Raw genomic sequence first — 71,492 nt, 5'->3', positions numbered from 1 at the left:
TCAGGCATGTTTGGTAAATTTTCAAACCGTCATCCCTCATGGATAAGCGGGTCCATGGCTAATCCATCTTCTTAGTAGCATTGGTTGCACACCATCAAAGGCTACTGCCTCATATTACCAATCCAGGCTGAACGTAATTTGCGAACCTGTTTTTACGGTCTGCAGGTGCTATCCTCTCAGATGAAATAAATGTTTGTGTAAGAGTAGCGTCAGTCGGAAAGCTTGCTTTTGTGTAATGGTCATTTGCCAGACTCACGTTTCGACGAAGACGTATTCGTAACTTGATGATTCGGTAACTCCCCATTCGTCTGCAAGCCATTTCTAGACTTATGTTTCAGCAACTTATCGGTTACCAAGCATTTCAACTTGCTTCCATTTCAACAATTTGCACATTGTTAAAAGGCATGCCAATATGCACAGAGATGAAAAAGTGTCCCATCACTATCTATACGATTGCATCCGCTAGTCACTGCTAAGTATGGCATCAAATCCACTGCACCAGCCGTGTCAGAATGTATCAAGCACTGAAACCGGAGAGTAGACTACCGGCAGTTGTCTATAAGCTATCATACAGATTCATAAAAGCACATCTCCACCGATCATTCCGTTTCTCGTCAAGCACTTGGACGTCACAAGGCCCTCGGAATGCTAATAAGTCAAGACCGCGCTAGACGCTTCACATTTCCCCCATTCCATGTCACGCTTACGTCCAGATACGCGTCAGCACACCTGACTCAAACAAATTGGTCGCCTCCAATGAGATGTCACACATTTGGCGCAAGACGTCTGAATGACGTCAAATCCCTCCAGCTGACTGAATGATCCGACCGGTGGGGCATGACGGGCAGCTACTGCACTCGCTCAGGGATCGATGGGGAACGGTTAACAGAGCAGAGATCTCCCAAAATGGCCTTAAATGGAGAAAAATGTCATAAAACCGGATCTTAAGAGGAGCCTTTCCAAATACAAGTCTGTTTTGGAACACTCCTTGAGGCAAAAGGAAGAAAAATTAGAAGAGTTTTAACGTCAGGACCTTAGCCTAGCCTAACCTTACAGACGTTTCGGTTTGCACGGCAACGGCTAGAGTGGAGCGTCTGGGCGAAACGAGGAGCTAGAAACTGTTAAAGCAAGCATACCGACCGACATACATACTGACTCAATGACTCACCGGTGTCCAAAGCCTACCCAACCCCAGATATCTCAGGATCCTTTACTTCAGTGAACACATCCCGCACGTGCAGTACAGATCATGCTCGTCCAGGCCAGTGCATTCATGACGTGCCCATTTCTTACACCCACTACAATACGCCCATTCTTCAACCGACGCCGATGCATCAGACGACTCGTTGCAGTACAGGCACCTCATGCTCTCTACTTCTCCTTTTTCACTTTCACCTTTATCATCTTCTTGCCTTGGCTTTGCTACTGCCGCTTCCCATCCTTCGTGGCTAGGCGCCCCTCTGTACTCTGTTGTTTTCTGTTTGCTGCTTCTGTCATTTTTCTTGCTGGAGGTCTGCCTTCTATGTTGCTGTCTCTGGGTCTCTTTTCTTTTTGCATGTTCTCTTGCAACCGCATCTTGTAGATGAACTAGTTGAAATGGCCGTTCCTACTTGCTTACGGCGTGTTCGTGGCTTTTTTTATTGACGTGCTTTCAGCAAGTGCAGCATACCAGCAGTGCTAAACGACATCGGTGGCACAACAGTAGCTGGGCAAGGTGGCGAGGCAGGTACAGCACCCGCCCAAGCGGCAGCCATTGATGAGGACGACTTAATCGTCCTAGCCGCGAACGACTCCACTGCTGTGGCTTCTCCGCTGCCGTGGCCATGTTAGCATTCCATGATGTTTTTGTTGTCCCTGCAGCTGTGGAGGTCTCAGCATTCTCAGACGTGGAAGCGTCAGCAGGCAACGACGAGGATGTTTCCGAAGCTGTGAGCGTCTTGCCTGCTGAGGACGCTTCAGCTGCTGCTGGGGCTTCCGCAGACGAGGCCTCTTCAGCTCGGCTGTCGGTGTTGACATCGCCGACCTCGCGGTTTGTCGCCTCGGCAGGCGTGTAGTCAGACTCGTTGACTACGTCCCAATCCAGCGGAGCAATCCCGCGCTTTTTGAAGCCGCTGATGACTGTAGTAGGCGCGACCGCCTTCAAGGACGCCTCGTGGAAGAGTCTAGGCACTCGAAAGATGGTCACGGCTCGGCCAGGACTCTGCTTGGTAAATTCCTCTACAACCTATGAATAAAAGATGCTCAGAGACCACATGGACGTGACGTCAAGTGGTTGTAAACGGCAACTGGTGTGAACTGGCATGATGGTGGTGGTCACGAGGCTGTCTCACGCGAGTTCAATCATATTGAGGTTACTAGTATAGCTCAGATGGGTTTCCATGATGAGCAGAACTGTGTCATCTGCCAAAGGCTTGACATGGTTGAAGGGAACGTCCCACATTTGAAGATATTCAGGAAACATTCCACTGCAGGAATATCTCACATTTGAATACATTCAAGCAAGCATCAGAATATGATGAAACAAGCTCAACTATAAATTACGCTATGCTTTTTAAGTGGAGACGACCCCTTTGGACAGCACTATTCTCTGTAGTAAGTTTGTTCCTCAATGCATCATGGTTTGATTTCGTCGTTGTACTTCGCACAAAATTGATTGAGATTCAATCGACGGCATTACATCTGGAAATGATGCTCACGACCGCCGTATGTGAATGTCTCGACAATCATATGTTTGGCCTTGATCGCCGCATGGCTTATGGAATGGCAAGATTTGGATGACGTTGTTATGACGTCATGAATGCAAAGGTGAATTTGACATGTTCTCCGCACTATCCCTTTTCCCGTTTTCGCTGGCGTGTAGTTCAGAAACTAAAGGGGCTTAGGTCTTAGGAAGGTCAGGGTTTTTGATCAGCACCGAAAGGTCTTCAAGATGGCTATCTCAATTCAAGCCCCATATAAATGTGCAACACTCCCTTTAGCAAGCATGAGGTATGATGAAATAAGCTCAATTAAAGCTGTTGGCATACTTTTAAGTGGAAAAGGCTACTTTACACAACACAATTTTTCTGTCAAGGAAATGTGCACTTTAATACGTCATTGTTCGATTACATAATCGTACCTCGCACAACATTGAGAGCCAACTGGCGGCCGTAATATCTGGAAATCTCACGCACAAACCCTAGATAGGAACGATTCGGCAATTATATTTTTCTGGGTTTGGTCGCCGCATAGCTAACGCACTGACATAATTTGAATGACGCCATGATGGCGTCATGGATGCCTAGGGTACCTCGAAATAGCCCCCCGAAATAGTCTGCACATCCTCGCGGGCGTGAGCTCAGACACCAAGAGGGTCTAGGTGTTAGAACGGTAAGGCTATGACCTGCACCGAACGATCTTCAAGGTGACTATGTCATTTCAGAACTGCATACAAATGTGCAACACTCCATTTTTGTAAATGGTCCGACCATTTCTTAAATGTGGGGTTTTGCATTCATCAGGCGGGATGGTATTCGCAAATTTTCCCAAGTGGTGTGCCGTCTTCCATGTTTTTGTTCTCGCGAATTTGTGTAAAAATCACCACCGGTGGAACAAAGTTCCCACCCGCGGACATGCACCAATGGCCTCGGTAAGGTTTCCGCACTCTGCCAAGGTTACGTTCACAATCCTTTTGGGACAGGACCTTGCTTGGTTTTGCCTTCACCGTTATTGAACCTGTTCATCAACATTGAATATGTCGCGCCGATCGTTGATGTCATCACGTACCCGTTCCAGCAGATCGAAGAACTGATAAACAACCTTGTTAAATCCGCGAGCACGCGCCCTGACGTCGCTTCTGGCGAACGCAACGGTGGGTTTTTTGTTTCTCTTCGTGAAGCCTCTCCTCAAGCCTCTCAGGCCGTAAACCATACCCTTTGGGAGCAGCATGCGAGCTCTCCAGTCACTTTCTTGCAGTGATGTGAACACTTTTTAGGTCCTAAAGTCACTTCGAAGGAACACTTGCTAGAAAGGCAATACTGAAGTGACGTCCTGGGTGCTCCGTGCAAAGCAGCCGCCTGCTTTGCGTTGCTCCACTTTGGAAGATGTGACAGCCGGTTGCATACTCCCCCTGCTCCGTCTTCCTCGGGTCGTTTTTCTCATATTCACTCTCAGCCCATGAGGCAATATTTGGCATCATAACACCATTTTCTACGAACAAGATTAACGCAAATCGAAGCTACGGTCTAAAGTGCGGCACGGGGCAAGACGGACATTTTACACGCTTTTGCCCGACACACTCCTCTTCTTTCTCCGACAAAATCTACGCAAATTTCTGGGACGCTCTATTGGCAGGTCTCCTGCCAGCCATGCGTTGTATACATTGACCGCGCGAATTGCCATCGACCAAACGCTACCCTTGCCAGACCTTAGTTCAGGTAAGGAGGGCCATAGACATGTCGATTTAAAACATATCCACTTCAGAGGCAAATAACAGTTCTATCGCTTTTTGAACAAGACCTCGCCACTTACCTTGGTGTGGCAACGCGTCGACAATAAGGGGTGCTGGAGGGGTGCCAGGGAGTGGCTTATGACTTTCGTGGTGGTGGTGCTTATATTCATGGTGGAGGTGCTTATAGCTTAGTTTATGGAGGGGGTGCCCAACTTTCCTACCCAGGTCGTCTCGCCTTCCTCCCCCCTAACGATACAGAGACGACTGGCGTCAAGCAAACGCTGTGAAATGTCCATGGCGAAGACTTCTTTCAAAATCATCACTGTTAGTTTGGGTTTTGTTCCAAGGCAGTGGTTGAGCTGGATGACCTTAAGCGACTCATGACGCTCTGAATTATGGTTGGCACTACTCAAATACAAGCGCCAGATAAAGACGTGCTTAACAAACCGAGCACTCCGTGGGGAGTGCTCGGTTTGTGTGCTAAAATATGGGGAGAAAACAGTTTTAGTTGCCTATCGGAGGTAAGCTCAGCCACTGCTTCATTCTTGAGCTCCCCATCCCACCAGCAGTCCTATCTGTTTTGAAAAACTGATGTAGCCCTGCATTTACTGATAAACATGGTTCTAAAAACACCTGAAAATAACACGTCCCAAATGGAAACAATGCCATGCAAATTAATTCATACCTGGGACTGCGCGGTCATTTAGCCCCAACGCGGCCTCAGCCAAAAGAAACCTTGAAAGGAAGTCATACAATCTTAACAGCTGTAGATGCACGATCTATTTTAAACCCTTCTAGATCCTTCATTCAGTTCTATATATATATATATATATATATATATATATATATATATATATATATATATATATATATGATACAATGGCAATGAAAGGATGTGTGATGTCACGCCCCTCAACCCATCAGTTAATTATTTATTAACTAAATCTGCAGTACGACGGGCGGTGTGCGAGGCCTGCGCCACCAATACTTAACCTCATACCCAAAGCTGCTGTTTCTCCCAGCAGAAGGACGTCTAGGACGAATCCTCGACATGTGTCGCTTCAACGTCCTCCTTGACATCTGAAGCTGCAGTTCGAGTATCCACAAACAACAGACTCCTAGGTCGGCAGGGCTTTGAACGCCATTACCAAGGCCGCCCTTAATAGAAGATCCCTAGAAAAGCCGTACAACACCTTATATAAACTAATGATTTGCTTCGCTTTCCCAGCCAGTGAGACTCTTACGGTATGAACACAATCAATGGCAGCTGAAGGCTGGCATTGCTAAACCCTATTCACAACCGCGTGGCGAGCACTCGAAGCCACCTACCTCAAATGGCGCGATGCTTTAAAACGCCGCGTAGCAGACTGATCGCGTTCGTCACAATATTCCGAGGCCAGCAGCGATTCTTGCGACATTAACAGGCCTAGTTATTTTACATGCTGTACTGTTTAGTATGCGATGTGAATTTCAGCTGAAAAATAAGAACTGCATCACCACTCATCTGTGACGTTGGCACTGATATAGTATAGTTTTCAGTGTATTCCTGCGTCACCTGCGAACACTTTCCTGATTTAAACACCTTAGTTTGGAAGCATTTTGTGGCTCAACTTGCTCATACAGCGAAGTGTCAATGTTTCGACCTGTGCTCTACACAAGCTCATGCTGCAAGCGTTGGCGAGTACCGACCTATACAAAGCTTTGAGTTTTGTCTGACTGGAATCACCTGCTTATCATTTGTCTCCATTTTCGCAATTTTGTACCACATAGCTCGCAGGAGTGTCCAGTTTTGCACTGATCATATGCCGTAAATCGGTAGCTTTATCGCACTTGAATGTGCATTTCGTCGTTTAACCGTTCGCCGTTTTGAGATGGCGGCAAAAAGACGCGGCGGCAAGAAGCATTCGGTTTTGTCATATTCAGCAACATGCGCCCTGACATGGCGAAAGGGCAGTCGATTAAGTTCCATTCTTTAATTTGTCGCGTAGCGGATGCTGTGAACAGCGTGATAATCTGCGCTTCTCGAGCGTTGTTTTCGTCAAGTTCTCCCCCAACACCCGGGGCCTCAAGGGCCTCAGTACGTTGTTTAAAGTCCTCCCAGGGCACCCGGGGCCCAGACAAGCTGTTTTTTAGTTTTCCCCGACGCCCGGGGCCCAGGTACATTGATGTCGAGTTCTTCCCCCGACACCCAGGACACCCCGGTATATGGTAGCGGCACTTTTTTGCAACTAGCGTTAACTCGCCAAAGTAATGCTTTCCCACTTTGTTTGAGCCTGGCGTTCTCCGCTTGTCCAGTGCAGTGCTATTTTCGCCGGTAGCCGCTGACCACCCACAGTATTTTGTGTAACTGGTGACACACCTCGGCCGTGTTCAGGGATGCACGGTGAGTCGTGGCAGACATGACATTTCTGTTTGGTTCTTACCATCCTTCTGCTTTGGCATGCGGTAACTTGAACGTATCTTAATACCCCATCCAGTCCCGGCTTCGCCTACCCTTCTATCCCAACGAACCAATCCCTGCTGTAGTAATTCAATATCAATGTTGATTGTCAGCGCCTACAGGGACATTTTCTCGCTAAAAAGCAAACGGTCACTGTTTGCCGGACTTAGTTCAAGGCGTATAGCTGGCAAGAGACCTGCCAATATGGCGTCCTAGAACTTTGCGTTGATTTTGTCGGTGAAAAAAGAGGAATGAGTCGGGCAAAATCGTGTAAGGTGTCCGGCTTGCCCCATACCGCATTTCAGACCGTAGCTTCGATTTGTGCTGAATTTGGTCATAGGTGATGGCATTATGGTGTCCAATTTTGCAGTCATCGGAACGTGTTATTCCGGCGCAGGGTCAACGTTTCCACAAAGTGCACCATTTGTTGCCAAGAAGTGTTTCTTAAGACCTACCAACCCGCCGTACCTATGCTATGTGCAATGCGAAGAGACATCATGACGCTTCACTTTCCCGTCCTCATGCCCTTCGACGAGTCAGATGCTTGTAACGACGGCTACCGACTCAGGCACAACGCCTCTCTCATCGCCTTACTTAATCCTTCGCTCTTTCGTACTTGCAGACATCATGGTCTAGTGTATATGAGAAAAACGGCCCGAGGAAGGTGGAGCGGGGGGTGGGGGTAGGCAACCGGCTGCCACGTCCGCCAAAGGAGAACAGCATAAAGCAGGCGGCTGCTTTGCATGGAGCACCCAGGACGTCACTTCATTGTCGCCTTTTTAGCAAGCGTCCCCTCGGAGTGGCTCTGGGGCCCGAAAGACAGTGATCACACCATCGCAAGAAAGTGACTTAAGAGATCACATACTACCTGTAGAGAATATGTTTTACGGCCTGACGTCCGCAGTTGTGTGCAGCTTGGCGTACCAGTATGCCGTACAAATGGAATACCTCACACGTTCAAAGCGGGTTCAAAGTGGCCGGGAAGCATTGGTTGAGAGGCTTCACGAAAAGAAACAAAAACCAATCTTGACGTGCGTCAGAAGCGCAGAAGCGGTGTCCGCGACAGGTACCCGCGGATTTAACAAGGTTGTCGTTGACAAGTTTTTCGATCTGCTGGAACAGGCACATGATGACATCTCCGATCCGCACGGAATATTCAAGTTGATGAAACGGCTTTAAGAAAAGTGCAGGCAAAACCAAGCAAGGTCCTGTCCCAAAAAGGGGGAAAACAGATGGGGGGGGGGGAAACCTTACCAAGGCGATTGTGTGCATGTCCACGGCTGGAGACATTGCTCCACCGAAGATAGTTTTTCCACGAGCTCGTGAGAACAAACATCTGGAAGACGGGCGCACCACCTGAGAAAGTCTGCGAGTACCATCCCTCCGTATAGATGCAAAGCACCGTATTGAAAAAGGGTTCAATTTTTTAAGAGTGCTCCACATCTCTATGCGGGTTTGAAATGAAACATCCATCTTAAAGGTCATTTGGTGCAGTTCACAGCCCTGCCGTTCATAAGACCTAAACCCTTCTGGTTTCTGAGCTCACGTCTGCGAAGATGTGTAGAATATTTCGGGGAGGCAATTTCAAGGTCACCCAGGCATCCATGACGCTATTGTAACGTCACTGAAATCCTGCAAGTCTCTTGGCCATGCAGCGATGAAGACCAGGAAAAACACAATTGTCGAGTTGTTCATATCTCGTGTTTGTAAGCACGATTTCCAGATAGACTGGATCTCAATTGGCTCTCAATCAATCTTGGGGAAGGCATGATTATGTAAACAAATAATGCCGTATTGAGGAGCATGTAAATAAATGGATGAAGAGTTGTTAAGCGCATTTGTAAGGAATACTATTCACATAGGTACGACAGAATTCAAGTCAACAGGCATCACGCATCACGCTTCATTCAAATATGCAAGCAAGTTGAAGTAAACAGGCCTCACGCATCATGCATCAATTAGACATGCATGCGATTTCAATTAAGCAGGCATCGCGTACCACGCGTCAGGCATCAGTTACATACGTAAACGATTTTAAGCTAGCATCACACGTCAACGCACATATCACGTTCGCACAATCGGCCCTGATGAACCCTGTATGTTAAGGTTTGGTTGCCGGCCAAAAGAGCTGACCGGTGGAGGGGCTATGAAAGGTCCCTACCGGTGGAGATGTTTATGAAGCTGAGTGATAGCTTATAGACAACTGCCGGAAGTCCACTCTCCTGTTTCCGTGCTTGATGTATGCTGACGCGGTTGGTGCGGTTGATTTGTGTTACACCTGGCAGTGACTGGCAGATGCAGTCTTACATGACGAAATGTTCCTGACGCAGAGGGATAAATTAATACATTCCAAGTCTGTGATATCTTCTTAAGATATGCCACATTCTAAATGATACATTTTGTTGAAAATGCTAACTGGCACTGTTCAAGCATAACGCTTGGATCATAACGATGCTGGTTAGAACGACACGCCACGCTCACCGACGGCACATGCTATTTGGTATTCCGTAAAACATCTGATCATGTGCTCTCAACAAGGCAACATAAAGCGCTCTACCAGGCCACTCAGCAACGACAGGTCGCGAAGATCAGCGCCACTTTCTAAAAGAATGCCAGTGTATCTAAAGCAATTAATAATTCATGATTCACCGGCAGTTGATCACACCCAAGAGCGGCACGTACCACCAACTCCAAAAGCAGTGCTCAGTGAGATCACGGTCAGCCACCCTGTACATACATCTGACGCCATTCATGCTTCTGAAACTTCCCAAGTTCACCTTAAAACTCGCAACCGCTAAAGACACATCGCGCATGCCTCCGTGCTGGAGCAACCATCTTCCTCCTCACACGGCTACAGACTTCAAACTGTGTTTCTATCGATGAAGCCAAAGCGACACATTATGCAACACATTACGACACCGATACCCCGCGGCAAACTCACGGTATGGCTATTCTCAAAATGTTTTGCTGTGCTGGTTGGCTAGGTTCTCAAACTTTTTGTACGCTGCGTTCCAAAACGCCCGCCAAGCTCCCTTCCTCCACGTGTCTTGTAAGCCAATGCATGTTCGATGGGGCTGTCTCGTGCGGGCTGCTCGGAAGAAGCCCGAAGACGGCTGCATCTGTGAGACAACCAATCAGCTGGCAGCCGTTACTCAACAATGAAAATGAGTTGTCGCCACTTCGTTAAAGTATTGTCTTTTTGACGTGCAGGGCCTTTTTTCTTCTAAATTAATCGAATATGCTTTTTGGGGTGACACGTAGGACTTGGAGTTCTGTCTCCCAACGACAGCCTTCACATGCTCTTCTGTCACTTGCATTGCAGGCAAGTAGGCGGGTTTGTGCGCTCCTGCATCTATTTATCCTTGTTGTAACAGCACCGTGTGATGTAACACATCCATGATAGTATTAAAGTAACGTGATACATGATTTAAACCAAATAATACAATGTTTCTTAAAAGGCGTCGTTTAGTCCTTCGTAGAACTTACGACTGCCGTAGTAAGTAGTTCAGTGTCATGCGGGCAATGCTGGAAATTTGACGAGAATGTGCAGATGCTGACTGCTTTCTGTCTCTGTTGCGCACATTTTAGCAGTGACTGTGATGGTACCATGCGAGTGTTTAACTCTGCTCCAACGAATTTAAGCCCAGCCGGCAAAGCCTTACCCCATGCGGTGGCACGCATTATTTCATGCAGCTGTAATCGTGTAGATTAAGGTAAACGGTCCTAAGCGTGGAGTATGAGCTTCCTGCTGTCACAGAGATGAATTGTAGGGATAAACCAGGTGAAGTCTAGAAACACCCCACGTCCGGTGCCCGAGGCTATCACAAAGCCTCCTCGGCGGTGGTCGTCTACTATTCCACTGACATGTCTCATATCGAAGCAGCCCCGTAACCGTCAGTAGAGCACGTTTTGGTGCCCTTGTTGCAATAAACCTCTGCAAAAATTCTTCTGAAGGTCTCAGAATTTTGTCTTTAATCCAAAATATAAATTGACGCCCTCTCAGCATGGCAGGGGCAAGTGAATCAACATACTTCAACAACGCGTAACATATTCAGATATTGTTGTAATGACTTGAATGTATTGGCGAAATAAGCCTATTTCAGCGTCACTGGTGTTGTGAATAAGATCAAAGGTACGCCTGACCAAAACATTTTGACACTACTGAGCAATGGTCAGGAGTAGAAACACCTCCGTAAAATATGCCCTTAGGCTGTAACAGGTCATATGCCAATTGCACATAATGCTCAATATTTGCACACAAAAATTATGGCTTCTTGAGGACGATCGCTGCGGAACGACTTTAAAACAGAACTTAGCAAAGGCTGTGCGGAAATAAACAAGGCCAAGGACAGAATTGTGGTGATCTTTGACATCTGGCGTGAAGCTGGAAGCTGGATTGAAGATACTGACGCGCTGGAGATTTGTGTCTAACAATGTGAGCTCATGGTTCAAAATGTTATCCATGTAATATAATCACAGGGAGAGCCATAGGCAGCTGAACAGCCCCACCAACTGCTGTTATGTCCATGACAGCAGCGGAATCCACAGTCGTCCCCTGGCACGGAAGAAAAGCTGTACGTTCCTGCGTGCCAGGGGATGGATGTGGATTCTACCGCTTTCATGCACACGACAGTCATTAGATGGGCTATTCTGCTGCCCAAGGCTCCCACTGTGGTTTCATTACAAAAGGTTTGACCGAGATTTGATGGAGGATTTTTTAGGAAGTGTGGCAGCATGTTTCTGATATCAAATAGATCGTTATGCGAAACGAATGGGTGAGGCTGGTGTGCCTCTGAGAAAACCTTCGGATGCATTCGTGGTCTCAAAGGTAAGTGAGCAAAAGATTAGTAAGCTTTACGTATAATTTTATATGCAAGCCTTGATGGGAACCTACATGTGAATATATACAGTACGTCAAGATACTCGCACACGTTGCTGAAATGAGATATTTCGTGAGGTTGTGTGCGGCATTGATGTAAATGTAACACTTACGTAGAGGAAAAATCTAGCGCGGGCAAGATGTGGCGGATCTGTTGCGGATGCCGTCGCCGACATCACCACTTTCAAACCCTCAGAGCGTCATTACCGAAGAAAGGTCCAAAACTTGGGCATACTCAGGGCCGTCAAACGAGAGCCTGACGAGTTGATCTGATGTCCCGCGCGTGAGTGGGCGGCGGGGAGACGCTGACGTCGGCGCCCAACGCCGGATGCCCCGGCGCCGACGTACTGGGCGGCCGGCGGCGGCTAGACGGAGGCTGCCGGCCATCACAGACAGGTACGGACCGGCGGCGGACGAGGACTGCTGACACCGACGTCAAGATGACTCTCAGCCGGCACGCCGTTCTGCTGCTCACCCTGCTGGTTGTCGGCATGCAAGCAGACGACAGAGTGAGTACGGGCTGCTAGGCAGGCTTCAGCTTGGGTACATGACCGCAGAATGTTGCACATATTTCAGCACGAACCCCGCACTTCTGAACAGACGACAGCGTGGGCAGGCTGCTGGGTGGATGACAGTGAGTATAAATTGCTGGTCAGAGGATGGTATTCGTACGCACTCGGGTGAGGGTCAAATTGACCTAGAAAGTTTTTCCGGGAGGGTCTCCAGACGGGGCGGAGCAGCCGTGCCAAATTTTACACAGCTGTAGACAAGTAAATAGCGGATTGTTTTGTATCACAAATTCACATGTACCTTGTAAGATCACTGACCTACGGCAGGTCAAAGTCAGGCATGGATTCAGCGAAGCTACTTTCCAGGAAATTGTTCAATCTGATGCAACAACGGGGTGTTGGAAGAAACCATACATCTCTGAGATACTTTCTTAAGCAACAAAATGCTTAAATGAACAAAGTCCATTGGACCAGAGTCAGGTATGAAGGTCAGAGCAAGACCAAGGCCAACCTGCTTGCATGGGTCTTGCTGTGCGGGGTAGTTTCTAGTGTTCATTCCAAATTTATTGGTGAGAGAAATCTCATTTTACATATTTCATGTAACTACTTAAGGGTCAGAATAGGTCAATGGCCTAAAATGAAGCAGGTCAACATTTTATTCTTTGGAGCGTACTGCCTAGCATAATCTTTATCACTTGCTGAAATGCAGAACTCAAAACAGTCTTGTATGATTTTAGCGCCATCACTTTCAAAGGGTCAAACAAGGTTACTGACCTTACATGAGCATGTGACCTCTTGCTTAGAACGTATATTTAGGCGTTTGGACACTTTCAAGACAAACCTGGAATTTGACCTTGTTTGACCTTATCTGACCCGAGATTATCACCCATAAATCTCAAACTTTGACCTAAATGAGTTCACGTACAGTTTATCATACCTTGTGAATTTAGTGTCTCTGTGTATTTTAGTCCCTGATATCTCAGGGGGAAGGGGGTTAAATTGACCCGCACTCGAGCGAACGGTATCCAACCGGCCACCCGGGCGCGTGTCGATGCACGCTGCCGGCCAGCCCACTGGGGGAGCGCGTGCGGTTCGGCGGCCGACAGCGTATGCAGGGAATAGGGATGTCATGTGCGGACCTACAACTGCGCAGTTGGCTAAAGTAGGAAATCAATAATAAAGAAGAAGGAAGGAGCTTAGTCCTTTCGTGGAGGCCACGTGGGAGTCTGTCATCAGTGTACGTTACAAACTGGGCGCTGCGACCTTTCCTTGCAATTATACAAACGTTTGAAAACAAGCCTGTGGTTTTCCATTTTGCCGCGTGGGTGGGGCAAACTTGGAAATGGAGTGGGACAGTGCGAGGTGTGGAGGTGGAACATGAGAGGAACAGGGTGAGGTGCCCTGATCAGAGCACTAACACAAGCTCATCTTGTTTCCTAATGTGTTTCCATGATTGCGTCCTGTTTTAAAAAGTCCTTACGCCTTTCGCAAACCTGGTTACGACCATGGAAATGTCAAAATTACGACTGAATAAAATGCACTCATTTTGGTCCCTTCGGAGCCGCAGCCTACAACAGATGGCACTTGGCATTTCATTCAAAACGTGGCCAAGATGCGAACGACTTGTGTCCGACCCAATCTAATCTTGGGAAAACATGTGATGTAAAATCCAAGCGGAAGAGCATCCCTTCACAACATTCGCTTTGTCCCTTCCCTGATGTGCAACTTTTCGTAGAGACATTGGGTCAAGAAAACCCCCCACTGCCCTAACATATGCATATACGTTGTTCAATCTCGCAGATAGCAAAATAATCAGCCGACATTGAAAGGTAGCGCCACGCCAAAAGCTAACTTATGGACGCATCATGTACTATGCCACGCTACGGACGTGCCTGATTTTGGTGACATAATCCCCCTAATGCAAATTCGACTGCAATTCTTCAACTACGAACAGCTTACCGCTTTTTTGAAAAGCGGTGGTCGAGTGCTGGGTGGATGCAGGCGAAACAATGCTGTAAACGTCTCCAGCGAATTATCAGCTCCGACTTCTCATTGAGTCTCAGGTCAGCGTTCTGCCCTCCTCTCCGCTGAGGGCTGGCCGTGGAGGTTGCAAACGCTGACTTATTTCCCCGGCGACATCATTACTTTCTGCATCGATGTGAGATACATCTTAGATGGCAAGACAGCGGTCCGATGACGAGAGACGCTCCAAACGTTCAGCCTTCTTGTCGGTCCATGCCATTATTTCCCACTCGTCCGACGCCAGTGTATCCGATGACCGTTTCGGCTGCGATGCTGTTTTCGTGACCTGAGAGGTCATTGGGTTGACCCAGACACCCAAGATTCCTTACATTTGCAGAACTGCAAGAAGGCAAGGAACACGCTGGTGTTTGCCGAATTACTGTTTGTTGTTTAAGTTCTGAAATAAACCGGCGGGAACGTTTAGCCCCATTTTCGGCATAATCCTTGCGATATCGTAATAGGTGAGAATGTAAGGTCACCTATTACCCTAGCATCACAAGACCGCACATCGTTAGATAGCTTAGAGACATCGAGCAACACGCCGGTTTTCATTCCGATGGTCTATGTATCGTAGTTCAAAAGCAGGTAGGGGAGATAATCAGGCCCCCTCGTCGAGTGATGGTGCAAAAATGACTCCGTCGGGCGATGGTTGAGTCTAGATTTTGGCATTGACAGGGTGTAGCTCCACCCATGTAGTTTAAATGTGTGCAAGCGGCATTTCAGGTGGTGTTCTGGATCACAGGAGCTCATGTTTGTTACATTTACATGCAAGCATCCACACTGAGATGGCTGGACGCAGTTATCATAAGACGCGGCCAGTTCCATGGGCCCCTCCTAACCCGAATCGTCCGCTAGCGGATGACTTTGGCTGGATATCGGCCGGAACCCTCGGCTGGAGAACGGCCGGCTGGATATCGGACGGAACCCTCGGCTGGAGAACGGCCGGCTGGATATCGGACGGAGCCCTCGGCTGGAGAACGGTCGGCTGGATATCGGACGGAACCCTCGGCTGGAGAACGGTCGGCTGGCGGAGCGGTATGCGCAATAGGTGTATCCGCTTGTTACTACTAATAAGATCGCGCTGAAACCCCGACCTTTACGTTTGTTTATTTCATGCACTGTCTTGCCCCACCCCAGCCGACTGACCTTGTAAAGAGCTCGTAAATAATGTGCAATTTGGATGGGTTAAAAACCCTCTGATTGACAACGATTTTACACTGGCAGTACAACTCGCTTCCGGCTGGCGCGCTGCCACCAAACAGTACGTACATGCGCTTGCTTGATCTATGTCAAACTTATTGACTTACGTCTCGACATTACTAGACAAGCACTACCCGACAAGCGTTAAACAGCAACGTCTGGATATCATCAGACAAGGATAATGTGAACTTTCCAGGAGGAACCTAGGCATTGAAACGGCATTACGTATACCAGAAAATGGTGGTGGTGGGTTCGTGGATCACACCAACGGCAACTCTGAAAAGCCAAAGAACCTTTTTCGAGGAAAAAGAAAGGCTGTTCTTGACGCATGCCAACTATTTTCGGCGTGCAAAGGCATCACTAGACTGGACGGCTGGCATGAATGACACATACGCTCAGTAGATTAGAAGAACTAAGTCAGTCGGATCCTTGAGACGCCGCACACAGCACGTACCGGGAGAGCGAACAGCACGGCAGACCGAAGGCGGTGGGCGGCGGCACGGCTACCTCCGTACCGGCTCCCAACAAACTCTCGATTCAGCTAGAAGTGTATCATGCCCTCCAATAAAGAGCTGATGCTGACCAGATGCATTTCCAAGACGTAGCGTGGAAGGAAATAATGTCATGCATGGCTTCTCTTGCGTAAGAGCTGAATAGTGACAGGAGTGTCTTCATGACAGCCCTCACGAACAGGCCTCGGTAGGTGCTGCCGACCTCAGCTCCCTTCAGTAATTGCCTGCCCGATCGGCCTCTTTGAGGCAAAGTGACCTCACGTCGGCCAATATTCCACGCTGTTGTCATGTAAACCGTGCATTTTTAATGGCAAAGTGACGTCACGCTGGTCAATATTCCACAGTGCTGTCACGTAAACCTTGTATTTTTAATGGCAAAGTGACGCCACACCGGTCGATATTCCCCGCTGTTGTTAGGTAAACCGTGCATTTTTGGTGTACCGTGCAGCATTCTTCAGATTTGACACCGCATTGTGATATAGAGAAGCATTGAGACCGAGCGGAGACGCCCAAACAACCGAAACAGGCACCCCTTGCAAGCCCTTAAATTCAGGTAGAAATGCGCCCATAAACATAGGCGGAGGAGCATTCCTGACGTAAGGAAGAGTGTGTTTCACGGAACAAACACCAAGACGCAGGTAGAGGGGTCCGCTGAGCGTTTGCAGACACGAGCCCCGAGCCCAGGTAGAGGGACGCTAAACCGACGAGGAACGTGGACGTACTCAACTCAAACTTGCCGTTTCGCATAAAATAAAACTGAGAAAACCCGTTATTGCTGCGTCGCGAAAGAAAAATCCCGAAGATGCAGTGCAGTCAACAGGAAATTTCAAGATTAGGAACAGCTTTGCAAGTGCAAAAAGTGATGGGCGAGGTCAACTTCGACGTCAGACCCAACAGCAGCATGAAGAGAAGCGCTTATCACTCCCATCTTTTGTAACGTTCCATCTTATATAATGTTGGGGATAGCTCAAAATGACTCTATAGAGCAGCGGTTTGGCCGGTCTCAGAAATTTCACGAAGATATACCGTTTATTACATCTATGGAGTTATATGCGTCTTGTTTACATATATATATATATATATATATATATATATATATATATATATGTATGTATATATGCTCGTGCCTCGTGGTGCTCTTCTTCAGCTTACCCTCTGGCTACGACCCGCCCTGTGCAGCGTTTCATGTGTTCTTCCCCTCCCCGACTGTGACCTAACGGTGACATGCGCTGCGCCTCAGCTGCCCTGTCCTGTTTCCACGCTGTGACCTGACGTGACCTGTACCGCAGTTCACCTGCTGCATGGGCGGCTGGAAGCAGTTGCGCGGCCTCTCGCTCTGCGAGCCGCCGCTGTTGCCATGGCTACGTGGAGCGACTGGTTCACCCACCGCTTCTCAAGACCGCCTCCTACTGCCAGAAGCTGCTGGAGGAGCCGGAACCGCAGCAAATCAAGGTGACACCCGGTGCTGCCCCCTCGGGCTGATCCAATTGGGTCGCGGTGTGGGGCACCAGTAACACGCACACGCACTGGGGCGCGTCGGCGCCGCCCGACAAAAGAAACGGTGGGCAGGCGGCATGGGCCGCGTGATAAGGCCCGTCACAGTGGATGCGGGACGTTTTGAGCTGAACCTTTCAATAGTTGTGTCTCCAAGCAAACGTTTATAAGTTTGATTTCTGATGTGCATTACATTAAGCCAGTCATTAAAACATAATTGGTTTGCTGGGAATGCTGTTAGGAATGTGTCAAAGTTACGGAGGTGCCAGGCCAAAACAACGGTGGTGTTACGCTGCAGTGCAACTTAAACTCATGTTAGATTCCGTCGAAATCTCTGGCATTGATGTTACGCCTAATGCACGCAGCTAAGGCCATAATTTCACCTTTGCTGGACGAGTCTTTACCTTACCCATCCAGCCATGAGTAATATAGCGTGCTAAAAACAGTAAAACCCGCAGAACGTTCTCCCGATTCTACCACAAATTCATTCAGGATGCAACATTTAGTGCTGCCTCAAGACAAGACGAAACAAGTGGTGGATGCATTGACACAAAAGTAAGCAATCGGCGTGCTGCTGCAAGTGTGTTATAAGTAAGATACAATGATATTGCATTATATACCTGGCTGGGATATTTTGCAAAACCACAATTTCCTACCAGTCTGTTCTAACGCTATTCAAACAAAGATGTTTCATGCGGAAAAAATATTCAGGTTTGCATAATTCCACAACGAAACATTTCCTATCACGCACGTGGTGTGCACGATTTCGCTCCCCGATCTAGTCATATGTGCGACAGAAGGCTGGTGTCGGTGCCATAGGCAACAGTCGGCGGCTGTCTTATGAGCTTAAAAACACAGCAGCCTGGTGGAGAGGCGGGCTTTTGATAGCCTGAGTTTCTGCTGGCGACGCACCCCATGCCCCTACTGCTACAGCAAAGTTCCTGCGAAGCATCACTGGTCGGAACCAGGTGGCAGACAGGCTGGGCGACCTCGAACACTGACAGGTCACACGAACAAGGTCATCTGACTGTAATCCGAGCGATACCCTTCAGTCACCGCCGGGTACTCACATGACTATCCTCTCGCCCCCGGCGCAGGTGTTACATTTATCACCCGATTTGGACGCAACCACAAACGCAGATCGAAAGATCATAATTTCGAGATTAATCACCCCTAGCGGCATTTCAAAAAAAACTCACGTGGGGTGTCTAGGGGATGCGAATTGGGGTGATAACATTTCAATGAATTAAGAATGCATTAGCGGAAGAAAATATCTAAACCCTAAGACAATGGAAACATATGACCTGAATGCGAACTTTTCGCCTCTCCGCGACACTCCGAAAACCTGCTTGCATGAGCTGTCGGGAGGACATGATGGCAGTTCTCACCGGTCCTGTTACGCTGAAGAGCACCACGCATACTTTTGTGAGAACAGAAGTGACGAGAAAACATAACCTAAAGATCCCCATGTATGCTACATCAGATGCTTTCTAACACACCAACTTAAACAAGCTTCAGTTCAAACCACTCAGACTTATACGCCAAAGGTCATACGAAGTTACACCTCTGGCATCGCGGTCACCACGGATGCTGCCGTGCATTTGGGCTCTGGTTTTGGCGGTTAGGGCCTTCACTACATTTTCTGGGCATTTTTACAAGCATGTGTAGTTAAGAAAGTTGGGCGTTCGAATCCTTTTGCATCAAATCCACACATTTTGAGTTTCGTACGAATGGCGATGATGAAATAGCCAATGCATGAATTCGGTCATTCATCAAAATGATGTTGATTATCCGCCGCCCAAGGATACTACAACACAACCAACTAACCTGACGACCAATTCCAGCCTTATGAATTCAGCTCGCAGCCCCGCCCGGTATCTGCCCCACAAACGCCCTATGTCTGCTCATGCGTGTTCTCTACTGAGAGACAGCACAGGCTTTAAACGCGCCGACGCGTCAACGTAACGACAGCGCAATGGGCAAACATTGACGGAGCAGAACGACACGTGTCTGTCAAGCTGAACTAGTTTCCACTGCGGTGGCGAACTCCGAACCACATCTGGTTTAATGGAAGCAGGCTGTGGGGACCGGGCTCAGAGCCGTCGTACCTGTCAAAGCAAACCCGGGGCGACACTCATGAAGTTCTGTTATCGGGCTTGCCCACCTTGTGGTCTGTCCCTGTCGCGTATCTACGAGTAATGAGATCATGCCGGAGACCTGGTCCGACGAGGTTGCGGCCGGCCGGCGTTTGATCAGGAGAGTGGCAGCGCCACCGTGCCAGCCGTCAGAGACTGGACCACGGAGACAGCTGCCTGAGATCGGGCCGGGAGACAGCTGCCAGAGACCGGACCACGGAGACAGCTGTCTGAGACCGGACCAGGGAGACAGGTTGTCAGAGACCGGACCACGAAGACAGCAGCCTGAGACCGGACCACGGAAACAGTTACCAGAGACCGGACCAGGGAGGCAGTTGTCACAGACCGGACCAGGGAGACAGTTATCAGACACCGGACCACGGGGACAGCTGCCCGAGACCGGACCACAAAGACAGCTGCTTGAGACCGGACCAGGGAGACAGTTGTCAGAAACCGGACCACGGAGACAGATGCTAGAGACCGGACCAGGGAGACAGTTGTCAAAGACCGGACAGGGAGGCAGTTGTCAGAGGCCGGACCAGGGAGACAGTTGTCAGAGACCGGACTACGGAGACAAATGCTAGAGACCGGACCACGGAGACAGATGCTAGCAGTCAGGCGATCCAAGGTCTGCAGAGCGCAACGAATAACTTTTGGAACCAACGTCATCTTATTTGTTGTTACTCGAACTTTCAGTCGTAGAATTACACCACAGAGATATTTCGTACGCAAAATTAAAAAAACCGATATCAGCCGGAAGTCTTTAACTCTTGGCTTGTCGGCACCATGAGCTCAGAGTTCTTATGCTGAGTTATCGAACCAATGCTCACAGACAATTTCATTTTGGTCCTGGTACACGGCTCGAGTCATCGTAGCCTTTGGGACCAGCCATCTTTGTTTCGGACGGCCTTTGGCTGCGCTGTATATCGGGTTCTAAGACGTGAGAACCCGAATACCAGCGATGTTCGTGAGGTTCGTGCATTAACGTTATTGATAAGTAATTTTCCAATCTAATTCTCAGAATGGGTCATCGTAATCTTCCGGCTTGCCCACCTCTGCCCTATGCAGCCCCGAGCGTGGAATCGGGCATCGGAATGTCAAGGTTTGATGATTTATTATTTCGCATCATTTTTAGCGGCAGTGTCTACACAGATTCAGATCCCTTTTTGGATTCACGTGTCTTGGTTTTAAGACTAACTGTTTCTTAGTTTTGCTCAACCTTGTTCAGCCGTGACCCGTGGCCATCAACACGGCTTAAAGCGTCGAGTGTTGACAGCACTCTTATAATCAATGTTTGCTCTATAGAATCATTTGACCAATGCTTCCCTGTGTATTGAAGATCCATGATTCAGTATAAGAACTCTGAACTTCTGAGACCTGCGCGTGCAGGGCGAACTCCAGGCAATTGAACCGTTCGAGCTGCGGCGGATGTTTGCCTCGAGTTTACTCGGCGAGGCATATAGGTACTATTTCTGTTTCACGTTGTCTTGCTTCATGTGGATCGGTGACAAGGGTGTCGATTTGCTTTCTTTTGGGTGGGCTACTGACCTCCAATGATAAATCTGGCCCCCAACGGCGAGTTTGCTCCCTCCTCCCCCCAACCCTCTGTAGCCCAAGTACATGTAGGACATTGCAAATAGAAGCTCGAAATTACATAAGATGTACAGAAGATTTATACTGCTTGTTTCACGGGTAAAAGGATAAAAGAATATGAGAACTGCAATATCATGTCCGGTTTAGCGCACCAGACTGAGCTAGTCACACTTTTTAAGTTCTGCGGTGGTACCGTATTTGCTTAAGGTTTTCCCTCTGCTTTTCCTACATGCTGCATGTTTTTAATTACGCGATTTATGTCTATTGTTGACTATGGTCTAGTTTTGTGCTGTTGTGGGGGTGTTTTGGCATTATTCAGTGACGTTTCAAGCTATACAGACCGCAGAGAGTTGTGTTATTTTGCTACTTCTTATCGGAAAACGGAAACAAAACGTTAGCAGATTATTAGCCGTCTACATTCGGAGGAACCCTTGAAACGTGTTGACCTTCACTTCAATGTACGTATTTGATGGAACAGTTGCAAAAATCTGCCGATCGACACCAGCCGACTGAATCGACAGCGGTAACCGTCCGCACCAGCCGACTGAATCGACAGCGGTAACCGTCCGGCCAGGACCATCAACACAAGCCGTGTCGAATATGCCTAACGGGAGTGATGCGCCTGCACCCCGCCTTACGGGAAACAGCCAGGACTTCCATGGTAGACATTATTCATCGCGCAAATCGTGCCCAGGCACATTAGCAAATAATGCCCATCAGTAGCGTAGGACCCCCTGAAAAAATGCAAAAACATTAAGGACAACGTGGAAGGCTCATTAGCGGTCGGATTAACCCTGCAAATGTATATATAGGGTTCCGGCAACAGCGTGACGCTCTGGACAGCGTAATGAGCCTCAAAGTGTCTCCCAATCACCACCGTCTCGATCAGCGGAGAATTAAGTCTGTCTGACCACGGAATGTTCACTTTCGCTCGTGACTCTTCTTGGCTGTCTTGAGCCCCGAAGACGTCCAATTTTGTTGTTTATGGATGAGCTGATTTTCGATGGAGCCCGTACAATCGAGTGTGCCCGAGCACACAAATACACAATGATTTAGAGACTAAGATAGATGCAGAAAGGGAAGAAACAAAATAAGTCAGCTGCAAACAATGTCTATAGCTGATCTTGTTCACGAAACGATAGGGTTTGAAAGTTCTTGACATTGCCCTGGGGAAAGTTTAAACATATCGCACTGTCGCTGTCACAAGAGAGCAGATTCCACCCAGTGTAGTTATGGGGCTTTCGCCAGATCAGCGAGGAAAACGCAATCGCACGGTTCAGGGTGCGCTCAGTTGTTTATAACTTTGTGGCGACTGACCGCGTTTTCGGACCAATGGAACAAAAGTAAACAAAGGTCACGAAGGCAGGATCTGCCGCCTGTTCGAGCTGGAATGAAAATGACCGGTCCGCTGGTTCGTGTGTCAGTTGTACGCCAGCAAACTCGATCTCCTGAACGTTTTCGTGCAGTTGGACGGCGTAATCACCGGCCCTAAGTCGTTTACGATCCCGACAGGGAAATGGGTGTTCGGGGTCGGTTGAGCTTCTGCCAGTTGTCTAGGTTCTGGCCATTCCAGGGGACCTTAATTAAACACCACTTGGGACATACGCTGACCTTACCACGGACCATTACTGGCAACAAGATCGGTCAGCTCACGCCAGATGGGGATGAGACCGGCGGTGCTGTGGTTAAGGAGCGTGTCTGGGAAACCAGAGGAAGGAGGGCTCGCTTCCCTGCGGTGCCCGTTTTTCCTGCCAGGGTGAGAGACGGGCGACGCCAAAAAGGCTCGATCTGAGTCGTAAACCCCAAAGAACACACACATTCAGGATATTGCAGCATAACTTCTGGCATGACATCAGAGAGCTTTGATGAAGTTCGTAGAATTCATCGTCTGTTACTACGTACCAATATGGGTCTGCATCAGACAGCTCTGGGAGTGTCGAAGTGGTCCACTTAAGTTTTTGCAGAGCGTTCGGAGGTATCCGCGTCCTGAGGTAGCGACCATTATGGAGCCAGTGATTCAGCGAAGCAGCTATTGACATCATTCCGAAGTCCCGCTGCTGGCGACATCGGCCGACGCAGAAAAGATAATCGAGATAAACTTTCCCATCGCATTATGGGGCATCATCATCATCAACAGCATCTGGGGGAGAGCGAGGAATTCCGTTCCGCCTTCCAAAAGTGAACACGCAGGCCATCAGCTACATGGAACTCGCGTACCGGATTTCTAAAGTGGCAAGCAAGCCACCAATGGTGATGGAGCTCTCCGACAGCGCGATGATGGGGCTCGCCTATCAACCTCTGAAAGTTGCAAGCTGCCCAGGGCGCATATAAGCGGTAGTAAAGGCTGCACTTTGTCAATCTGCACTTCGTCAGACACTTTCTCACGACAGGAAGCGCCTATTAAGCTTCCACCTTTGCCCGCTCGGCACGGGGCTGCCGTACATGGGCTTTGCCATGAACCAGGTTTCACAGGCTTTGTACAGGGCAGTGACGTCACTGGTGCCGAGACTTCAATGCCGCACGATCGCTAGCCGTGGGGCGTAACTCTGCGGTACATCGGAAATCCTCGCACAGGTAATGAACAAAAAGTCAGCGGGAGATGCATATGACCAGCAAGACGGCTGTGAAGAATTCAGTAGCAAATATGATGATGTGCTTTGCAAGCCCATGCCGCTAACGGTTAGGTGCAATGCAAAGGCACGAGAAGTGTCAACGTACACACGGTAATCATACCAGACATGACGCCCGGGACATCGGGTTCTCTTCGTATCGATCATGAACCAGCTGTTTGGGCAGGTGCATATGAACACCGCGCCAAGCGCATTGGATTGAACGCTGAATAAGATGACATGCTTCCCAAGCTTATGCGGCCAACTATTACAATTAAATCGGTGTGAAAATTGCAAACCCTTACGGGAGGGCTGCTGCAGAGATCGGCGGCCGGGATATCGGACTGCCTTTTACCGATGATGAACGAACTGTGTGGATAGCGCATAGCACCATGGGGCCGCGCGCGTATGATTTAATGACGGGAGTATGACAATGTGCCAACTACAAGTGTATATGTTTAGCAGTTAAAATGTAGTCAAGGTAAGTAGCGGCAACCTACGTGGTGGAGTTTGTTGGAGACATGCAGGTTGAATGTCAGGTTACCTTCTCACCAGCGACGAGTCGGTTATTGATGGTAGGAGCGCATATCCGCGAACCGATCAGCAGGAATTAAATGCCAAGGATGAGAATGCGCTTTGCGAGCTTGTATTCAGCAAAGCTGTGAAAATTCAATCGGCGCGGGAAGTGAACAGTCTACGCAGAAGCACAGATATTAAAGCGGGGAAGAGTTCCCGATTTTCTTAAAATTCAGCATCTGCACCATCACCTCTGGCTGGAAAAAATGTAACCAACATGATCATCACGCCCCAGTTTAGGAGGACCTCCGTTGTCCCTGGGCTGATGCGGGAGCCGGCTAGCTTCCTAGGCTTACCGCTGATCGTGAATTCGTGTTTACCTGGTCAAGTACTACTACTACGGTGTTACAGGGAGTTGTACCAAACAAGGAAAACCTATATGCTGTTACTGGCCACAAATGCTGCCGTGGAAGATTGGACAAGTGGCTACCGATGCCAAAACATAGCCAGCCATGAGTCAGGTTCACAGATGTGCGCATGCTGCCCATTGTTTGTTTAGATCCATTTGTCCCCCGCTCATTCGTTGCCCCTTTGCCCTTAACCCCTTATACCCCTTTTTCCCTTTGTTTGGGCATGCTGCCCAAACAAACCATGCTCAGGGGTGGAGTAAATATAATTATTGGAGTGCACCGTCACTCGTATGGAACGCACAAAAGCTCACCAGACGCAAAATTGACGTTGTTCGGGCTAAACTGAAAGTGGTAACACATACCTATCGCAATGTGTACCCTGGTTTGGCTATTCATAATTGTATCCGCATGCCACTTTGATGTTAAACATGGCGGCGCACATAAACGACTCAAGAACACAACGTACCTGGCTTGACACACCCAGCGACCACGCAGACCGATAGGGGCCGAGCGCTGCTCGCCCCGCGCACAAGTACGGACCGAGCACGGTCAGCCCCGTAGACGGGTCCAGACCGAGCACGGCGAAATGAGATAGGCACGGACCGAGCACGGTTCATTTGGCACATCTAGTGCAAAAATCTGCAGCAGACAACAGGCCCGCCACACTCGCCACTTACTCGCACCCCTGTCGGCGGCACGACCGCGAGATGGGAGGACGTATCGGATCGAAGTGCACTGCAATGGCTAGTCCCTTAAAGGAAGCGTTCCACCTTTGTATGAGGTTTTGAACTGAAATAGCCATTTCGGAGATCATTCGGTGCAGCTCACAGCCCTGCATTTGTTAAGACCTAAGCCTTGCCAGCTTCTGAGTTACGCGCCCGCCGAGATGTGCGGACTTTTTGGGGAAGCTATTTCAAGATCACCCAGGCGCCCATGACACCATAATGTCACTTGAATTAAGCATTCAATTAGCCATGTGGCGATAAAGACCAACAAAAATGTAATAGTCGAGTCGCTCATATCTGGCGTTTGTGGGTACGATTTTCATAACGGCAGTCAATGGGGTCTTAATCAAAGTTTTGTAATGTACGATGACGTAATCAAACAATGACGTATTGAGGAACATATTTACTAAGCACAGAAATTGTGTTTTCCAGAGCAGTCTTTTTAAATTAACCGTATACCAACAGTCATAAGTGAGCTTATTTCATCATATCTGATGCTTGCTTCAGTATCTTTAAATGCTGAACATTCCTTTTAAGGTTGCCACGTGCATCATTATATTCGTCGCTAAATGTTACGCGTTCGACCCGCTGGTCATACACATCTGCCATTAACATGCTGCTCGTCATCGATACCAAGGCAGCCCGATGTTCCTACGCCTGGGGGCGAATGAGTCTGCGTACATCGTCGCTTCTCAGGCTATTGCGTATTAATGGTTTGCGACATAGGCTTACAAATTACAGCATCATGCTCATCATAAAATTATAAGCGGCTGGCTGGCTGGTCATGTGCATCTCTCGCTGACGGATTTCTTATTATCTGTACAAGCATTTCGATGTTCCGGTTGCCCCTAAGCATTACGTCCAGCTCCTAGCGGCCCGTTAGGCGCTGCAAGCAGCCTTCATCTCATGATTCAAAACATGCTCATGCTTCCTTTCCTCATTACTCACTCATTTGCGTAGTCAACAGCCTTTAGAGAGGTCAACCAACACCATTGCTTTTTTATTCAATTATCACCCTCTTGGCGGTTTGAAGCCTCACCATCCGCCCTCTCGCCGGCCATATAGATTCTGAATGGTTTACTGCGGGTAGCTATTCCCTCTATGCCACTTTACCTATAAAATAGATAGACAGTCGAGAGCAGAGACAGCGGAAGCGGGGACGATGGAAGTGGCGGATGCAGCCGCGCTATGTCTTGAAAGTCACGTCTCACACCCTGCGGGGTTGGACGCAAAGAATTGAGGTACAACTACGGTGTTCCCGACTCTCCTGTCGTTACGCATCGTCAGTGCTTACGAAACAGATGTCAGTAAATTATTTTGGTGGCCGGGCATGCCGACATGTTTCGCTTCATTCTTGTGATCTCAAAAGCGGCATGCAAAGCGTTTAACAGATGTCACGTTAGTCCTTTTTTAAGTTGAACCTTCAGGTTATGAATTTAACATTCTGTCTGCCAACAAATTTTGAAAAAAATCATCGCAGAATCGAGTGATCTTAACCTTATCCAGCGCCCAAAAAACACCAAATGAAAAAGTAAGCACATTCACAATAAGCGTTTTAGTTTTGGTGACAAATGAAAATAAAGTACAGATGTGTGCAGCATTAGCGTATCTGTAAATGTTTTGGCATTTTACTGCTGCCGTCACGCTGTGCCACGCCGGTGCTAGTGAGACAACGCTCCTGGTTACAAACGGTCAGAAAAATCCGAACCTACCGCCGATCTTCAAGACATACTGCACAGTCCGGCGCCGTTGAGCCGGTGATGAGCAGGTTATGAGCCGCCCACGCACCGATTTAAGGGCACATCGCTTCAGATAAGGCAGCTGACACTATTTTCCAAATTTTCGACTGGTTGTTCCATTACTACCTGCCCATATTAGACAAGTAAAGGCTGATGATGTGCACCCTGGTGAAGAGTCACCATTTATCTGATCTAGGATCAAATGACTCTCAAACTGACTTTCGGGTTTTGACTGCAGCTGCCCGCCCGAGGACGCGGGCACCGAAGAGGGAGGGGGGGAGGGAGTTCAGAGGGGGCAGTTCGCCTGAAACTGGGGGGTGCGGCGCCCCCTTACCCAAACTTAGAAGGTTTGTGGGGCGCCCATTCCGGTATTTTAAGGGCCTTTTCCAAATGGTAAAGGGATGATGCAAGCCTGTAGATGTCCATTCTGACTTGTGGAGGGCCCATTCTGGTCTGTTTAGGATTCATTTTGACCAGAAGAGGACACATCTGAGCCTGCAAAGGGCCCATTCTGACCCGAAGTAGGCCATTATCGACCGTAAAGGGTTCATTCCGGTCTTTAGAGGACCCATTCTGACATTTAGAGGCCCATTCTGGCCTGTAGAGAGGTCGTTATGGCCTGCGGAAGGCCCGTTATGAAATGTAAAGGGTTCATTATTGACTGTTGCGGGCCTGTTCTGGCCTGTGCATGACGCATTCTGACCTGCAGAGGGCTATTGTTGACTGTTGACGGCTCATTATGACATGTAGAGTGCCCATTCTGACCTGTGGAAGGCCTAATACCGAAAGTGGAGGGCCCATCCTGGCATGTTCAGGGGTTATTTAGGCTTGTCGAGGGCCCATTATTGATTGGATAGAGCCCATTCTGACATGTGGAGAAGACTTTATGGGCTGCGGAGGCCCCTGGCACTTCCACTGGCGTGTCGTTGGCGGGCAGTCATGCCAATAGTTATCCGACAATCACTGTTGGCTGCTTGAACCTTGGGGCAGGAATGTTTCTTATCCTGAAAATGTCCGTTGAAATTACTCAAATAGTGCGCCTATGTGCAGGTTTATTCGCAACTTGTGTATCAGTTTAGCTCGTGACTGACATTGACACGCTAGACGATTCAGAAATTAATTCATGAACGATACGCTTGAACGTTACGCATGAACGGCCCTAAGGTATGCCGAATGTTACATGCTAACTGAATGATTATTTGTGGTTTAACGATAATATTTCTGTTCTTAAGAGGATCTAAACAAAGCTAAGAATCCTGCTATATTAAAATAAGTGAGCAAATAAAAAGAATGTGATGCAAGTAAATTTCGAACGTGACGTAAATATTTATATTTATCTATACAAACCTATCGACAGCAAATTACGTAAGCATTCATGAATATGCAATCCAGGACATTTCCGTCCAAGCTACGGAGCTATATTACGACTACGTTTGCTTGAGTGCCCCTATCTACGCGTACAGTCATGGTGAACAGTGGGCGTCTATTGATGTCACAAAGTTGTCCGTGGATCTATTTCTGCTCGTGGTCAATACCTGTGTTTGAGTGGATGATACATTGCCAGGCAGACCGGCGGGCTGTGTATTGTCTGGGCTGGTCCAATACCTGTCTGCTAAAATTTGGTCGTTTAGGCCCAGGAGCCAAACTGTGTCGACAACAATGAAGCCGCGCTCTCTGTTTACCCTACACCGGAAAGGAACTGAGTGGCTATGGTCAAATGACAAACGGAAAATGTGGGAAGATGTTCACAGCGAACGCCGGTATGGAATCGGAGGAGGGAGGAATTACAACTCAGACCTTGGACGTAGCATTTCCATGGGGTGGCAGCATTTCAGTGAGGTTGCTACGGCGTCATGCGTGCATGGATGATGTGGAAATTGCCTGCACGAAATAGTCTGCCGATCTTCGCATAGTTGTAGTGTTGTAGTAGTGCAGTGTACATGTAGTTCAGAAACTAGAGGATTTGAGGTTTCAAGGCAACATTATCAATTGAACTGAGTGCTATGGCTTGGTTGGTGGGTTCGGGATACACACAACAACTATTCCTTGGCTACTCCTAACCCGGAGCCAAACGTGCAAATTCTTCTGAACAAAAATACAGGGTTTCCCGTTTCCAACAAACGTTTTCCAATCAGCGCGTTTTCGTCGCGTGATTAAGGAGGGAGGGAGTGATAAGGTGGGTGCGAGCGCCCTCTGTGCCCCCCCTTGTTTCAGAATGTGTTCACAATACGATTAAAAACGTCAGCGCTAAGTCCTATATCCTTCGAACACATGCGTAAGAAATCATCTCTGAAGATTGCACGCTGCATCACTGAATTGCAAAGCAATGCATGCTGCTCCATTGCATTATTCAAGATCCCTGACATTTCACCGTGCGTTCAAATAGAGTCACCGTCGCTCAAAAGCTGACCCCACCTGGCGTTCCTTCGCTAGAATGAACCGTTCGTGGTTCTGTTTCGTGCGGAACGGTGCTTTCACACCACCGCTTAGTGCTAGGGTAGCCGGTTCCGATCAGCTACCACCTGGCCGGTACGCATGATCGACTCACACTGCTCACGTCCTCAGGAACTGTAATCTAGTGCCGGTGAACTGAAGCTCTGAATGTTTTCCTTCATCGAATGACATAACAAATTTAAGTTGCTTACGTGGATAAGCAATACTGCTGCTTTCGATGTGTGCTGGTGATTTGACCTGGCACCGGACCACAAGACGAGTGTAAGAGCAAGCCTGTGTCGAATGTGCGCAGTGATATCTGTCCTGCGTCTTTGAAACGGTTTGTTTCTTTCAGATGATACCGCCGATAATGCGAGCCAGAAACTATGGGGAGCCGCTGAAGGAGAAGAAGTACTACAGCGACCGGCTTCTGCGCTGGCTCAGCTGAATGACGACTCGAGCACGCAAAAACCACGTACGCATAGCGCTGCAATCAACACTTGTGGTGGAGGACGACAGAACCCTTGGGCAGCAATATCACCACAAAACGCGTGCAATGGAAGCATGCCACTGATTACGTGGTTGTGTCGTGGTGTTCCTCTGAGGACCGTTCTCTTTTGGTGTTTGTCGAAACGATTGAAAACGCGGGTATTTTCTGAGAACTCCGAGCTTGGGGGCATGTCAAGAGAGCATGACCTCCTCATGCATCAAAGCCCGCAACACAGGCGTCAGCGTTAACACGATGCTTGACCGTCAGGCCGTCGGCAGTGGTTCATGGACGACGTCTTGGTGTTTCATTCGCTGTTTCCGCTAACGACCGAATAAAGTCGCCTCCGATTCCATCACCGCCTGGCTGTGGGGGAAGTGACGGCGCGAATGCGGATTCCGAAGCAAGCAAACGTTTGGCAGCCTGAGACGCAAGTGGCACACGCATGGAGTGAACACAATTGTGAGAAATGCGTGTTTACGTGTGCTCACCATCGACCCACGCACCTGATGGCGTTTGCGCCGCACTGATGCCGCGTGCAAACGCCAGTAGGTGTAAGAGCGGCGGGTAATAGCGGCGGGTAAGAGCGGCGTGTAAGAGCGGTGGGTAAGAGCGGCGTGCAAGAGCGGCATGTAAGAGCGGCGGGTAGGAGCGGCGTGTAAGGGCGGCGGTTAAGAGCGGCGGGTAAGAGCGACGTGTAAGAGCGGCGGGTAAGAGCGACGTGTAAGAGCGGCGGGTAGGAGCGGCGTGTAAGAGCGGCGGGTAAGAGCGACGTGTAAGAGCGGCGGGTAAGAGCGGCGTGTAAGAGCGGCGGGTAAGAGCGACGTGTAAGAGGGGCGGATAAGAGCGGCGGGTAAGAGCGGCGGGTAGGAGCGGCGTGTAAGAGCGGCGGGTAAGAGCGGCGGGTAAGAGCGACGTGTAAGAGCGACGTGTAGGAGCGGCGTGTAAGAGCGGCGGGTAAGAGCGACGTGTAAGAGCGGCGGGTAGGAGCGGCGTGTAAGAGCGGCGGGTAAGAGCGGCGTGTAAGAGCGGCGGGTAAGAGCGGCGGGTAAGAGCGACGTGCAAGAGCGGCGGGTAGGAGCGGCGTGTAAGAGCGGCGGGTAAGAGCGGCGGGTAAGAGCGGCGGGTAAGAGTGGCGGGTGAGAGCGGCGGGTAAGAGCGGCGTGTAAGAGCGGCGGGTAAGAGCGGCGGGTAAGAGCGACGTGTAGGAGCGGCGTGTAAGAGCGGCGGGTAAGAGCGACGTGTAAGAGCGGCGGGTAGGAGCGGCGGGTAAGAGCGGCGGGTAAGAGCGGCGTGTAAGAGTGGCGGGTAAGAGCGGCGGGTAAGAGCGGCGGGTAGGAGCGGCGTGTAAGAGCGACGTGTAAGAGCGGCGGGTAGGAGCGGCGTGTAAGAGCGGCGGGTAAGAGCGGCGTGTAAGAGTGGCGGGTAAGAGCGGCGGGTAAGAGCGGCGGGTAAGAGTGGCGGGTGAGAGCGGCGGGTAAGAGCGGCGTGTAAGAGCGGCGGGTAAGAGCGGCGGGTAAGAGTGGCGGGTAAGAGCGGCGGGTAAGAGCGGCGGGTAAGAACGGCGGGTAAGAGCCGCGCTGACGTGCGGGCTGCGTAACTCGACACGCTCGTCGAGACCGGCAGTCGACGCTAGCCAGGACGCCTGACGAATCGGCCTGTCCGACTAATTGCGTTAGCGGCGCCGTTTGGTTCAGCTTGCTTCAAGCCGGATGCCATCGGAGACGTGGCCGGCTTACCGCCTGGTCCGCTGCTGCGGCGGCCGTCCAACTCATCGGTCAAACCGTACCCCGCCGGCTTCAGTCATCGTCGGACCGCCACTGAAAACTAAGGGTCGAAAGCGTGGAACGGCCCTCACTTTTTGGCGCTTCAGTCACATGAAATGGACTTACTCTCAAGCAAGCACTTGTTGATGCTTTTGGATCAGTCAATATATGCATATATATATATATATATATATATATATATATATATATATATATATATATATATGTATATATATATATAGAATATGTGTGTGTTACTATAATTTATTGCGTATATTTATATTCATGCTACCTCTGGCAATGGCTCTTTCCGTGAATAGATCACATGCTCACGTATTTTCCACACATACGCTGCAAATGAACCCTTCCTGAGCAGCAGGCTTTGCAGTAACTGCAGTGACAGTCTCATTTGTTGTGCTTTCCATTCGCATTCTACCTCTTAGAAATTGCCAAATGCTAGGCATTTAATGCGTCAGGAGCTTCCATTTATCATACAGTGTGTACTGTTAGTGTAAGGCCTGCTTCGTGGGACACGGCGTCTTTCGATTACCACTCGCTGTGTGCACTCATAATGGTGTGTACATTTATATATATATATATATATATATATATATATATATATATATATATATATATATATATATATATATATATATATATATATATATATATATATATATATACATGTGTGTGTGTGTGTGCGTGTGTGTGTGTGCGTGTGTGCGTGTGTGCGTGTCTGTGTGTGTGTGTGTGTGTGTGTGTGTGTGTGTGTGTGTGTGTGTGTGTGTGTGTGTGTGTGTGTGTGTGTGTGTGTGTGTGTGTGTGTGTGTGTGTGTGTGTGTGTGTGTGTGTGTGTGTGTGTGTGTGTGTGTGTGTGTGTGTGTGTGTGTGTGTGTGTGTGTGTGTGTGTGTGTGTGTGTGTGTGTGTGTGTGTGTGTGTGTGTGTGTGTGTGTGTGTGTGTGTGTGTGTGCGTGTGCGTGAGCGCGTGCGGGTGCGTCAGATGGATCACGGAGTCATAAGGCAGCGAGCCAGGGGTGTATTGGATCTTTGATCTGCGTGAGTCAGTTGCCAGGTGGTTTAACGCAAACGATGAGTCTGAACCGAGATGGAAAATTTTGAGCAGCTATGAATCATGAGCTGAATCGAATCTCAGAACCTGTGAACCGCTACTGAGCCGGCTTAAAAATTAGGTCAAACCCAAGTCTGTTCCAGAGGCGTCAATTTTTGCAAATGGTTCATAGCGATGGGAAGCCAGAACGTATAGACTTGTACTCCCTAAAAAACACTTTCCGAACTTAGTGTTCAGCATTCAGTCTTGGACCCATAGCGCCACCAGAACGGTGCCGCTATGAAGGAGAAGAACCACCAAAGTCGTGTTTTTCGTAGTGGACCCCGAATACCATCAGGCTTATAACACACATACAACACATTGAGGCATACAACTCGTCAGACGAGGACGCAAAAATAGGACCAGGTGTAATTCACAAGTCATTCTGACCCATATCCACCTAAAGTATTGACGTTTTTCGGCACTTCATCGCAATCGATTGAGGCAACAGTCACCTTGAAATTAATTATTGCATCGGTTTTAGCTCTCCGTTCTTTGGTCTGTTGCCGCTGTATATTGACACTAAAGCGGCCAACAGTGCTCAAAAGATTTAACAGATGATTTTGCCACACGTAATTCATAGCTTCGTTATTAAAACTTAACCCGTGCCCGGCCAGGGGAGTTAGCTTCCTCCTTAAGGGTTTTTTAGCACAGGTGAAAAATGAGCGCTTCAGGCCACACAGAGATTTCTGCGCCTGTTAATCTGTCAATTTGGCATCCATTGCGCAAATTTGAAGGTTTGATCTATCAATATGAGTGGTGTATAGTTCAGGTTAAGGAGGTCAACCTCTAAAAAACTTTGATCACACTTACCCGTTTGTGGGTCATTTGCTATAGTTAGAACTTTTTATGGTAAAAGGACATGCTAGTACCTACAGGTTGTATGTTTCAGATTTTTCGGAAACCGTAAGGTTATTGACCTGAGGTCAGGTAAATTTTTGCTATTTTTCGCAAATGATGCAAGTTTGTATGTATTGTTGTGTAGTTGTGGTGTTTGTACATAATGAAAAGGGTGTTATCTTACATGGACAATTGATGCCTGACCGCAGAGCACATGACCTTGGCCCAGGTTGTGACTTACCTCTATGAGGAGCTTCTGCAAAACACATGCTCAGCTAGTGATGTGACATGAATAGGCCAAGTGATGACATGCAAGGTTACATGAGGTCACCCCAGGTCAATGACCTATGCTGCCCGCAGAGGAAAGGCTTTATGAGCAAGAGCGACCCGCGTGACCACCTCCTTATCGTGTTTGTGAAGCTGATGACGCAAGATATCATGTACCAACGTGTTTGTTTTTTGTTTGTACCCTGTTCCTGTTCGCGTCCTCCCTCTGTGCCCGGATGTTTTCTTCTAGCACTATATGTCCTGGCAGAAAGCTAAAACTCAGCAGCACGGGTTCCCACTCAGCATATCCTCCCCCTTAAGAAAATTCTGGCCGTACCTCTGCTGGCCGAACGGAGAGGTGGGATCAGCGGCACGAATTGCGGATACGCAGAGTGTTCATGTGGCCCGAACGTTCCGGATCCATTAGCACTCCTATTGCAGGGTACCTCGAGGTCGACGTCCATATGAAAACACGGTATGCGCAATCAAACGTAGCTGGGCCTTGCACGCCCCAGGTGGATGCCAAATGCTCTTCTCTCCCTTATCATCCGCTGGCATCGTCATTGTCTGGCGAACATGCCAGAACACCGTGCCCTGAAAAGCATATCCTCACAAACACCACGCAGCAGCGGTACACCTCCAGCACCTGGTGGCCCCCCTGTATGTGGCGGCAGGTGCACCAGGCCGACTGGGCCGTGGTCCATACCGGCCCGTGCCGCCGTACAGATAAGCCGGGTCAGCCGGTCCCTGAAGCGGAGCCGCTCAGATAAGCTCGGCCGGCGCCGTCTATCGCCGCCGGGCGGGACGGAGGAGCGCGGTCTGGGCCCACACCGCGCCAGCCAGGGCGGCGGTCGGGTCAGGCGTGGGGAGAGGGCGGGGGCGCCGGCGGTGGGCGGCGAGGGCGGCATTGTGGGCGGTGTGGTGGGTGCGAGAGAGTGTGACACTGAGTCCAGCGGAGGCGAGTGTCTCTGCTGGTCACACTGCATTCTGCGTCGGCGGATAAGGCATGACGCAACACTCAGACGCCTCTCATCTTGACGCAACATTTTGGCGCCTCATAAGAACCAGGTAGAAGCTCTCGGTTGTATTTGTTTGTAAGAGAGGCTTTTAATATTTGTATTGCACCCAAATATGCAATAATAATAACATGCCGATCTCGAGTCCAGTCTCAGTCAGGAGGTCTGCATTACGTTTTGTCTTTTCGGCATGCATTCACAGTCCAGAACTTCATCGCATTATTCCCGTATCATAACGTCATGCTGGTACAAGAGCTAAGTTTATGTAAAACAACAATATACTCAGATGTGTGCAACTATCCCATACACCACATCTCCCTGCCACGTATTTACATCATGCGGCTCTGCAAACACTTCCATCACTGGTTGTTCCAGATGGTAATAAAGGCCCTCGTGCAAGGCCGCACAAATCTTCCAACGCTCCATTTCCGACGCCATCACACACGCGCTGAGTTTTGTGGATATCTGCTGGTCACGATCGTAACTTTGAGTAAACATTCTTCAGTATGTTTATCCGCGGATAAACAGACGCAATTAGCATACGCTGAAAATCACCACCGAGTTCTGCGATGACAGCCATTTAAAGATCAGACGAAAAAACAGGAGACGCCAATGCACTGCTTGTCTCTGGACAAAAGCGCTGGTGATTCAATTTCACGACGGCCGGTATAGTCGTTCCTGATGTGCTGTTCGATAACCCAATCAGCTAAATAGTGACACGAAGAAAGATGTCCTTTTTCTTGAAGTAGCTCATGGTGTTATCGAACTCCAAGTAATCTGTGAAAAGCAACAGTCGTTTTACGGAGAGCCTGTTCTCATATTCATCTGTGCATGGCTCGCTATGCTATCGCCGTGAGCTTTCATGGCTTCAGCCTGCACTGCGAAGCTGAGGGCTTATTACGTCCTCTGCACTGCACCGCATAAATCATGCAATGAAACTTCATTGCAGTTGAACTGAAAGTTTTTAATTATCTTGCCCATTCTGAAACAAAAAAGTGCCAGTTGTACTAGACATGTTTTTGCTGCTAGTTGGATTCAGGATCCATGAACGCACAAACTTTAAACGCTTGATAATAAACTTGTCACGCTTCTCTGGGCATGGAACAGCAATCAGGTCCAGTGTTGGCTCCTTACACCTAAATGAGCCGGCATTTCCAATATATCCATCGGCATTTTTCAGCACAAAGCGTACACGATCTCATACGATGGAAAGTTACCACAGCGGGGCATTTGTCACGGGGTGGAGAGGTGACACCGCCATTTTTCACCACTAAACGCGCAGTTTCCGTTCACCATTTATCTTAAATGGATGGCGTGTCACAGCTGCTGAGCACTGTGACTCGATGGCGCGCTACTAACTTCATGAAATATGCCGTCAGTGCGCTGGAGAATATGCTTTATACGTCTGCCACCGACAGGGAAATAGTTTAGGACCCTGGACTGAGATAGTGTGCCTTGAAAGCGTGGAATACTGCCTCATGTGTTGGCCGTGCACGCAATAATACCTACATAGAATACATGGATCATGCATGGAAGAACACACAGTTTTGCCGTCACAAAGAAAATGCGAAATTAATTGTGATATGTGTTCTTACTGGAAGAGTAAATACTGAGCCATCGTGGCTGATGCTCCCTGGCTTGACACAACACTAGCATGCCCACCGATGACAAAGAGAGGAGAACGATTGCTACCCCTAAGCATAACCTCATTGACAGCTCTCTTTGCGTTTTCCTTCTGGCCCTAGCGGACACTGCGCGTACCTTTGACCCCTCACTCTGCCCCGGCCGACCACGTCGCCCGCCAGTGGTGACACCCTCTGCCCAGACCGACCCCGTCGTCCGCCAGTGGTGACACCCTCTGCCCCGATCGGACCCGTCGTCCGCCAGTGGTGACACTGTCTACCCCGATCGGACCCGTCGTCCGCCAGTGCTGACACCCTCTGCCCCGACCGACCCCGTCGTCCGCCAGTGCTGACACCCTCTGCCCCGATCGGACCCGTCGTCCGCCAGTGGTGACACCCTCTGCCCCGACCGACCCCGTCGTCCGCCAGTGCTGACACCCTCTGCCCCGATCGGACCCGTCGTCCGCCAGTGGTGACACCCTCTGCCCCGATCGGACCCGCCGTCCGCCAGTGGTGACACCCTCTGCCCCGACCGACCACGTCGTCCGCCAGTGGTGACACCCTCTGCCCCGATCGACCCCGTCGTCCACCAGTGCTGACACCCTCTGCCCCGGCCGACCCCGTCGTCCGCCAGTGCTGACACCCTCAGCCCAGGCCGACCCCGTCGTCCGCCAGTGGTGACACCCTCTGCCCCGATCGACCCCGTCGTCCACCAGTGCTGACACCCTCTGCCCCGGCCGACCGCTCTGTCCGCGCTCTCTGCGCCGTCGCCGGGTGCGCGGCTGTGTGGGATGGCAGGGCTGTGCCGAGGACGCTCGTGCGACAGAGACTGATGTGCCCTGAGGAGCCACACTCACAGGTGCCCGGATGACTGCAGACCAGGCTGCCCTGCTCTGGGTGCAGGTGACTGAAGGCCTTCTGCGTGGGTCGTAACGTCTCGTCAGCGCCGTCCCCACACCGTTGCACACTGTAGTCGATGTCAACGTCTCGGGTGATGAAAATATACCTGCCAACGACGAGGGGGTGCGAGCTGGTCGAATCTGTCAGTTTGTGATTGGCCAATGGGCCAACAGCCTCTTCGCCCGTATTATATGATTGAATGGGCCGTGGCTTTGCTGCGTTTGCTGAGGCTTGGTCTCGTCACATCCTATCGTGTTCTATCGTGATTAAACCAAACTAAAAATGTTTGGATTAGGGACGACGTGCCCGCATGCCATGACATTTCAATGCAAACGCAGTGTTTTATGTACAAGAAAAACAAGTTCGATGGGCGGGCAGTTCTCCCAACTCCATCTATTTCTGAATTTCACCTAAGTGGCAAGACGTGTCCCCTCGAGCGCTCGACGACAGGCTTACCTCAGGCGGCAGCCACTCGCCTCCACCTGAACCGGATGTCGCGCTCGTGACCCGGCCTTGACCTGCACATGGTGCGGCAGCTGCTTCTCCAGCGCCACCAGCTGCTCGCGGGTGGTTAGCAGCTCGCGTGGTACGCTGACTGCGAAACATATCTGAAAGCGCGCCAGCCGCCAGGTTGGCGAGGTGGGGAACAGTACCCGGCGGGCTGCGCTCATCCCGCAAACGCAATTCATCACGATTCATTAACGCTCATGCCCGATGATTGAGGCATAATGCTCCAATGGCAAACTTGGTTAGGGGATGGCGGCAGCCCGCCGCGCGGACGGCCGCCGCTGCAGGGAGCCGCCGGTGGCAGCGTCGGGGAGATACATGTGCCTGCACGGCCTCACCGCGGGACACATCGGCGAGCTGAATATGCCGAGTCGTCGGCACATCGCTCCGCCGGATGGGGCGACGACCTTCCAAGACCGTGCACATGACGGGGGGGGGGGGGGGGGCGCCGGACGGGACGCACCCTGCTGGGACACCTGGCGTCCCCGTCAGCGTCCACCAGGCTGCCGCCCCAGAAGACCGGCAGCTGGTCCGGCTCCATGAGCTTGAGCAGCTCGTCCTGCCAGCCGGCGGTGCCGAACAGCCGCACCTTGGAGCGGGTGACCTCGTGCAGCAGCGGCGAGATCAGCGCCCAGGCGATCGAGAAGATGGTCGGAGCTGGGGATGCAACAGAGCTCACTTGCACTTTTGGTATGTTCAAATGAAAGTAAAAAAATCAGCCTTTGGCTAAAAAGCACAAACAGAAAACATACTTTTCTATGCCAGAAAACAACGGTAAACCCTGTATGTTAGGTCATTTCCGAGTGCTCCCAGGAATTTCAGATCGGGAATGTAACACAAATGGAACGTGTACACAATAAACCACAAAAAGACGCAAAGACGCGAACATGGATACAGAATCAATCAACCGTCGTGGCAAAGAGGAGAGAATGCACCAGCCCAGTGATTCTGGGTTCCAAGTTGGGGCAGGTGGGCGCCATCTTGAGGTACATCATTTGGTGATACGATACCATATAAAAATAAGGCAACTGAGGTTACAGAGTAAAAAGAGACGCCTTAATTTGTGAGGCGATTTTGGCATGTATATCTCAGCCCCACCGAACAGGGCCGGCCAGAGTACGCGGCTTGTGGAGGACGCTATGTAAACAGCTACTGCGAGGGAGCACAAGGCGCGCGTTTGGAAGGCAGTATCACACTTGCTCAGTGACGTCACCAGCCCAGCTCAGGAACCACAAACGGGCATCCGACTTTATATCATCATCAGCTGCGATCAACGACGACCGTGGTACGCTATCACGTCCCGGGGGAGACTGTTACGCCAAGCAGCTTTACCCCGAAAGCGAGCCATCGGAATGCTCCCGATGCTTTGACGGCGTAAGCGCTCCGCTGCCGGTATAAAAGTCTGCTGTTACCATTGATGACGTAACACCACTGCAGCGTGTCCGGGTAGTTGGCCTCCATGGTCTGTATCCACTGCAGAATGACGTCCAGACCTGCAGCATCCGCGCCGGTCAGCACCCTCCTTCCCCGGATACAGTTTCCAGCGCGTTTGAAACGTTCTAGCTTTTTTATTAGCATTATTATTCGTTCTAGCATCAGTTTTATTCCCACACCTGCGTGAGCATTATCATATCAAAGCCTCAGTTTTTAGCTCGATCCCGTTTGCTCATGTAGCACCCGTACGCAGGCGCCCAACTTCCAGCGACCGATGCTGCGTTGCCACCGAACTGACCCGACCTGTCATCGCCATCCGACTGGAGAGCGAAGCACAGTCCGGCAGCAGGCCCAGGGGCCACCCGGTCCGCAGCTGTCCCACACAGACGCTACGTGGCCGCCTTGTGTGCCGTCCGGCCCCGCATGTCAACCACAGCAGGCAGTGGACCCCTCCTGCCGCACTGAATCCGATCTCAGCAGTCTGCCATCTCGAGCCGCTGGTCGAGACGGGCCTCCCCACACATGTAACGCCGCTGCTGAGCTTGAGCCCTTCGATCCGAGGTGTTTCGCGCTTGTTGTGGGACGCACGACCATAATCGCGTGATTGTGGGATTGATTCACCTGGACCGCCGTTACAGACGTCCATTAGATACGCGTTTCGTGACCGGCGCTGCGTCAAATCCGGGCGAAAGCGTGGGTCTTCAAGCTGACGCAGACACGAATCACCACTTGGGCAACACTTATCGCACCATTGTCACCTGGAACCGGATATGTTCGACAGCAGAGATACAGCCAAGGGGGGGGGGGGGGGATAGGAGCCCACCAGCCGGGACTCTCCCGCGGACCCGTATTTTTGTCGCCGAGGGTGACTCCTGGAAGAAAGTTAACAACCAGCGTGATATGTTTTCATCTGACACCAAAATACGATGGACCCGACAACCGCACAGTGGCACAGCGAGGCTCGCGGTATGTGTCAACGTTAGCACGTAGCATCAATAATCTGCACCATCACGGTTTTGGGAAGACCGAGAGTGGTTTACCAAAATAACCCGGCCGGTAATTGTCTATCATTTGTGGGAGGTGGAACGTCCGGTGCGAGGCGCAAGTGGAAAAAGCAAAGCTTGGACTGCACGGTTCTACGGGCGAAAGAATCAATGGCAAGACGTGTTTAGCGTCACAAATACCGCAAGCAACTCTCTAACTGGGTAATTTCTGTCCCGCAACAACATCCCGCGGGTATCACGGTGGGCAGATTGGTCCCGGCATGCCCGTGCGGAAGAATAATAATATCTGTTTTCTTGAACAATACATAACCTGTTGCATGCTTACATGTATTTCCGGTGTACGAACATTCCCCCTGGGACGCAACCAGTGCCGTGGTAAGGGAGATTGATAAAATGCCCTCTGATGCTAAAAGATCCTCTCCCTAAAAAGGTAAATGACAGGGATGACAAAACTGATTTAGGTGTACGATTTTCTTGATTTTATCTCTGTGATTTCTTTAACTGGAACATAATCCAGAGCTAGCAGAAAGCGTCTTTTGCTGCGCATTTTGGAAGGCAGTAAACTGAGGACAGCGGGCGTTAAATGACTGCATGGAATAAACCTTCGGCGCTATTCATTTTACGATAAATCAATGCACTCTTAGATGGAACTTACAGGCTTTCTCAAAGTTTTGTTCTGGGTTCTACACAGATGTTGAGGATCCGTGGATATTGCATGTAGATCGTGGTGAGGTCAAAAACTGCAATTACGTCATCATCCCGTGTTAATCTGGGAATATTCAAGCTTCGCTCAGAATTGATAGTGAAGGAAATTATGGAGCAAAGCTGGCTAATTGTTTCAGTCAGGCTGGACTTAGACACGCCATGGTATCATAACGTCGTGATGCATCTGAGATGAGAACTATTCGATGTGCTGCGATCCAGTTTTATGGTATCACTGAGGCGTGTCTGCATTCCAGTTTGGTTCCTAGTTCCCACTGCTTTCTTGCACAAAACAAAACCCTGTGTCCTGGTTTCCACTGGTTCTCCCGACAAAACAAAACCATGGATCCTGGTTCCTGTTAAATATTTTGACAAACCAAGATCTTGGATCATTAATCTCACTGGTTCTTTCGGTACAATAAAACCCTGGATCCTGGTTTCGACAGGCTATTTCGAAAAAGCCTAGCCCCGGATCTTTTCCCTTTGCTTATTTACTAGACCATGGGTTTGGTATCTGGTTCCTGGTTCTTATTGGCTCCTTTGAAAGCATTGAACCTTGAATACTGGTCGTCACTGATTTCAAGTACAAGACCCTGACTCATGGTTCTCAGCCACAGAGTCATGCAAGTTACACATGGCAATCCTCATATTTTTGCTTTCATATTCAGTCAAATACCACAGGCAAGTAAAACAGTCAGCCCACCCAGGTATCACCACTGCTACCAACAAAGCTTAACTGATAGTTAAATATCATTGCCCAGAGCTTAGAAGTGAATGCCTTTCAGCTGAAACTATCACCTGGAAGATCCACAAATTTGTAAGAAAACAGAGAAAAGTCACATACTATAGATATGTCAAGCAGCCAGCATGTTTTCATACCACCACTATAACTAACAAAGGTTTATTCTTAGCTGGAATCAGTTAGTTGGTAGAAGTAAGCTGCTTGACATTTACAAACGGGTATCTGACAGTTGAAACCATGTGCTCATTATTGCAAAATAGTAGGGGTGTCGGTTATGAGTGGTGCACTAATCGACCACATTATGGTCTTCAAAAACCCCTCTAGATTTCAAGACAGTTGAAACAGACTGTCAGAATCCCAAGTATTTAACCATCAGGACCTTCGTAAAATACAGAGGTGCAGCTACCAGCTGGCAGCACCTTTTCATCGTAAAAACTTTTATATTTTCCCCTGGTAGAGGCGGGGCAAATGAGGGAGCCGAAGGGGCTGAGACTTTTGACAAATTTAAATTAGATCAGTATAATCTGCATATGCTGTGCTCATGTCTCTCTTGCCTGTCAAACTTGCAAACTCCTATCAAATGGTGCCCTTCTTTTTTATATCGAACCAAAATGTGGTCAGGCACCACGACAGCATAATAGATGAAAGGGATGAGATACAGGTCAGAAATCAGATGCTGGCACAACCAGAGTGGTCTCGATAGTGTGAGTCGGTCACCAATATCTACGAACTTACACAGCTTCCTGATCCCTATATATCGACTTGAAAGGGCAATTCGGTCATTTAGGAGCCTTTTACGTTGCCCTTGATTTCTTTACATTTGCTCGGAGGGTCCTGCACTGCTTATGGGACCCTTCCTGCTGGCGTGCTCGGCAGTCTTGTCAACTAGGGGCCTTCCACGGATTCTTGTTCGCCCGAAAGGCTCTATACGCTACAGCCAGGGTGTATGGGTTTTGACAGGGTATATGTTAACCTGCTGGGATATTCTCGGTTAGCTCAGAAGCCCTTCATAATGGTCTCGGTCAACGTACTGATACGCTCGCGACATGCTCGTGGTCCCCACATTGGTCTAGGGCCTTTCCGGTTCTCTGTCACGTGCTCAGGCCCTACGCTCTTGTCGGGAGACAATATGTTAACCTGCTTGGATACCCTCGATCGTTCAGGGACCCTCCACACTGGGTCTTGATGCTTGTTGTTTGAATGAAGGGCCCTACTCTCTTGTCGGGGCCCTATCTGATAATCTGCTCGGGCACACGGAATGGAGGACCTTACGCTCCTGTTGGGATCTTATCTGCTAATCCGCTCTGTTAAACTCGATCGTTCGGGGGCCCTCTACATTATGTCGTGGGCATCTCTCATTTGAATGGAGGGTTCTGTGCTCTTGTCAGGGGTCTCATTTATTAATCTACTTGGTCACACTCGATCGTTCGGGGCCCTCCACACTGTGCCTTGGATAATTCCTATTTGAATGAAGGGTCACTGCGCAATGGTCGGGGTCCCATCTGTTTACCTTCTCGAGCACACCGGATGTTATGGGGCCCTGCACATTGGGTGTTGATATTTTAATGTGTACGTTCTTCGCTCCTGTCACGGGCCATCTGATGACCCCGTAGTCTGGGTGAACGGGATAATGTCCATGAGTTGTTAGCTTTTTTAGATATAACATTCTCGCTCGTTTGCCTTTAAAGTTGAAACTAAATTTCGACATGACATTCTTTTAGTTTAATTAGAACACTTCTGAGCTAGTAGCGTTTGCGTGTTCTCTGTCTTTCGACGTTGAATTGAATCTCAAAGGCTCAGCAAAACTGGCGGTTCGCTACAGATGCCACTAATATTTGGACTGGTTCTTTGTTATTGGATGGTTGCGATGTCTGTGTGTCGGTTAACATTTTTAATCATAATCCATCCCTTTTTGCCCTAACAACACCTGGAAGGCCGAAGCCGACCCTTTGTTCCTGATTCAAGCCATATTTGACAGGTTATTTTCTATGGTGACGGTACGATCCTTTGAGTTTATTGCATCTTGAGTCAGAGCGCTCCTTATCGTTTGACCAAAAATAACACCGTCAATGACGAGCAAAATTCGCTGGTTGTTCCAAAGTCCAAAACAAAGAGGGTTTCCAAGGCTTCCCGATTCAAGACGCATTTCGATATGACCTAGGTTATGGCATCATTTCGAGGTTTCGAAGCTGGTAAGTTTTCGTAATTGCGTCCTCCAGCGTTTGGCCTTGGAGGTCCACTTAAATTGGCAACTTAATCCAGACACATGCTACAATAGGCACAAACTGCTGGCACTATTTCAATATTTCGCAATGATTTGTTTTTTTCTATAGCGTTCTCCTTCACTGCAACATGAATTTCTCCTTGAAAGTCGAGGTACGTTAATAGTTTATTTTCTAGATTTATTTAGGTGCTGGCTGGTCAAAAACAGCGTTTCTAGTTTATAAAACTTGTCTCTAATTATGACTTAAGAACTTTGCTTTCTGTCGTTACTCATCACGACGTAATTTGGAATGTTCACTTGATCCTGGCGATCCAACGACCAGAGCGATTGAAAAATTGGCTTCAGAATCCTGACGTCCGAGGCCAAGATAAACTATTAGACCATTTGCACTCAGATGTAAGATGGCCTCAACGCAAATTGCAAAATACGTCACCGACTTCAAGAGCATAAACCCAGCCCCATTCCTTGAGCTTCCTGCGTCGGTCTGTGTCACTCACCAGGTCGATTGGTGATCTGGTTCAGCTGGAGACCTTGCAGGTCCACTATGACACCGCTGCGACCGACAAAACGCCCGAGGCGGCAGCTCTGCTCCGCACAGTCTGCCTTGAATGTCTCCAGAACCTGCAGACTGTCATTCAACCGTGGCAGCAAGTACATCGCTGATGTGAGCAGTGGAATCCAGCAAAGACCATATTTAAACCGCAATGCCATCTATTTTTTGCGAGCGAGGTGTCAAGACATATTTCCAGGTGGCACAAGTTCACCAAAAAGGTGTGCATCATGTGGGTAGTACCTGTATTAGCATACATGGTTATCAAACGTTCCGACCAGTCCGTTTGCAACAGAAGTTTTATTTGAGTACCAAGCATTTCAGTCTCTTTCGTTCTGAAACAGACGCTTATTTTGCAGAGCTTCTATTGTTAGAATGGGCGCAGCTGGCGGTAATCCGTGTTAACTTGTCTTTGCCTATTTCATCGCTTTTGAACGCATTCTAAAGCTGTATTTCGCAGCTTAGAAACCGATATGCTGCCTTAGGATGCTGCGAACTACGCAAAAACGGAAAGCAACACTGTCCTAGCCCACGCGTAAAAACCCATGCGATTATTTAATGAAAGTTCTGACGTACGGCAGTTTCCAACGCAACTCATCGATCGCGACACAGATTAGTAAGCTCCCAGGTTTCTGCGACTTGTTCCTGAGACGTTTTTTCTGACGGAATGCTTGTTCCAGCTTCTATTTGCTGCAGTGGCGACAATGTGTCTCGGTGCGCGCTCGTCCGCCGCCGCGGCTCGGTTGGTCAGAGCGCACGCGCTCCGATTCATCCACCCGTGGTGGGGTGTGTTCGAGTCACTTTAGGTGCTCATTGCTTCTTCCTGACTGAGGTAACCTGTTGCCAACAGTAGCGGCCACGCTAAAGGTTCGGTGACGTCAAAGGGCAGGGCGGACTGTGCTGGGAATGGCGCCACGTTAAGCTTCGTAGTTAAACTCAGCTCTTGATTCGTAAATTTACGATCAGGTGGTGTGGTCAGGGCGCGTGCAACAAGGAACGCTTTGTGTGGACACTGATCCCAGAAACACGTCCAGTAAGAAGTGGCACAGGACAAACGATTACTTTTCTCGTTTTCAGCCAACTGCCCTAGGGGCATTGCCTATTACAATGTATTCGACGGCGACGCGTAGTGAGCACGGGCTGCTCGCTGCGGCCTGAGAGCGGAACGGTACACATGGCGTGCTCACCCGAACTGAGAGCAGGACGGCACACATGGTGCACTCACCCGAACTGTGAGCGGGACGATGCACATGGCGTGTTCACCCGAACTGTGAGCGGGACGACACACATGGCGTGATCACCCGAACTGAGAGCGGGACGGTACACATGGTGTGCTCACCCGAACTGAGAGCAGGACGGTACACATGGTGCACTCACCCGAGCTGTGAGCGAGACGATACACATGGCGTGTTCACCCGAACTGTGAGCGGGACGATACACATGGCGTGTTCACCCGAACTGTGAGCGGGACGATACACATGGCGTGCTCACCCGAACTGAGAGCGGGACGGTACACATGGCGTGCTCACCCGAACTGAGAGCGGGACGGTACACATGGTGCACTCACCCGAACTGTGAGCGGGACGATACACATGGCGTGTTCACCCGAACTGTGAGCGGGACGATACACATGGCGTGTTCACCCGAACTGAGAGCGGGACGGTACACACGGCGTGCTCACCCGAACTGAGAGCGGGACGGTACACATGGCGTGCTCACTCGAACTGAGAGCGGGACGGTACGTATGGCGTGCTCACCCGATCTGAGAGCGGGACGGTGCATATGGGGTGCTCACCCGAACTGAAAGTGGGACGGTACAAATGGCGCGCTCACTCGAACTGAGGGCGGGACGGAACACACGGCGCGCTCACCCGAACTGGACGAGGTCGACCCGGCTCGCGCACTGCATCAGGCCTCTCATGTCTAGGCCACCCATGTTGAAGATGTAAACTGCGGGCGGAAAAATTTACACATTTGTATTTGTGTTTTTCTTGCAGGTAAGCAAGGCATGCAGGAAGTGCCTTTTCTGGCGGTATGGTTCGACGGCGAGAAGAAGCCCTTTTGCGAGCAGGCTTGGCTGCACTGCTGCTCACTGCTCAGTCTTTGAAGTTGGCTCGGTGATCACATAATCGCATTCCCACAAAGGTAAGTGCCCTTACGCTCTTATGCTCACTAATGCACACACACTACCACGCCACACCCGTGGCTATGAGTGGAGACCATCCATTCCATCAAGGTAATGTGCCTAAATACTCTGTTATAATTTGAGCTTCATAGCTCTTGGCTTAAAATCTCTCATGGAGAAAAATCCCAAATTACTCACAAATTCCACGACTCTCTTTTACGTGATTTAGTGGTGAAGCAGAAATGCGCTGAGGAAAGCTGTCCATATGCACGCATACAAATCATGCAAGAACACATATTTGCAAGAATCGCTCCCGTAAGCAGGTTCCACGATTCTGTTGGGCGCGTGGCAGTGCCGTTACGCCGGTTAGGCCACCCAATGAGCGAACCTCTGTGGCCGCCCCGATCGACGCCGCAGCTGCCGTGGGGGAAGAACCTGCGGATCACCTCCGGAGCAGCCCAGTCGCGCGTGTCGTTGACACGATGACGCCGCCTCCACTCCATGGACTGCCGACAAGGTGTTCGCAGCCGTATGTCGTATCATTGGAAAGTGAAGTACGGAGACTAATGACGTTCGTAGATAACTACAGCTTTATTGTTATACGGACATCGCGATTTGCGGCGCGGATTAGAGCCTGGAGCTGCATGCGTGCATAACTGGACGAATGCCAGTGACGCATGGTTATCAGGGTTACAATCGTAGACCAAGAACTGATAATCATAGAAAAAAATTCTCGCGGCGCCTGAGCCAAATGCACTTTACTGTAGGCAATAATGTGATGTTCAGCGACACCTATTAGCAACATATGTGGAAGCTAGCGTGTTTTAAAGTCTGTTCACGTAGGCCTTTTTTTTGGGGGGGGGCTTTGTTGCACGTACCGTGGTACATTGCCACTCGTTGTTTTTCTAGATGTTGTCCACAACAGCCCATTTCACTAACGGTTTTGGTGCGAAAGCTTTTAACCGTTTTTAAACAGAATTCAGCGTTTATGTTCAAATTACACAGCTTGTATCAGCGATTTTCGGCTAGAAATCTTTCGCAGAGATTAAACAAAATGTTTGTACAGACGTATAATTTCATAAATTTTGCGGTTGCCTGGCTATACGCAAAATCATGCTTTGATGAACAAAAATTGTGCCAGGTCTCTTCCTAACGTACTTTTCAAAACTAATAAGATACATTCGGTAGCATCTCTGTCACAGACACGACAAAGCACACTCCTATATCATTATAACGCCCCTGGTCATAGCACTGCAATACTCACTGAACTTATGTTGCTTGCAAGCTTTCACAAAATCCCATATAAATGATCTCTGAATGCAATGATCCTCAAAGCCCGCCTTGCTCCATACAACACCGATGTAAACAATAAAGGAGCATCCATCATCCAACGCGCTCGACCGATGCACGTTGCTGATTTCCAGGCCTAATTCCTCCTCGACTTTGGGTGAACTGAGGGCATGGGCTGAAGACATGTCTATAAAGGGTCTTGTAGAACAATTTCTTGGATGAATGAATGTGGATTACCCATTGCACATTGCAGAAACGGTGTGAAAACAATATTTTCCGGCACAGCAACATTTAAAAGCTGTTTCAGACTTTTTGTTGTATCAGTTCATAGTAAAAATGGCTATTATCAAGCTTACACCGAAGCGGCTAAACTTGTTTCAAGTGATAACCGTTTCCTTCTTTTAGTTCGTGTTTTGTTCTTCTACTTAAAGGAAATGTGCCGAGTTCGAATGCATTGAAGCAACCATGATATATAAAGTACGCTCACTTAAAACTTTTGGTATACTTTAAGCGCAAAAACCTGCTCTAAACAACCCAATTTCCCTGTTTAGTAAAAATGCTCCGCAAGACGTCATTGTTTGATTATATCGTCGTACAGTGCACAAAATTGGTGGAGGCCGGTGGTGTCAGAATTGACGACCGTTGCTCATGGCAATCGTGCCCACGAACGCCAGATAGTAGCAACTCGACGATGATTTGTTTTTTGGTTTTGATCCCGCATGGCTAATGAAAAGACAGAATTTGAATGACGCTATTATGGTGTGGTGGATGCCTGGGTGACTTTTAGAATGTCTTCCCGAAATATTCTGCATATCTTCGCGCGCATGTAGCCCAGAAACGAAAAGGGCTTAGGTCTTAGGAAGAGGAGGGCTGTGAACTTCACCAAATGATCTAAAGATCGCCATTTTAGTTCAAACCCCCATTTAAATGCGGAACACTCCCTTAAACTGCTTCGCTAACAGATGGAATTGTCGTCAGTTCTCTATGTTTCAGTCGTTTTATCTCCGTCCTGTAAATCCGCTTCTATGGTTTGTAGTATGTTGTTTAGCAAATTGTGCTTAATTTTTCTTCACAGCCTATTTGCACGTTCCATTTCACCTCGGTTTTACTTTCTAGCACCCTCAGCAATTTCCTGTCTAAGCTATGCCTCTAATGTATTGCTCTTGTGTAAGTAAGCGCGCTTTAAAGTTTTAGTTTAGTTTTAGTTAGTAAAGTTTAGTTGAAGTTAAAGTTAAAAAAGTAAAAAAGTATATATATATATATATATATATATATATAGACACTGGAGACTGGAGACTGGATGCCAAGATACTTTATAATGCAAATTCGCTTCTATAGTTTGTAATACGTTATTTATCAAATTGTGCTTAACTTTCTTCACAGCCTATTTGCACGTTGCATTTCACCTACTTTCTAGCACCCTCGGCAATTTCGTTTCTAAGCTATGCTTCTAATGCATTGCTCTTGCGTAACTAAACGCCTTCCACGACGTGATGACATCGGATATGCACTCAATATATATATATATATATATATATATATATATATATATATATATATATATATATATATATATATGCACGCATATGTAACACATTTTACGAGGACGGGGTTTGGACAAATATTCCACTCGAAACAAAATGTCTCCGATACACTATGCTTTCTTGATCACCTGTCGCCGTTTTTAACGGTTGAAACGACGATGCATTTTCATTAGAAGTCAAGGCATCAAATGTTCCTGGTATGATGGAATTATACAAAACCACCAGGGACGTAGTTACGCAAAAAAGGTTGGGTGGGGGGCTGACCGTGGAAAAAAATATATAATCCGCTCTCAACATTCGCCAACAAACGACTTGCCGCAGATTTGGCCAACTTTTCACAAAGTTAGGGGACTAGAACTCAAGTTGGGGAAGGTGTAGCTGCAACCCCCTTCCCGCACACACACACACACTGAATAGGAAACTGCACACCGGAAAAGAACAGCCATATCAGCAAAACCGCCGCATGCGCAACTTTTTTCGGCTTGTGTCTTTTCGGTAGGAGACTTCCTGCTTATGTGTGAAACATGCACAATAAATGTACCAGGATGATAAGCTTTTCAGTCCCGTTTTTTCAACAAAGCCACCAAAATTGTGTCTGTCAGCACAAAAAACATATACAAATGATGGAGCATTCAGAAATGGCTGGAAGCGCACGTGTGGAATGACAACTGCTAGCAAGCGGAATGCTAGATTTTTGACACGGTCGCTAACCATACCGTGCAGACCAAAAAATGTTGGAGTGCTTTGTTAGGACGAGATGCACCGTACACTTGCTCACCTTTCTGAACATGTCTTCTGCAGCCCCAGGATCATAATCTCGCGCTGAAACGTAACGCAAAGGATACAAACGATGACAAGCGACATCTTACCTGCGAGTCACTTTTACGCAGCCAACGTTGGCAGCAATAGCTAGAGGCACGGCGCAAAGTGTTAGGAATATGCATGGGAGAAATGCGATAAACATGTGCATCACGATGTTATTGTCAAAAACAGTGGATGCGTTCCAGGGAGCTTCGTCATACCGCGCTCGCAGTTTCATAACACAGCAGAAGCTTTTAGTACGATTTCTGTTTTTATGTGTCCTATGCAAGGAAAGAAAAAGGCAGGGCGTAAAAGAGTGAGAGTGATAAATAGCGAGAGAGACCGAGGAATGAGGTGAGGGGAGGACAAAGAAGGTAAGGGAGGGTAAGGGAGAGGGAGGGATGAAGTCAGAGAGAGTGAGAGAAAGGAAGAGAGAGAGAGAGAGAGAGAGAGAGAGAGAGAGAGAGAGAGAGAGAGAGAGAGAGAGAGAGAGAGAGAGAGAGAGAGGCACAGAGAGGCAGAGGGAGATAGGGAGGGAGATAGAGAGCCATAGAGAGAGAGAGAGAGAGAGAGAGAGAGAGAGAGAGAGAGAGAGAGGGGGGGGGAACAAGAGAGAGGGGGAGAAGAAGAAGAGAGAGATAGACACTCACCCACGAGCCACTGCCTGGAGGTGATCATCGGTGTTGTGAGGCGTGCAGTCGATGACGTCCTCTACCGAAACACGGAACTGGAAGGAATGCAGGCACGGCGAGGAAACGACAAAAGTATTTACCCTCGCCCCATAAATATGATGTGTTCGCGTTCGCCCTACGAGAGGGTCTGGGAGGCCCCATCTCTAACATCTCAAAACCTAAGTCAAACGAGAAAGGTAGTGCTAGAATGCTAATTTCAATTGTATCAGGGAGGTGTGACTGAAAATGATGAAGATGACTGTTGATGCGTCAAATAAGGTTATGTATGTTGAGCAACACTATATAGGCCCCTCCTGCGATGTCAAAACTAAGCACGCTACAGCAATGCGGAAGACAACGTCGTAGCTCTTTGAACACGACCAGATAAGCACTGTTAAACGTTGACAGGTGAAATCTTTAATATGTTACGTCAGGCCAAAAAGCTGATTGTTATTGGTGCATTGGCCCGTCCGACCAGACAATATGCGAGATGCATCAGTAGCTTAAGGGACCATGCCGATTGGAATACAATGTTTTTATGAGTGTCTGTCCTGCAAGAAAAATGTTTATTTGCCTTTGTTAAACAAGGTGCCATCGACATGGTCGTGAGAAAGAGGTCATATATCACAAGCCGTTATGGTCCGTACGCCATCTTCACACGATATGAGCAAAAATAAGTTGAACTCAGAGGGTTGGGTTTTCAGCTCCACGCCACAAATCGTTCAAAACTACCCCGGGAAAAGCTCGTGGGTCCTCTGAGGCAAGACCCCTTGTAGAGTGAAATTTAACGTACGTACAGCATAACTATAACAAAACTGGGAAGTAAATGAATGAGCGCTTGACTGCCTGACTAGATTTTACGGTCACCGCTCGTGACTGGCGTCAGCCGTTGCCAGAGATTTAGGAACAAGCACGAGCGCATTTGGGAACAGGTTTAGTGGGACATCGTTTCTGTTTAGCACAATCAAACAGCTCAATGAGCAATCCCGACTCTTTCATTCATCAGGTGTTATCATCTTACGACAGAAGGCTGTTGACATGTTTTCTGACGCTACACATATGTGTGGGGTAAAATGTGCCAATCTATCGCTGAAAGTGAGGCCCGAAGCTGGCTTGGTATATGATATTGTTAGTGAACGCCAAATTCATGCAGACGTATACTTTTAAGAAATACAATTTTACCGAGTGTTCCATTAATCCTGCAACGGTCTGCATGTTCCATTAAATAAAACATTAGTCTAGCCTTTCACCTACGCACGTGTTTTTGACACATCTGACCCGCTCTGATAACGCTGTCAAACTCTTTGACAGAAATACCTTTTTTGGTCATTACTTTATAGGACACTGGTAAGAGAACTTAAGCCATCAACCCGCCGCCTATTCCCCCCCTTTTGTGGTTTGGACCGTAGTGTTTTTCTTAATACCGTAGTAATTTTTTAAGTGTCAATAATCCTTGTCACAATACGCAGAAAATAATTTTCATAGCGCTCCGAAAACAACTACTGCCCATCCGCATGGATCTGGTGATGTGTTTGGTTTCATTGGAGCCAGCGCTTGACGTCAATTCTTTAGCATCAATATCCAAGCTGCATCCCTCACAATGGGCATTGGTTCGATTTCTTTATCCATTGCACAAAGTAATTTTCGTCTTAAAATTGCATGGACCTGACCAACAGAAGTTCGAGTAGGAAGCGATGCATTATCTAAGAATGAGACGCTTACGAAAGAAGGACACCACGTCAGGGAAGCAGCCAGGATTTTCCCAGACGGCGGAACCTAGGTGAGAACCCATCGTAAGGAACCAGGGAAGATCGCATATTGGTCTTGTTTGAATATATCTGTCCAATAGTGATTGCTTTCACTGTTGCTGAATCCAAATCGTAAAAAATGACCCACCCGTTACCATTTTCCCCAGTGGTGCCTGCAAAGACTGCGTGGCTCTCCTCGACGGGAGAGTCCCTCGACGGGAGAGCTCCTCGACGGGAGAGCCCCAGACGGAAGAGCCCCTCGACGGAGGAGTCCCTCGACAGGAGAGTCCCTCGACGGGAGAGTCCCCCGACAGGAGAGTCCCCCGACGGGAGAGTCCCCCGACAGGAGAGTCCCTCGACGGGAGAGTCCCTCGACGGGAGAGCTCCTCGACGGGAGAGTCCCTCGACGGGAGAGTCCCTCGACGGGAGAGTCCCTCGACAGGAGAGTCCCCCGACGGGAGAGCCCTTCGACAGGAGAGTCCCTCGACGGAAGAGTCCCTCGACAGGAGAGTCCCCCGACAGGAGAGTACCTCGACGGGAGAGTCCCTCGACGGGAGAGTCCCTCGACAGGAGAGTCTCCCGACAGGAGAGTCCCTCGACGGGAGAGTCCATCGACAGGAGAGTCCCTCGACAGGAGAGTCCCTCGACGGGAGAGTCCCTCGACAGGAGAGTCCCTCGACAGGAGAGTCCCCCGACAGGAGAGTCCATCGACAGGAGAGTCCCTCGACAGGAGAGTCCCTCGACAGGAGAGTCCCTCGACGGGAGAGTACCTCGACGGGAGAGCCCCTCGACGGGAGAGCCCCTCGACGGGAGAGCCCCTCGACGGGAGAGCCCCTCGACGGGAGAGCCCCTCGGCGGGAGAGTCCCTCGACGGGAGAGTCCCCCGGTGGAAGGGCCCCTCGACGGGAGAGTCCCCCGGTGGAAGGGCCCCTCGACGGGAGAGCCCCTCGGCGGGAGAGTCCCTCGACGGGAGAGTCCCCCGGTGGAAGGGCCCCCTCGACGGGAGAGTCCCCCGGTGGAAGGGCCCCTCGACTGGGCAGCTCCTCGACCGCGAGCCCCTCGACCGTCTTAACTCCCGAGCTACCATTAAAACACAAAACAATTATGTGACGCTGACGAGAAGCTGAGGCATAGATGGGTCAATTAGGGGACACACCTTATGCGTAAGTCGAACCTACTTGCGTAATGAGTCGGTCCGGAGCAGTACGCGTCGCCTCCTCGGTTCGCATGGTTGCCTCCCACCTTGCACCGACCAACAAAAAGCTGGACGCACTAAACCCACGCGGTTTCCGCCAGGGGTTCAGGTCCCGAGAAAGCCGCCTCCACCGTCCGGGTTCGCTCGTCAGCTTCTCCTCCGTCGCTCGCGCCGGAAGTCGGCGAGCTCCGGCGGCGGGCTGAGACCGGACCGGGTGTAGAAGGCCCCGCTGAACGGCGGCGGCCGCGGCCGGGCCGGCTCCGTCTGGCGGCTCGGCTCGCTCTGCCTCCGGAGGTAGACGCCCAGTCAGGCACGCGCAGAGTCGACGACTGCCAGAGGCCGGCTCCCAGTGTAAACTGTGGTGGCCGGCAGAGTCCAGCCAGATGCATACAAGTGAGTGGTGAGGCCCCAGCTTTTTCCGTGACCATGAGATGGGTTCTGGGGGAGGGAGGGTAGAAACCACTCTGGCGAGATGGTACACGCCGACAAGGAAAGAACAACGGGAAGACAGGAGGGAACCCGATTTTCTCATGTCGGATCAGGCGTTCAACTGAAATGCGGAAACTTGTCCCGCATGCGGTAACTTTACGTCCCTGGAGCTGCAACATCATCCGAACCCAAACACACTTTAACAGGTCCTGGACTGTGATGCAAGGGGGCATGAGCGCGGCAGGACATTACCCCGAAAAATATATCATGTCATTTTTCGTGAAGTATTCGCGTGGCTCCAAGATCATGGTAATACGGTTTTCTATTCAGCAATGCATATTAGGGCAGCTGATAAACGCGTGGTGGGCGTACACCATGACGTAGCTGTGCCTGTTTCACGGCTCTGCGCAGCGACCGTTCAGCATGCCATTACAATAGCGCTGTGGTACGGCTGGTCCAGGCCCATCCGCCCAGCTGCCGCTCAGCGTAAACGACGGGTCTGCAACGCCGAGCCTTCATACATAGCTTAGTATCTAGGAAACCCGTAAAATTCCTCGCTGCCACACGGACGCTTCGGTAGATTGTAACGCTGCACTGTGACGAAAGACAGTCAGCCTGAAGGTGCCTGAGGTACGCCCCGTAGATCGTGTGTCCACATGGCTCGTGTCACACCACACGGGTGCCAGCGAGCTCCATGACGGTGACCAAGACAAGCTGGCACCGCAATGGCTGTCACGTGGCATCAATTATGTACTGCAGAGTCACTCATTGAACACATAGATATTATGCGTGCGTTCGCAGCACTCCAACACCTCACGTTGCTATTCGGTTCCTGATTGAAGAAACTGCAATAACTCCGGAGACTAAAGCGACGCAAACTCCGTCTAAAATTTGGAAACCAAGCTCATTCAAAATCCCTGCGGATCGACCGCCAGGTCAGGTAATAACGTCATAATTGCTATGACGCTCCGTCACCTGCGGCGCTATACGGCCGACGGCGGAGCACTACAAGTCATAAGGCCAAAAAGGGGAACAAGTGTGATTTTGTATCCCGTAGTTGCTAGTAATCGATAAAATTGTCATCAAACTCCTTATTGTCTCAGCCTCAAAGAAAGTGTTTAAAATTTGTATGTAGTTTTGAACTGAAATAGCCAATTTGAAGATGATTTGGCGCAGTCCACAGCCCTGTACTTCTTAAGACCTGAACCCTTCTACTTTCTGAGTTGGACACCCACGAAGATGTGCAAACATTTTTAGGGATACTATTTCAAGGTCACCCAAGCGGCCATGACGCCATAATAGCGTCATTCAAATCCTGCCATTCCGCTGTCCATGTGGCAATCAAGGCCAAAAGTGTAATTGTCAAGTCGTTCATATCGGACTTTCGTGATCACGATCTCCAGATATAACGGCAGGCAATGGGCTCTCAGCCAATGTGCAAGGTACGGTAATGTAATCAAACAGTGACGTGTTGAGGAGCATATTTACTAAACCAAGAAGTTGTGATATCTAGAGCAGCATTTTCCACTTAAAAGTATACCAGTAGTTATAAGTGAGCGATTCTCATCACATCTGATGCTGATCTTTAAACGTGGAACATTTCCTTTAAGCAGTTGCAGGCTTTTTTGCAGGCTGACCCGTGGTTGTCAAATGGTGAGTGATCTTTATATACTAGATGTGTGTGCCACATTACAAATATTTTGTCCCCATATTGTTCTTAAAGAAAATGTTTTACACTCGAAGATATTAAAGCAAACGTCAGATCTAACGGATTAAGCTCACTTATAACTATGGGTATGCTTTTAAGTAGAAAATGCTGCTCCAGACAGCACAATTTCTCTGTTTAGTAAATATGTTCCTCAAAACGTCATTGTTTTATTACATCATTGTACCTTGGACAACATTGATTCAGAGCCAATTGAAGGCCGCTAGATCTGGAAATCCTTCTCACGAACGCCAGATATCAACGACTTGACAATTTGTTTCTTGGCCTTAATCATCACATGGCCAACGGGATAGCAGAATTTGAATGACATTATTATGATGTCATGGATGCCTGGGTAACCTGGAACTACTCTACACGGAAAAGTTTGGATGTCTTCACGGGCGTGTAGCTCAGAAACCAGAAGGGTTTAGGTCTTACGAAGGGCCGGGTTTTAAACTGCAATGTATGATCTTCAAAATGGCTATTTCAGTTAAAACCCCCATGCAAACCTGAAACGCTCCCTTTAAACGTCATTGATATCAGTGTGGCATTTATTCGAGAAAATCGTCAAACGCAATTTTGGCCGCTCAGTCACCGAATAGCTGGCAAAGTGCTACAGCGCTGCCGCAAACCGATGTCCAGCGCTCGATGACCGACCTCAGTCTGCACGCTCGGCGCCGACCTGTCCCGTGTCATGCTGCCGGCAGTCGGACGGTCAGTTCGCCGGACCCGAAGACAGCGAACGTCGGCTGGTAGCGACTCAAGCTATACCAGAGACGGCTGCGTCCCTGCGACGGGGGAGGCAACGCCCACTACGCGCCACCGCACTTGGGTCACCAGGCAAATCTGACACACGACACTGTTGGAATAGCAAGCATGAGTCAAGATATTTGTTAAAACGCCTCAGGGCTCGGAGCGTTCTAGTGCCAGGGCCGGTGTCTGCGCAGCAAGCTTTGTTTATCCATGGCGATGACCCTGATCCCGATGTTATCATAAAGTGACTTACGCGTGTTTACACATACACGCTGAGGAAGCCCTTAAACTTCTCATTTATGAGGTTGCTTTATCACGCCTACAGTCCAGCAGGCAAATAAGTTGCAGATATAAAAAGGTTATACGCTAGGATGCCACCCGGCAGCAGCCCGTCGTCTGACCAATAAATGCATGTTATTTTCAGTCCTGTTCAACACAGCACCGAAAGAATTCAGGGAAGCCGGGGCCTATCTTTTTGCTTGGACTGGGCAGGCCTCGACCCTTGCTTGTTTAAGTTGTCACAGCGGTCTAACGTCCCTTGTCTCGTGTCAGTGGGAGAGACGGTTAAGTTTCCTTTGGAAAATTGGTGTAAACCGTGCTTAGAGTGAAAAGGGTAAGGTTCTGTTCTAATGAAAGAAAAGAGGAAGCATTTCAGCAAGGGACGTAATTTTGGGCAAAGTGTCAAAGCTATTTGTCGATGTCATTGTTCAAGGCTCGCGATCTTCTCGAAATGCGTAACTCAACCCGTTCAAAATAAGAAAAACAAAATAATCAAATTGACAAGAGAGTGGGGTGTTGGAAACGTCGCGAACAAGACATCGCGTCCCGCATTTGACAGTAGATGAGATATCTAAATTTGCATCAGTGCCAGATCACAGACTCAGAAGGCACTAACCTGCCCGACCAAGTTTTGCTCTAAGCCCCAATAACAACTGACCAAAAGTCGACGATACTGCCTCGTGAAGTTAAAATGGTTGACACTTCTCTCACATCGAATACTTCACTTGTGTTGGTCACCTTTATCTCCATGCACAAACATTCAGTGGGCCCTGTTGTTAAGTGATCGTATCGCCGCGTAGCGTGTGCATAAGGATTTTCCACCTCCTCACGGGTGCTTACGGATTCCTCAACGCTTTAGGAGCTCTAGTGCCTCTCAGGCGTTGCAAACAATAAAAACCCATCGACAAAATCAGGGCACCGACACTGGCTGAGACATGTGGTGAAGCTGAGCTGTCATTACCTGCATTCGCATCGTTTCTTAAATGCTGCTTCTTGTTCACTATTCGCCTTACCTTATTCATATTCATTTCTTACAAATTCGTCGGTTCCAGACTAATTTAAGTGAAGGCAAAAGTAGACTCGCATTCAAGGGCAGAACATCCCATTGGTGCGTTCTGAAGAGCATAAAGGGCCATCTTATCATCATACAGGGCATCCCAGGGGCAAGGCCCCCTGACACACAAAGCTCTTCTGCATGTGGTCCGAAATGTAAGGCGTCATCGGCATTGACCACATCACAAGTCTTCAGTACATTATCATGTTAGTAAGACGTGAACATCCTCGCAAAACCCAATGCAGCATCCTATTGATGCGGTGAACACATGGTTCAAGCACCCGGTGAGACTGCGGGTGCTATATGAGAAAGTCGAATGCGTCTGCAGATCATGCCTGACTGTAGTCCATTTGCTCGACGTCATCAGTCATTGCCATGTACAGGACGAAGTCTGAAGAGTTCGCGACGAAGCAAGAATATGCACTCGTGTGGAGCAGGAGTGAATTTATCGTCGCAGCTGAAAGTATCCGAAGGGCCACATGGGAGCACTTCGTCAGATTATAACCAGACGCATCTAAAATGCAGAGTGTAATCGCATCTCGGCGCACTATGGAGAACATTCTGTCGAGGGAAACTGATTAAATTTGTCGATAGCGCAGACTTCCGCAATCGTCTCCTGAATGTGATTTTCTGGCGGTTTTTCTGTTGTTTCCTGATGACACCGGTTGCTGCTTCCTGAAGGTTCAGCTGCTGTTACATAACTGTCCCGATGAGCTGTTCCGCTGGTGTTTGTGTATATTTTTGGTATTGTATTCCACGTTCCGCATAGTGGTCTTCACCTTGTGCTTTCCAGGTAGAATATAACACCGTGGCCCCGTTCTCCATTTCTCAGCTTTCCAGTGTGTAACCCAACATGCTTCCATTTTACGCCCCACGATGATGAACACATGAAAGTTCATTTATATATAATACATTAAGAAATATTGAAAGTGTCACCAGACGTTGTGACTTATCATAATCGACGGCTTAAGCCGACGCGCAACATAGCAGTTCACTGTTCAAACCTACCAGGAATGGACACAATACAATACCCACAGGTCAACGTCATAAGGGCACTGGAATACACGAAAAGCAGATTATCGCAGGCGGCAATAGTGGCGGACCTATAGAAGCGGCGCACGTCAGGCGACAGTGATCACGGCAAACATTCGTCGCTTGCCCACTATTTCGGGCACAGTTGCTCAGCGTGCTGACATGCAGAGCATCGGACCGGAGCTAATCATCGACGTGTTTAATTCGGATGCAATGCCTCCATTGGTGAGGCCAAACAAAGCGATGGCACAAACGACGTAGTACGCCCAGAACGACATCCGGTTCAGTTCACACGATACTAATCCAGCCAAGATAAACGCGCAACACGTCATCGGTGCCCATCAGCGTCCCCCGATCTGGCACAGAGCCACGGAGAGACATGGAATATACCGAGCCGATCACGCTCGGGTTCTGTCCTGGTACTCGCTGGTTTGGCTCCGATGCCAAACTTCATGACCTGACTTGACCGTCACCGGCGACGCTTCGATTCGTATTGACCTTCCTCACCAATGTGACGTCAAGTCGCAAGAGCACCGCTGTCCTCGAGGCATTCGTGGCGACAAAGCGTGAGCGCGATTCAGCAGCATCCGCATACAATACCGATAAAAGGATGTGGGTGGCGTCAAACGAATTCAGACAGCAGCGTCACCTGTGAGGCAGCACGACAACCTAAAGTTCTGTCGTCATCTTAGACGTGAGGGCGCGCACTCGCTTAGCGTTGCAGTTTTTGCAGAGGACGTGGCCGTCTAGCGGGTAACAGCCGCGCCCCTCGGCCTCCGAGGAGAGCACCAGGCCACAGTCCTGCGGACAGCACAGTCAGTGTCACAACACGACAGCCCGAAGGCTGATCGCCCAGGGCATGGTGAGCGACAGCTGAATAAAATATAAGCTAGGCTGGGTGCTTGAAACGCATGCAGTGAGAATCCATGTTTAGCTACACCGTTCTAAGGTAGGGTTTGGAGCCGCCCTCGTGAGACCTCTCCATTATTGTGTTGTGGCGTCTGCTGGCAAAATCGCGTCAAAAATGCGTCCTCTGCAACCTCTCACTTCTCAGGAAAAGGCAACCACAAATGGCATGAAATGTTCGCAAACAAATCATCTAATAAAATTTGATCTTCTCTACATTGCTATCTACAAGCCGAACGCCTTTCGGGTAAAACATCAGTATCTGCTACCATCGCTCAGCCAAGCCGTATACTCCATTTCACCCAACGCCCATGATAATTCGAATACTGTTCGTCAGGTGGCATTCCGGGCACTCCCCAGTTGGTCGTGCAGTGCATCCCAGCTGAGGCCCGGTCCTATCTGCACCGCATTCCCTGCCGTGCCAGGGCCGCGCTCGGCCCGCACGTGTTACCCCCAGCGACCCGCCGCGCCTGAGCGGCCCTTCGACGTCATGCTGGACCGGATTGTGTCACACATACCAGTTATGCCACGTGCTGGGAGCGACCGCACACACTAACTTACGCGAAGCCATAGAAAAAACTCACCACCCGACGCCACGTGTGGGGTGTTCGGGTGCCAAAGAGTCCAAACCCCGATAAAATGGACAGCTCATGACGCATGCGCTCGCGACCGCTGTCGATGACGTCCACCACAAGACGGTGCAAGCGAACGACGACGGCAGGGGACCAGCCCCAGCACCGCCACTGACCTCACACTTGTAGCAGAGCACGTGGAAGCTGCGGTCGAGCGCCACCACGCGCACCGTCTCCTCCTGGCCCAGCTCCGGCATGATCGGGTCGTTACACACGCTGCACTTGGGGGCGAATTTCCTGCGCACGGCGGCCGAGGTCAGCGACCCGGGATCACCGGCCGACCGCCGAGTAAAGGGCGGGGGGGGGGGGGGGGCGACAAACGAACGCGGCCGTCAGCAGAGAGCGGATCTGAAGCTTTTTGGTGGAAGGTGTTCCGGGTGGTCCTCAGATTTGTGTTTGACTCAAGCTGGATCGTGAATCGGCTGACGAGCCAATCGTTTTGGGGTGAACCGCGAGCGGAGTCGACTCGTTCCGAAATACGTCGCTTTGAGCTATGAACTGTATTACTTCTTCTTAAACTTCACGAGCCAAATCGTGAGCCGATAATTTCTGACAGTGTCGTGTCAGTGAGCCATAGGGCTCAACCTGAAATGGGAACATAAAGAAACACAGCACGGCCCAGACAAATTAACAGACTATTTCATGGTGTTTAAATGCACCGCATGAGGCGTTAGTTACTAATATTTTTGCAAAATCAACGTAAAGCAGCCAACACCTTACTTTTGATCGTGATACAAATTGTAAAATCTCGACCAGGAATCAGGATATCATTAACATCAGCCAGGTACACATCCGGGGGCGGATCAAGATTTTGGTTTGGGGGGGGGGGCAGACTGTTCTCGTGAAATTTAATTTTAAACACGCAGTGGCTCTCACACCCCCAACACAGACATGCGGATAACACACACATACACAGACACAGACACACACACACACACACACACACGCACGCACGCACGCACGCACGCACGCACGCACGCACGCACGCACGCACGCACGCACGCACGCACGCACGCACGCACGCACGCACGCACGCACGTGTATATATATATATATATATATATATATATATATATATATATATATATATATGACACGATCCCAGGGCGGTGGCTGGGGCCTATGTCGTCGTGCCGCGCGAGGAGCGGCTGTGCTGCTCTTAATCACGATGCATGAAAATGGACCTACTGGAGAGAGCGCCAAACCAGCATATGCGCAAAAACCACAATAAGGAGTCCCACGGTCTGGCATAACTGAAAACACACTATAAACACACTACACACACACACTGATTCTATAATCATGTCAAAACAAATGCCGTTTCAAGTGATCGAAGTTATCTTCATCATTGAAAGAATGCATGACTTTCACAATCAGCTTAGGTCCTGCATCACTTTGGACCGGTTCAGTCACCCAATGACAGCAAGGTGATTCGATGCCTTAAACTTGCCCTGGTGCCAAACTGGCTGGAAAAACGATTTGCGTCTGTTTCTGCGTCTGCGTCTGCGTCTGCGTCTGCGTCTGCGTCTGCGTCTGCGATCTGCGTCTGCGTCTGTGGGTTTTGCAACTTGACCTGATATTCGGATGTATAATGTGAGCTGATGGTTTACCTTTGTTTATGTCTCGTATTTCGCCATATTTAAATGCTTTCCATTGGACTGTCAAACATTGTTTTGAGAATGGGAATGGATGTCCTTGAAACGTTAGCAAGCTTATACTGTTGTAAATGACCGTAGGCAAATTGGCTTATTACTCGCCGAAAACAACGAAGGATTTAATTCCAACAATCGAGCAGACGCGCAAGAAGCTGAGTAAATGCACATTTACCCTCGCATATAACAAAACTTGCATTAATGAAAGCATGCTGCCTACGTACACGAATACATGTACATATGTGCATATCTATATCTATATCCATATATATATATATATATATATATATATATATAACTGAGTCGAATAAAAACAATTTGAGCGGCTATGAGTCATACCCTGAATCGGATTCCAAAATACCTGAGCCAGTACTGAACCGGCTAAAAAACTGAGTCAAACACAAGTCTGGTCGTCCTGGGACTGGTTTCCCGCATTTGGGCAACTGAAACATTAGCGATCGGGCGAACATAGCGAGCGAGCGAGCAAACGAAACATAGCGAGCGAAGATGGTATTCCATTGGTAGTACCTCACCTCCCCACAGCAACACAAGCTAGACTTCATTCCACATCAGATCAGTAGAGGGGGGGGGGGGGGGCTCCGGCGCGCGCGCACACATGCATACACACACATACACAAAAACACTAGAAAACGTCAATTCGAAATCGTTGGTCTCTACGCACACCGCCTCACACGACCGCACGTTCCACGACCGTCTGTCCGCGTCACCTGTGGAAGTCCTCGATGCAGTGGATCTGGTTGGCGGCATCGACAGTGAAGCAGACGCCGTCCAGCGAGCGGCCGCAGACCACGCACGTGAAGCACTGCGGGTGATACGGCTTGCCCGTAGCGCGCAGGATGCGGTCCAGGATCGGCTTGGTGCACACGCTGCAGCGCTCCAGGGTGTCCTGGAACGGCCGGCGACCGGTCATCGGTGCCCCGGCGCCGCTGACGGCGGTCGCCACTCCGACTGCAGCGGGGCGGCGGATCGGGACCCGGCGAACCAGTGGACTCGGCGCGCTTTAAGATCGACGTTGGAAACCATGCGATACGAGGACAGCGATGTACCGGTTAGGCGGATGACTGCTCTGTATTATTATGTATGGCCGCGTGCATGTTTTGTGTTGTTTGTGAGGGTCATCCGCTCGACCCAGTTTGTTATGTGTTGTCTGAAACAAGGGTCAGATCTGCGTGAAGCTGCCTCACAGCGTGTACAAATACAAACAAAGGTGATTCGTATAAATGCCAACTGACATGGGCGAGGTTGGGTGACACCACGAGTGCGGTACGTTTCGTTATTTTTCTCTGCCCCGCCCGCATCCCTAACTCAGTTTGTCAAACTTCGCCGCTGGGCAACACTGCTGATCACGCCGGAAGCAAGACCGAACGATGAAACAGAGCACAACGCACAATAAGCTTAGTTTCCGACGCTGCACCGGCGATGAATACCTTAGCGCAATGCAGCGGACAGAGCTCACGGAACTTTTCCGGACATGTCACAACAAACTCACTGCTCATCAGGAGCCTCCAGTCATTTGAAGCGTGCTTACACATTGTCTTTGTGCACACACATTGTCAACAATTCTGGCACACTCAGAGGAGGAGAGTTGGCTTGGCCCCTCCGCATGGTAACACCCAGGGGCTTCGAGCCATGGATTGGCGCGTGGTGCTCACCATGTAGCACTCCTCACAGTGCGGCTTGCTCTCGACGGCGAAGAACGGCCGGCCTTGCAGCAGCACCTGACACACGTGGCAAGAGAAGCAGCTCACGTGGAACACCTTCTCCATGGCGGTGCAGCCGGTGCCCTCGCCCACCACCTTGTCGCCGCACTTGGTGCACATGCCTGCGGTGTCGGCCGCGCAGGTGAGAACGACAGACCGGACAGCACCCGTCAGTGACAGAGCGGATAGCAGCCGTCAGCGACAGGGCGGACAGCACCCGTCAGTGACAGAGCGGATAGCAGCCGTCAGAGACAGGGCGGACAGCACCCGTCAGTGACAGAGCGGATAGCAGCCGTCAGTGACAGAGCGGATAGCAGCCGTCAGCGACAGGGCGGACAGCACCCGTCAGTGGCAGAGCGGACAGCACCCGTCAGTGACAGAGCGGATAGCAGCCGTCAGCGACAGGGCGGACAGCACCCGTCAGTGACAGAGCGGATAGCAGCCGTCAGTGACAGGGCGGATAGCACCCGTCAGTGACAGAGCGGATAGCAGCCGTCAGCGACAGGGCGGACAGCACCCGTCAGTGACAGAGCGGATAGCACCCGTCAGTGACAGAGCGGATAGCAGCCGTCAGTGACAGGGCGGACAGCACCCGTCAGTGACAGAGCGGATAGCACCCGTCAGTGACAGAGCGGATAGCAGCCGTCAGTGACAGGGCAGACAGCACCCGTCAGAGACAGGGCGGACAGCACCCGTCAGAGACAGGGCGGATAGCAGCCGTCAGTGACAGAGCGGATAGCAGCCGTCAGTGACAGGGCGGACAGCACCCGTCAGAGACAGGGCGGATAGCAGCCGTCAGTGACAGAGCGGATAGCAGCCGTCAGTGACAGGGCGGATAGCACCCGTCAGTGACAGAGCGGATAGCACCCGTCAGTGACAGAGCGGATAGCAGCCGTCAGTGACAGAGCGGATAGCACCCGTCAGTGACAGAGCGGATAGCAGCCATCAGTGACAGAGTCAGTGGGCCTCTGCTCGCTGAGCCAGCCACGCTAGCATAACGGACAGCACGTCCGAGATAGTCATTACTAGGGTTCAAAACGCATTTTTAACGACAGGTTAGGTACTATGTAGCGTTGGCATTGCTCACGCCGAAGGCCGCAGGGGGTGACGAAACTCTTGGCGGCGAGGCGGGACTGAACACCGACTTTATGCGCACCGCAGTGAGGCGAACGCTCCTACAACTGAGCTGCGTCATCTCCACCAGCACACAACCCAAGCGTACACGCACGCACGAGCTCACGCATACGCACTCACACATGTAGGTATGCACGCACACACGCACGCGCCCATGCACACCTACTCATCTACGCACTCACGCAAGCGCGCACGCACGAGCGAACGAACGCCAGACGACCGAGCTCTCGGAGCGCTCACCGAAGAAGTCTGGCTGGGGGTTGTCGAGTCCGTGCACCAGCAGACTGGTGAGCGAGTCGACCTCCGCCTCGCGACCGGTTCGGTCCGGGTTGGTGATGGGCTGACTGCTGGGCGCCGGCGCCAGGCCCTGCGCGCCTGGCGCCACCACCGGCCCGTGCAGCGGGTACGGGTGGTGCGTGGCCGCCGACCCGCCCGGCCGCGGCCGCACCGGCTCGTAGATGGACTCATAGGTGGAGCTCTGCGGGGCGCGCGTGGGCGGGTGAGGGTATGAGCACTGGGCTCGCCTGACCGCGAATTGGAGGTCAAGCTGGGTGTGCATTGGAACCTCCAACTCCTCCAACTCGAAGGTCGGGCCGAGCGTGTGCAGGAGGTTAGAATATGTTCTGCTTTCAGGCTCTTCTTGGCCTCTCCCTCCCCTGGTTAGGTACCGATTTTGCTTGGTGAAAATCCTCCCTCATCCCTTGGTTACGCTGAGCTAAGCGTAACTTCCAGAAACGTAGCATCCGTTTGACTCCTACATGAGCTAAAGGTGCGAAGCAAAGTCAGGCGTGTTGCTTGTTTTCAGCAAAAACGAACGGTGTCCTTCGGCTTTGAGGTCGTACAACCTTGCCAAAAATATGTCACCGTGGTTTGCAACAATATCTGGGCGTTACGTTCCACTGCCCAAACTCCCTTCCATTCCCAGGCTTCGGTTACGCTCCATGACTCCCTTTCAAAACATCGCGACAGGTATTAGTTACGTGAAACCAAAATCACGTGGTGTTTATCTCCACTCACCGTTTGCGACGCCGGTGCGTAGGTCGCAAACTGGTTGGCTGGGTACGTCGGCGGCGGCGCCCCCTGATTGGCGCGCCGTAACTCGGAGTAGCTCGAACTGACGGGAGATGGCGGTGCCGGCAGCTCTGGCGGATACTCGGACGAGTCCACGTATAGATCGGGTGGGGGAGGCGGCGGGAGGTCGTCCTCGGCCGTGGCGGGATACGCCGCTCCTGGAATCACCCGTCGCCTTCGTGGTACGGGGCGATACATTTGCATTCACTGAAAAACAAACGCGGCACCACGCAGGTGGTACAAACGAAGCCATAAGTCACCGTCGTTCCTTGAGCTCCCAAACACGGCTCCCAAGCGGCGCTTGCATATTTATGGCATCAGTTTCGAGGACACGTATGGCCTAAGCCCGCATGCATTGCTCACGTTATCCAAGCTGCCGATAAACTATCGCATGAATACACAGCTTGCATCACACCCTCGTGGCACATGTCTCCTTTCAACGGATCGCGACATATTGCTACCATTCAGCAATTATCACGTCTCCATTTCGCCACCGCCGAACCTCGGCCCAGCCTCCGACAACATGAGCCGGCAGCACACCAGCGGCCCTGACTCCCACCCGGGCCCAGCCCGTGTCGGCACCGTACCTGCCTGGCCGTTGGTGCCCAGCTGGTTGTAGGCGTACTGCGAGGGCATGTAGGGCGGCGGCGGCGGCGGCAGCTCCTGCACGCCCGGCTGGCCGGCGGAGAACTCGGGCGGCGGCGGCAGCGGCTGGCTCGGCAGCCGCTGCAGCATCGGCGCCGACGACACGGCCGCCGTCTGCGGCGACGACGCCTGCGAGCGGGCAGAGCGTCAGAGCGTGGACACCGGACCGACGGAGGCTGGCCTGGCCGAGTGGCCGGCGGAGCGTGCAGGTGTCGTCTCAAATCAAATCGCAGACGCAGTGGATTGACGAGGCGCCACGCGAGACCGGCTTCCGTGTAATAGGACGGATTCCCCTGACAAGGGTGAGTGGGAGGGGGGGGGGGAGGGGGTGAGGGCATTAACCATCGACGGCCAAATTAATGCATGGTTTGAAAAGATCCCTTGGAATTTTCCGACTGGCAGGTGGAACCACACTTAGCCCGCCGTTTTCACCCCGCCACCCCGCCCCGACCGAGACCCATTCGATTAAACAATTCATGCGGCGACTTTGTTTCGATGGCAATGAAGTTGATTTCACCACGACCGGAAACCCATTCGAGCAAACAATTCATGAGGCGACTTTGTTTCCATGGCAATGAGGTTGATCACCCGTTGAACATCCAGCGTGGGTGGCATGGTGCAAACTGGCTGGGTTGAAACAAGATATGCGTATTTGGGAATTATATTTTGGGGAAATACATAAAAATGCCAGAAACCTCCAGATCACATAAAAAATAAGGACATTGAAAATGGGCGGCCAAGCAAAAAAAAAAAAATGTCACAAATGTGTGAAGAAATTACCATATCTGGATCTCCCCCGACAAAGGTTTTTATCGGCACTAGTTGCTTAAGAGCAATTGTGTTATGCTTATTTCGACAACGCCCAACGACAGACCAATGACGCCCATGGAATCTGCAAGATCTAGACCTGGTGCACTCGACGAGCAGCAGGATGTTGTGTAACCACATTTGAACAGCAGACACCAGCCACATTCCTCGTGTTCAACTGCTGGTGACAGAGGTGTAGTTTTGAAAAATACATTGGGGGGGGGGGCACGAAAAATGACTCATGGCCTCAAAACAGAGAAAAAATTCCCCGTATCTGACCCATTTTCTTTTCCAGGTTAGAAAGCTTCAGCCCCCCCCGCCCCCAAATAAGTAGAAAGCTACACTCCGGGTGGGCGAGATAATCCGGGGGATAAAGCAGACTTTCTGAGGCTTGTTAATGTACAGACTCGCACAAGGTCGGGCTGACCATCTCCCTCGTGCGGTTAGCGCGACAAGGAGACGCCTGGCCACACTAACGCCTCATCTAAACGTGCCACTGTTCTCCAGTGACGTCACAGAGCGGCAGCCGTCCGTGACATGTTTATTTGTGTTCTGCAGCTGCAAGCGCCCAGGGAGCGACCCGGGTCTATTGGCCTGTCCTTGGAGTCGCCGGGTTCATTAGATGTCTATTGGGGGCGCTGAGCAGACCGATGCTGAGGCCGAGTTTCAGCCTCGGTTCCCATAATGAAAAGCATTGAGCATAAGAATACCCCTGTTCAATCCTCACCCAAGCACGAAAGCCGAGCCACACAGCAGCGGTGACGCAATATGAGCAAAACTACACGACACAGCTAGGGCGGACCAGATTTCACAAACGGAAGGAAAGTATGGAGGAAAGGAAAATGGGGTTCATTTCACCTTCCGTACCAGCGGGAAGTCCTTCCGTTCAAGCGGACAGTGCTTGCGTGCGCAAGGGTATGGTGCTCCGCAACGATGGGTGCCCACTAGTCAAAACTCTGTTATTTTCTAGGACTTTCCTGACAAGGCCATTAAACCTACAATCCCACAAAGACATTCTGCTGTTAATATCATAAGTCTGGAGTACACTCAAACTGTTATGCACCCTGAATGATTTGGGAGCCCTGGCCAACGTATCGGAGTTCAGCAACCTTCCTTCACGGCGAGACGGCCAAAACGCTATCCTGGTGGCCGCCAGTCGTCACAAATGTATCCCACTCAACTAATAACATGCAGCTCTGAATGCGAACAGCGTAGACGGACCAGCGCAAGACGTTTAAGAGGAGGCGGATCCTCGCTCACAAGCTGTTCATGCCCTCACCATCAACGGCTTGCACCTTCAACTGTAATACATGCCCGCCATGTGTCGTCACAGTAACAACGTAGCCTATTTTTTCCAATGGCCGCAACATTAATGGCACTGCAAATCGTATTCCCAAGGCGTGCGTCCGTTAACACTACACTTGAGGTTATGAAGCGGATATTCGAATGGGCTGTAGAGCAATTCCCTGGTTGACGAAAAGTATTGCAGACGCCCTCAAACGCATGGAAATCGCCACGGCTCACGAAAGCTGGTTCCAGGCGTCAACAGAAGCTACTTGCCTGTGATCGTGGATTCTCGATCGACCGTTAGCGCGATGATACTCACCAAACAACTTTTCTAAAGCTCTACATACCAGCGTGAGAAGAGGATTGATATATCAGAAAATAGCTGTTCATCCGCATGAAATACCAAACACCTGAAATATGGCCATTTGTATGTTGCGTGCAGCCCTAACGCTATGGCTAAAACGCTAACATAATGAAATAATTACTTTGGGACTCGTCTTTCACTGGGCCGATCTTAAAGACAATGCTCCACATTAAAAGATATTGTAGAAAGTATCAAATGAAATTAAAATAAGCTCACTGATTACAATCGATATACTTAAACTTATAACATCTCCACGATTACATTTTTTGTTCTTGATGGCCGCATACCCAATATAGTGGCAGGATTTCAATGACGTCATCATAACGGCATGGATGCCTAGGTGACCTTCAAATAGTCCCCCCAAAACGGTCTGCACATCTTTGCGGGCGCGTGGTCCAGAAACCAGAGGGGTCTAGATGTTAAGAAGGGCAGGGCTGTGAACTGCACCCAATGATTTTCAAGATGGCGATTTCAGTTCAAAACCCCACACGAGTGTGGAGCTCCTCCACACTCCTTTAATTTAAAAGCTGCAGAGCTCTTACAGTCAAAAGGAATTGTGAGACTTAACTACAGTTTTACACCACAATGTGTGGAGAGAGGAGGAGCCCATTTCCTCGTTATTAACTTGTACATTATTTCTCGTAATTTCTCGTTAGTTAACCAATAATCAAGTGCTGGCAGTGACGGTGTCAGCGTGGAGACATGCTACCCGGCAGTGAGTGCAATGGGAGCCGGAACCTGCCCCGGTGTAGGCCGATCATTGCTAGTTCTAGGTACAGATCTGGGCCAATTCACCTAAGCTGGCGCCGGTCCGGCGCCGGCACTCGGTTTTCATATCACTCATCTCAAGCTCCGGCTTCCTGCCATTCGCCGCAACTGTGAATGGCAGACGCAAGCGGGTGAATATAGAACCAAGGGGCAGGCGCGAAGGCAGCGTTTCTCTACCTGTGGCTGAGACTTTTTCGGCTCCGGCTTCCTGCCACTCGCCCTGACTGTGACTGGCAGACGCGAGCGGGTGAATATAGAACCAAGGAGCAGGCTCAGGGGCAGCGTTTCTCTACCTGTGGCTGGGGCTTTTTCGGCTTGGGTGGCACCACGGGCGCCACCTTGCGGTTAGCGCTGGCCGTGTACTGGTGCGGTGTCTGGTTGCTGATCTGCAGCTGGCTCAACGCGCTGTCCAGGTTAAACATGCCGCCACTCATGGTCGCTGTGGCCGCCTCTGAAACAGGCCGCAGTTCAGTTACCACACGCAGGCACAGCGGACGGCGTTCGGGTCAGGCACACATAGGGGCAGCCTCAGACAGCGGGACACAAACGCGACGGGCAGTTCGCAGTCCACAAGCCCGGCCTGCTCGCGGAATGGCAAAAACTATATCTATCTATGAAAAGAGATGACGAAAAAGGCATCAATTCTGAGGAATGTTGCAATTTTAGTTGCAAATGGCGTTTGGTGCGCGACGGGCTCATGGCAAATACATTTTACTTGGACACTGGGACCATTATGCTACGTGAGCACGTGGGTCAAGCAGGTGCATAAAACTTGCTGGCTCTCAAATCAGGTCAGGTACGCTTTCGTCACATCGCGAAACACATACGCTTTAAGCCCAATTTCAGACAACTCTTCGTGACTTGCACCCAACCTGGTGCACTATCTGTGTTTGGATCCCCACCGCCCTGACGTTCTGGAACTGGAGACGCACGTTTGGATCCCCACCGCCCTGACGTTCTGGAGCAGGAGACGCACGTTTGGATCCCCACCGCCCTGACGTTCTGGAACAGGAGACGCGTGTTTGGATTCCCACCGCCCTGACGTTCTGGAACAGCAGACACCG

The 71,492-nt window shown here is 50.0% G+C and overlaps 2 protein-coding genes and 2 long non-coding RNA genes across 4 annotated transcripts in view; 1 reads left to right on the top strand and 3 right to left on the bottom strand.

Annotated features, from left to right (window-relative positions):
- Positions 1 to 12,147: 12,147 nt before the first annotated feature.
- LOC119097120 (uncharacterized) lies at positions 12,148 to 30,487 on the top strand. The gene is made up of 3 exons (XR_005094130.1): positions 12,148 to 12,257; positions 17,281 to 17,443; positions 30,001 to 30,487. It is a non-coding gene; the product is annotated as an uncharacterized LOC119097120 (long non-coding RNA).
- Positions 30,488 to 35,216: 4,729 nt separating this feature from the next.
- Positions 35,217 to 54,499, bottom strand: LOC119096834 (SEC14-like protein 2). Its single transcript, XM_037219795.1, has 11 exons — positions 54,173 to 54,499; positions 51,226 to 51,302; positions 50,553 to 50,596; positions 47,329 to 47,446; positions 46,687 to 46,765; positions 44,763 to 44,893; positions 39,572 to 39,652; positions 38,623 to 38,816; positions 38,109 to 38,260; positions 37,610 to 37,758; positions 35,217 to 35,907 (listed from the first exon to the last, which is right to left on the bottom strand). The coding sequence occupies exons 2-11, from the start codon at positions 51,251 to 51,253 to the stop codon at positions 35,837 to 35,839; spliced, it is 1,047 nt and encodes a 348-aa protein (XP_037075690.1). The 5' UTR covers positions 51,254 to 51,302; positions 54,173 to 54,499; the 3' UTR covers positions 35,217 to 35,836.
- Positions 54,500 to 59,284: 4,785 nt separating this feature from the next.
- On the bottom strand, positions 59,285 to 67,257 carry Zyx (lipoma-preferred partner zyxin). The gene is made up of 7 exons (XM_037219347.1): positions 67,145 to 67,257; positions 66,504 to 66,715; positions 65,727 to 65,964; positions 64,305 to 64,474; positions 63,360 to 63,538; positions 61,096 to 61,216; positions 59,285 to 60,242 (listed from the first exon to the last, which is right to left on the bottom strand). The coding sequence occupies exons 1-7, from the start codon at positions 67,191 to 67,193 to the stop codon at positions 60,111 to 60,113; spliced, it is 1,101 nt and encodes a 366-aa protein (XP_037075242.1). The 5' UTR covers positions 67,194 to 67,257; the 3' UTR covers positions 59,285 to 60,110.
- Positions 67,258 to 67,293: 36 nt separating this feature from the next.
- LOC119096439 (uncharacterized) overlaps positions 67,294 to 71,492 on the bottom strand; it is an 18,761-nt gene continuing 14,562 nt past the window's right edge. Inside the window, exons 2-3 of the long non-coding RNA XR_005094064.1 lie at positions 70,722 to 70,879; positions 67,294 to 67,331 (exon numbers count right to left, since the gene is read on the bottom strand). This is a non-coding gene — a long non-coding RNA (uncharacterized LOC119096439). The remainder of the gene's footprint in view (positions 67,332 to 70,721; positions 70,880 to 71,492) is intronic.

Source organism: Pollicipes pollicipes, unplaced genomic scaffold (genome assembly GCF_011947565.3).
Source record: "Pollicipes pollicipes isolate AB1234 unplaced genomic scaffold, Ppol_2.1 Scaffold_4295;HRSCAF=5057_pilon_pilon_pilon, whole genome shotgun sequence".
NCBI lineage: Eukaryota > Metazoa > Arthropoda > Thecostraca > Pollicipedomorpha > Pollicipedidae > Pollicipes > Pollicipes pollicipes.
Note: the sequence above shows the minus strand (reverse complement) of the source record. Positions and strands in the feature narration are given on the sequence as shown.

Bases quoted from the DNA above. Each gene is read 5' to 3' on its own strand.
- Zyx (XM_037219347.1), bottom strand. From the start codon at position 67,193: ATGCCCTCGCAGTACGCCTACAACCAGCTGGGCACCAACGGCCAGGCA. The intron at 65,965-66,503 runs GTGAGTGGAGAT...CGCGCCCCGCAG, and splicing joins ACGCACCGGCGTCGCAAACG to AGCTCCACCTATGAGTCCAT. The intron at 63,539-64,304 runs GTGAGCACCACG...CGGCCGTTCCAG, and splicing joins ACTGTGAGGAGTGCTACATG to GACACCCTGGAGCGCTGCAG.
- LOC119096834 (XM_037219795.1), bottom strand. From the start codon at position 51,253: ATGATCACCTCCAGGCAGTGGCTCGTGG. The intron at 39,653-44,762 runs GTGAGTGACACA...CGGATGCTGCAG, and splicing joins CCAGATCACCAATCGACCTG to GTCTGGACGTCATTCTGCAG. The intron at 35,908-37,609 runs GTGAGTGTGGCT...TGCTTTTCACAG, and splicing joins CTGCAGTCATCCGGGCACCT to ATTACTTGGAGTTCGATAAC.